The sequence below is a fragment of the Perna viridis genome, chromosome 1 (assembly GCF_037379345.1).
Source record: "Perna viridis isolate PV_CMFRI_1.1 ecotype Kerala chromosome 1, ASM3737934v1, whole genome shotgun sequence".
Taxonomy (NCBI): Eukaryota; Metazoa; Mollusca; class Bivalvia; order Mytilida; family Mytilidae; genus Perna; species Perna viridis.
In genome coordinates, this window is record NC_142445.1 from 44183054 (window position 1) to 44243914 (window position 60861).

Below are 60861 nucleotides of genomic sequence, written 5' to 3' on the forward strand. Positions count from 1 at the left end.
TGATATTTCTAAAGAAGGTGAAAGTGATAAGACTCTTATTTCAACAATGGAGTATAATTTTAGGAAACAGTCTCTTTTAAAAGAGTAATCAAGGGAACCAAGGTTATAGCGGTAATCAAAAGAATGAATTCCAGGGACAAAGACCAGACATGGAAAACAGACATACACAACAAAGAACATAAAGTAACTAAAATCATACATACAAAGTGACAAAAGTAAATGAGCAACTCGGACTCCATTAAAAACTGGGAGCATGGACCAGGTGCACCGGTAGGGTAAGCGTCCTCTGCTTTTCTAGAAACACCCGCCGAGTTGATCATAAAAAGTCAAGTCCGGGGTAGACAAACGAGGAAAGAAAAACTATGACCCGTTGAATAAATAAGTTTTCATGGTGCTGATGGATACACCATAACGATCCACGAGTTCATGATGACGACCATAAAACTTCTGTAGTGATGACTTCAATCTTGTAGCAACATAACCCTGTTCCAGAAGCCTATTTCTTGGAGTTCTATCGCGATACAAAAAGTCTGCGTAGTTTCGGCAAAATGTTGATTTGATTGTTCTTAAATTTTGAGTGATCGTCATCCAATTGTTGGTGGTTAATTGATTGGTTTTTCCAGAATTGTGTAACAGGGGTTTGTCAAGCTCTCTATGTGTGTCATCTTTTCTTTAATGTTACACTGTTGTATATATCGTTTTTTCAAAGATGAGCTTACAAAAAATATCATATCCTTTTGTAGATGGACATCAGGGAACAATATCCGTCTCACCGGATGGAAGAGTGTTTTACGAAGAAAATGGTACAATGGAAACTGTGTGCGGAAACCAATGGGATGATGTCGATGCCGGTGTCTTGTGCCGATATCTTGGATTAGGAATGTCGGGAAGAGCTACATACCTCCCTCGAGACTATATGTTTAACCGTGCGGTATATGGTGTGTATTGTCAGGGTAACGAAACCAATGCATTCGATTGTCATACAGATGAGTTTGACACAACATACGGCATGTGTGATCATATGGAAGACGCTGCTGTAGAATGTGACAGTAAGTATAAATATTTGATATTTCTGAAGAATGTGAAAGTGATGAGAAATGTTTTGATGCCACCCTTTCTAAAAATGCAGTATTATATCATAAACACGTAAAATATGAATTTCGACTTTTGTGGTTATTCAAATGTGGTTTGATATGTTTTGATTGTTGCACGTTCATCCTGTTCGTTTTAAAAGAATGATATTTACATTTCTGAAGCTCTAAGGAAAAAATCGCATTTACAGAATGTTGCACGTTCATCAAAGATAAACTTGCAAAGTTAATTTCGTAAACAATATCTTACTCATTTTTAGATGGACATCAGGGAACAATATCCGTCTCACCGGATGGAAGAGTGTTTTACGAAGAAAATGGTACAATGGAAACTGTTTGCGGAAACCAATGGGATGATGTCGATGCCGGTGTCTTGTGCCGATATCTTGGATTAGGAGTGTCGGGAAGAGCTACATACCTCCCTCGAGACTATATGTTTAACCGTGCGGTATATGGTGTGTATTGTCAGGGTAACGAAACCAATGCATTCGATTGTCATACAGATGAGTTTGACACAACATACGGCATGTGTGATCATATGGAAGACGCTGCTGTAGAATGTGACAGTAAGTATAAATATTTGATATTTCTGAAGAAGATGAAAGTGATGAGAAATGTTTTGATGCCACCCTTTCCAAAAATGCCGTATTATATCATAAAGAAGTAAAATAAGAATTTCGACTTTTGTGGTTATTCAAATGTGGTTTGATATGTTTTGATTGTTGCACGTTCATCCTGTTCGTTTTAAAATCATATTTACATTTCTGAAGCTCTAAGGAAAAAATCGCATTTACAGAATGTTGCACGTTCATCAAAGGTAAACTTGCAAAGTTAATTTCGTAAACAATATCTTACTCCTTTTTAGATGGACATCAGGGAACAATATCCGTCTCACCGGACGGAAGAGTGTTTTACGAAGAAAATGGTACAATGGAAACTGTTTGCGGAAACCAATGGGATGATGTCGATGCCGGTGTCTTGTGCCGATATCTTGGATTAGGAATGTCGGGAAGAGCTACATACCTCCCTCGAGACTATATGTTTAACCGTGCGGTATATGGTGTGTATTGTCAGGGTAACGAAACCAATGCATTCGATTGTCATACAGATGAGTTTGACACAACATACGGCATGTGTGATCATATGGAAGACGCTGCTGTAGAATGTGACAGTGAGTAATATTTGATAGATATTTTTGTAGAGGTTATAATTGATGAGACTTGATTTGATGCCTATGATTGTAATAAAAGAATATTATGTCACAATCAGTCTCTTTTTGAAATATAGCTTCGCGTGTTCGCAAAATTTGAGTGATTGTGATTAAATTATTTGGGGTCAATTACTTTTTTATAAATATGAAATCCCTGTATGTATGTCCTCATTTGGTAAATGTTACACTGTATTCTTATATGACATCCTTTAAAGGCTTTGAGACCACAACTGTGATTGATTTGGATTGCTATATAAACAACGCGTTACTTGTCGGACGGGGCTTTTGTGTGTGTAAATTATTGCCCACCTAAAATCATGTGAACAAATACACGTAACATTCTGATATGTATCAGCTGTTTGCATTCATTTCAGTAAAGTGAATGAACATCAAATTCATATTTAATAAAAATATTATACGTTATGTTTTAGAAAAGTCACATTTTATTCCGATAAAATCACTTACATGCGTACATTGTTGCATTCGTCATGTGCGCCTTCACGTATGAAAACAAACAATAACAATTGTCATTGAATGAAGCGTTTCATTCCAGGCGTTGTACCTGTCCATATATGGCCTTATAATGCAAGCAACTGTGTCATATCTAACATCATTCTACTTGATTCGCCCTCTCTTTCATTATAGTTAATAACACAAATCACTAAGTTTCACTATCGACCATTTCAACTGAAATGACTTAAGGTGTACAGCAAGATATTGACAAATATGGCGGATCTAAAGTTTCCTTAATAGGTCACGAAAACGTAAAAACGTATCGTAATTGTCCTATTAAAATCAAAATAAATCATGGAAACTCCATTTTATCATTCTTTTGCCACGGACTGACCACTGATGCCGCATTATTTTACCCCGAGCGACAGCGAGGTGTACAATATCTTCATAAATCGTCAGGTCGTGATAAAACAATGATAAAGTAGATTTTCCGTGATTTATTTCTTAAATATAAATTGTGTCTATCAAAGTTGAACTAGTGACAGGCAATTTGATAATTTCGTACAGGGATAAATTTTGCGACATTTTGCGATTTCAATTATTACGAATAACATCTCGAACCTTGTTGGAAGAATAAATCACTTGGTGCAATTGAGTTTTGTGATTTTTGAATATTTAATTTAAAAAAAAATTTAAACAATGGATATAGCTAACATATCACACATAACAGATAAAATAGTCAAATAGTACGAGACGGTAGGAAAACCTCATTTACAAGTAATGATTGATAATGTTATACTTATTCAATTGATTTAGAAATCATATGTAAGAAAGGTAATGCATTCGCTTTATAGAAGAAAAGTTTGATTTTTTTTGTGCAAATAAATTTTGCGATGTATAGTTTTTATTTTGCAAAATGAATAAATGAATGACTTGAATGTGAAAATGACTTTAAATCCTGTATTATTGTCTTAAGTTGTCATATTGTATTTTAGATGCCACATTTGTACCTTCGCCGTCGGGATTGTCAATGCACAGTTCATTTTCATCATCAATGGTTAATCCAACGCCACGCATAGGATCGTCTTCAACAAGTTTAAGCGTATTTTCTTTGAGTCAACCAGGGATAACTCTTAGTGGTTACAGTCCTTCAAATGTCATACAGCCTTCCACTTCTAGTGTATATATAAACCCTCAAATAACTACACCAAACACTTCTCCACTTTACACAACGTCGACGCCATCTCTGTCTTCCACTGTAACACATCTTGTATCTCCTGTTATGTTAACCTCGAGTCAAATGATGTCAAGCCAAGGAATCACAGCCAGCCAATCAGTGTTGAGGTCCACAACAGGAATGACAATTCAGACCCTTAGTTCAACAACACCATTCCTGCAAACCATTTCAAGTTCAAACACGATGATGAATCAACTAACATCAACAATGACAAGCCAAACAAATCCAAACATGTCTTCAAGCCAAAGAGCAACGCTCAGTATTACCACGACTACCAGTCAAACATCATCCAGTCAATCATCGACCACAAACCAACTACCAACTTCAAATCCAGGAGTGAATTCCAACCAAACACCTTCAAGTCAATTATCGACCACAAACCAAGGAACAACTTCAAATCCAGCAATGACTTCCAGCCAAACAACGTGGAATCCATCTACAACCATGAGCCAAACATCAAACTCAATCACCCAAACAGCAATGTCAAGTCACTACTCCACGACTTCAAGCCAAGCAGTAATGTCAAGTCATCCCATGACTTCAAGCCAAGCAATTACTCCAAGTCACACCACGACGTCCAGCCAAACAAGCTCAAGTCTCACTCCGACATCCAGTCAAACAACAACGTCAAGTAGCACATATACATCAAGCCAAACAACTACGTCAACTTCCACTTCGTCAACCAGTCAAACAACAACTTCAACATCTTCTACAACCAGTCAGACAACCTCTGCTACAACCACAGATTTAGTGGCATTGTGTAATAGCAACCCATCTTTGTGTTTATCACAAAGTCTTGGATCAACAGGCAAGTGTAAAAAGATAAGCTCAAGAAATTTCCAAAAGGGGGCGGTAACTGGTTTTAGTGGAGCACTTTCGTGATTTTCAATTTTTACTTAATCATCGACCGAGTTACTGGAGCATAAGCAATAGGATCTGCCTGTGCTCAGACGCAATTGTTTGACCAGTTTTGAAACATGAACAACACTTAATTCATTAACTTAAGGAGGTAGACCTAGGGTAAGGGACATAACTCATGAAGTCAGCGATATGTTTTTATTATATTCAATTTCACCAAGCCTCTCAAGCTTTTGTTTGAAGCAGAATAAAATGAATCCAAGTTAATTAAATGCTTACGTAAGATTGATGTAAAATGCTGAATACAAACGTTCCAATGATTTTTAAGAGTTGTGTCCCTTACCCTAGGTCTACCTCCTTAAATGTCAGTCTGTGTAATAATCAGGGGGTTGGTGAAATATTATATAAAAAAAAACATTTTGAAAGTGTAATTTGACTTCTTGCACCATCAGAATTAAGGTAAAAAAACAAGATTTGCAACATAATTTCGGTAAGTTGAGTTGTAATTTATTTGAAATGCACTGCAAATAAACATTTCAAGGGTAGAAAAATTTATTATAAAAACCGAATTTTTCTAGCATTCTATTGAAAATTTTCTGAACAAATCCAGCGATGCAGAGATCAAATGGTGGTGTTTTTCAAATAGAGAAATCATCATTAAGTGAAATTATTTTTGTCAGATCTATGGTTTTTTTTACATGCATTACATGATTTGTTTTCCCTATATTGCCTGCTTCTTACAAAGAAATACACTTAATGAAAATGTGATAGTGCAATTGGTATGTGCAAATAAAAAGCAGTAAGGCCAGCAAATCTATGGGAGGAGCAGTTTGAAAATTAATACTCTAGCTTGAATGTACATTTACCATAAAAATACATGAGAATAATACAGATATTCATATGTCAGTACCTGAAGCCTGAATTTACGTTTACCAAATGAAGAAAAAGTCAAATGATTAATTCACCATTCCAAGAATAAGAAATCATTAATTATTGTTACAGATAACATAATGTCGAAGTGTTTTATTTATCTTCCTCAGGTACGTCAGTATGGTCATCCTTCAGTAAAAACATCCTGCTAACTGGTGTATTATGTTTTGTGGCTCTGATGAAGATATTTATTCTATGCTAGGATGCACAAGCTGGTCATCCACAAGAGCTATCTGTTGAAGCTTACTCTCACAATGGTACATTTAGGATAATGACTAAATATATGTAATTGTTTTGTTTTTTCTTTGAATTTATATTATTCATTCTGTAAATACAAATTATGAATAGATTTGTACAAAATTAATTGTGTGAGCAGTGATTTTGCATAATCATAAATATTAAACAAGTCGCAAATACATGTAGCAACAATATGTCAAAATATTCACCATTTCATCAATATTCTATAAATATAAATTATGAATAGATTTGTAAAAAAAAATAATTTTGTGAGCAGTTTTTTGCGTCATCATAGATATTAACTAAGTCGCAATACATGTAGCAACAATATGTCACAAAATTCACCATCCATTTTCTAAATAGAGAACGAGGATTTTGACTACTACAAGATTTTTGAAAGTCAATACACGTGGTTCGAAAATCCAAATATAGACCGAAACTTAGACATTCTGTGGTTATTAGAGAGAAGAGACTTTTTACTTTAAAAACCTTATTCTTGAGAGATGAATATTAATAGGTTCATCTATTTTATATTTGTTCGTTCAACCCTATGTTAATTTTCTTCGTGTTATATATGAAAAACGACATTGCATTAAGCATGTTTGGAAACAGAAATAACAATCAAAGTCGATCGGTAAACAGGAAGTAGTCGAGTGACGAACCTGAAAAGGGGTGACACGGTACAAGTCATGATGAGAAACCAATAAACAAAATACCGAAGCATTCCCTCCAGTAGAAGATGGGAAATCTGTTAGGAAAATTTAAATTATGTAACACCTAAATAAAGTACAGAAATCTGTTGCAGAAATGTGTAATGGACGAAGGGGCGGATGGGCAATGTGATAGCAATAGAGCCTCAACTCTAATGGTTGGGGGTATAATGACCGATTTGACGAAGTAAAAATATTTCAATCTCACCAAATAAGAACAATTGAAAATTTCAAGGAAAATAAAACAGTTTAAACGCCGGTAGGTGCCGTCTATTTTTTTTTTATTATATGAATTGTGTGGACCTGGTGTGACACAAATCAAGAAAAATGAAAATTGATTTTTGGCCATTTTTTTTTTACAAATGTTAGAAAAACTGCAATCGCAAAGAAAACCAAAAACAGCATACTAATTACGATGAACATAACCTGCCACTTCAGTGGTTACTCTGCAAATAATGTAAATGTAAACGTTTTTTTGTTGTTGTGTGTTTTGTTATGAAGTAGAAATGCGCAAAATACAACTGTAGTTGTATGAGAATAAAGAGTTTTAGTAACGTTTTGATAACGTATGTATTCAACCATTTGAAACTAATTTTAACTAACATTAAAGGTAACACATTCTTTGAAAACTGTTGATACAGACCCACTGCATTTATCAATCCCTGTGTAAATTGCAGTCGGTGACAGGCTTACTACACTGAAGTCCATTTTTCGCTTTGAATGTATGTTTGAACAAAGGCTAATATCTGAATAATGTAATTTTCATCAACAAAGTTGACTGATTTCGTAGTGCTCGATGCAATTACGTGATAAGTTTAATAGGTAAGTTCCTTCATATTTTAAAAAGCACATGAAATGGTGGCTGTTATAAAGCAAAATTTTGTTGTGACATCGGTAAAATTTGGTAAAAGTAATCTATGACGTCGGAAATAGGACTGTCATTAATCTTTTGACGTCGATCATGTTTTACCCCGGGTGTCGTCTACAGACTATCGAAGCACGCCATATTAGAATTTAATATTTAAATGCTGATAGCATAATTTTTCTGTATACGATAATTATCATTTGTAAAAAAAAAAGCTTCGTGCAGAACAGCATGGTAAACCGCAGCCGTCAAACTTTGTTCACTTAGGTAAATTGCAAGTGTGGATACAATGCTAGTTTTTGACACAGTCCAATATAGACACGACAAATGATTGAACACAATATAACACAAAATTTGAAATTCAATTAATTTTTTTCGAAATTAATATAAATATTGGACCATAAAAAGAAAGTCGATTTTCTGGGGTATGACTCCTTTCAGCTAATTAACCACAAGGGATATCTGAAATCTTATTGAAATACTCACGCAGAAATTTTCATAAGGAAATAAAAAAAAATAATAATAAAAATTGGACCAATTTTATACCCAATTGACTCAAAAACGGTAAAAGATTAACCTATCCTTTAAAACGGAATTTAAAAATGGACAGATTGACATATCAATCATAAATATTTGAATAACAATAAGCTTTTCCTGTAAATTCTAACGTTACCACCCATTAAAGGCCTTTATTTAAAAAAAACCTCCAAAAACTACACGGCCATCTGCCTATGAAAAAATCGGAGTACATTAAACAATTGACGATTGGTCCTTAGCACATTAGAGTTGATTAAAAAAAACTGTACCTTAATACTGTACTTTGAACTGGTCATCAAGTAAAAAAATGCTTTGCAGGGCACAGATTGATACGACAGAAGTCAAATCCCGGACAGTTGGTGCATGTATGGACACGCCATTCAAAATTAATACAGCTTTAAAATTTGATTGTGATTAAAACATTTTACATAGAATACGGATTTGACAAGAACTTAACAGACCCTTAACTCCTAAATGGTTCCAGTCACAGCCTCTTAAATCAATCTCAGTCTTTTTTTTGGGTTTGGCACTTTGTGGTACAATTTCAAAATTCCCTTTTATTAAAGTTATCATCTAAAATTAGAAAAATGTTTCTGGCTCAAATTTCTTAATCAGCTCAAGTGAATAACCCCAAATTCAATCCACTTTCTTCTGTGGTAAGACATAATGCAGTACAATTTAAATGAGATCTGTTTACCTTAATGTACAGACATCAGGAAAACACTTGTTTTTGACCCCTTTTTTGGTCCCCTTCTTAAACAATTGAAATCTTAACCCCTTAAAGACACAGTATGACCATAATGGTATAGAATATTATGGAACAATATCCTCGACATTCATATGCTTTTACATGAGTTAAATCATTCCATTCTTTGAAAAACTTGTTTAGCCCTTCTTTGGCCCCTAATTCCAAAACATTTTAAGCCATAACCCCCTAAATCAATACCAAACCTTTTCCATTATATGACAATAAATTGTTTGTGGTAGTATAAAAACTGATGATTGCAGAAAAACAACAAAAAAAGGATACTTTTCGATATAGTTGCTATTTATCAAACCTAGTACATGTAATAACAACAACTTTGCATTCACTTTTTTTTATTTGTTCCTCTTTTTTGAAATGGTGTTTATGCTTATTAATAAAAATTTAAATTAAATAAGACTATAGCTTAAGTTCTAGCACACAATATAATGCACTTTTTTTTCAATTTTGAGTGTCTACAAATAATAAATTTTGCAAGACATCAAGATAAAATCTAATACCTAAATAAAAAGATACTTAAACAATTGATTAATCAGATAACTCAAACTTCAAACCACTGGTTGAAAAATAAAGATCTTATTAATAAAATATCATTTATATGTACAATACAGGACTGCTAAATAACTTTTGTAGCTTCTGAAAAAAGTATCTTCATGCTTAAATATTAATTGGAATAGAATGTATCAACAAAAAAGTCATGACCAACATTATTCATCAGAAAACTTGAGTAATTGAAAAAAATTGTACATTGAATTCTTATTTTATGAAATTAAATGATGAAATGAATTGTAAAAAAAAACAAATAAGGGCTTACGTTTTGTGTCTGAATACATTAAGCAAACATTTAGAAGAAAAAAGAGAATAAGGAAAAGTTACTGAGGTATTTTAACACTAAAAATAGTTCTAAGAAAAAAAAAACAGTAACTCCCACCTGTATATCATATTGCAATACTGTGTACTTAGAAATAAATGTGTGCATTGATGTTTGCAATTTTTTTTCATTTCAGTTAAAAAAGCAATTTATTTTTGCAATTTTGAGCAAATATCCACATCAGTAATGTTAAAAAAATTAAGATTTTAAGTCAGTGATATTTTCATCAATAATAAAAACATTGTATTAATTTCTAAATTTACAGTAATTTCTATCTTTTTTATTTAGAACATAATAAAAAGTATATTATTATTTGTTTTTGATATTAGCAAACATACCCATCTTAATAGTATTTTAAATGGTATGTGATGACAATATAAATATATATATATGCATTTTTATTTTAAAAAAATGTACAAATGTACCAATGACCATCTCACTGTAATAACTAAAATGCAACTAAATAAACAACACTATATACAAATGATTTTAAATCAAAATTAATATAATTCATGAACAAATATGATAAAATTATGTAACGTTCAATTTACAAATAAATTATAAAAAAAACAACAATAAATTAAATGGCGTAAAATCTGGAATGCTTTGGATGGAATGGAACAATACAATTAATACTGGACGGATTTGTTTGTATCACAAAACACATGGATGGATTTCATAAATACAATGTATCACACTAATATAAAAATCAATATTTCACTTTCTCACTTACTTATTCATGCTTACAAAACCTTGCTTCACAAAACAGATTTGTAATAGCACTTAAAATCATCATCCTGATTATGGTACAAGTAGACAAAAAGTAATATGGCAATACATCGATAACAACTTGGCCTGTACCTGAATAACAACAGGGGAATACTTTTTCTTCATATGAAGTGTGAATCAATTACATATACAATAGACAAAAATTAAGATTGCAAACTCATGACATGCGAGTCCACATCCCAGCACCATGTAAAAAAACCCTAAAAACTGAGAATATTCTTAACTTCCATGGTAACTCCAATCAAAGTATTTGAAATTGATGATGTCACAAACAGTTAAGAACTTTCTCAGACTTAGTAATTTTTCAAATTTTGTGGCACTGGGGCTAGGGATTCAAATAAGTAGTGGTATGAGGTCCTTGGCTCCCAATGTCTGTCCAAGGACCTTTCAAATTTCTTCACCTAGGTCATTGACCTTCAAACTTATTTATTGAAACTTCATAGTGGACTTTTTCTCAAGTGGACCATTGAATTCAAACTTGGAAAATTCTGGGACCTACCATTCAAGGAAGTAAATTTGGACCCTAGGTGAACCAAGTAATACATCAAAAGAAAATTAAAAATATATATACACCATGCATTATAACCGTGGACACTTAAGTGCTTACTATACCTATTGTGATTTTCATATCTGTGATCGTAATTAATATTGTGGATTCCACAATTAACATTTGAACACAATGTAAAATGAAACTTTATTACAAGTACGAGTATTCCCACTTCATATACTTTTTGTTCTAATGGAATGTCTTTGAAACAAAAAAAAATATTTCATATATTTTTTGGAATGGGTAAATTTTTTTACCACTGCCAACTGAACAACAGCATCATTGTAATTCCTAAAAGTATTACCAAAAGTTCCACAGTGATGCAACGACAGCATCATTACAGCAGTGATAGTAAAAGGCATGAGCCATGGGACATAAGCCATTTGAAGCTGAAAATGGTGAATATTAGTTACAGGATTTAATTTATTATCTTAAAAATGGCCATTTAAGATCTTTAAAATATCAAAATTGGCCAACATGAAAAAATTCTTTCCAAACACCTTTTGCAGTTCCTAAAAATATCACCAAAAATGTTGATCTACAGTTTATACAATGATGCAATAAATTGTAAAAGTACATTATAAGTCTGAAAAAAATTTCAAAGGACAAAAATCCATACCAGCAGATCCTTAAAACAGTGATATAAAAATAACTGTTTGGCACCTTGTTTTCTGTGAACCTCTACCTTACAGTGATGGTTTAAAACTATATATGGTTTTCTCCAATCTGTTTAGTTCAACTTCTGGTAACCAACCACTGGGTACCATGTAGATTGTCTAGAGTGGGATATCAGAACTTACTGGAATCATATACTTGACTATTTTTTACCCTGTAATGCAGCTAAGCCAGAAGATGTTATTGTTCCCACATCTTGAGCATAACTACCAAAATAATCCTTAGGAGCTCCAGCTGATGGTACATTAGTGGCATTACTAAACTGTTTCCTCCCATATATAGGTTTCTGGGGCTTGTTATGGGCAGAAATTGGTCTTGAACCAGGCACCTTAAATGAAATATACAAATCACTACTAAAAATATACCACAATTTCAATAACCATCAAATTAATGCATTATTTAAATTCCATTGTTGCAATTCATTTTAAAATCTAAGGTATAAAAAGTTTTAATGGTATTTCAACAGCTGGTAGCTGGTACATTTACTGATACTTCGATTAGTTTCCTTTGAAATAAAACGTAAAGAGATAGCTAAAAATGAAATATAAACAGAAAGTGAACATATAAAAAAAACATGCAGGATACTAATACATGAATTGCAAATGACTCCTCCTACCAAGCAATGAATCTTGCTGTGAATGTGCAAGAAAAAACAAGCATCCGTGCTCATGCAAACTGAAAATCATCTATGCCAGCTGTGCATAAAATGAAAATACAAAAATGAGGATGGGTAATATTAATTGAAAGTAAACTGGTATTTTTTCAGAAAGGAACTGACGACATTTATAAAATGTGCAAATTTGCAAAAACAATCTATTTAAAAATTGATTTACTGTATAGATTTTTTACTCCATAATAAAAAACACACCCATGAAACTATTTTATATCTCTAATCTTAAAGAATGTGTGGTTTGTGAAAGTGTTCAATACTTCTTACACACACACACACACACAAAAAACCCAATACAGAACAAACATATTCCTACATAAACATATACATGTAAATAAGTACCAAACCCATTGAAAAATGTAGTTTTTGATTTTTTGGATCACAGAATACTGTGACATCATAAGTACACAATGTTTGAATTCTTATCATATATCTTTATTTTTTTTGTCGCCACATTTTTCTTTCTTTAATAGTTTTGCATTTTTTAAATATTTTTTGAAAACTTTCATACTCTAAGGCAAGAAATACCTCTGTTGCCCTTACCCCTTTGAAAAGATTAAATGTAATCCTTTAATTTTTAGTTTTTCATTGTTTGAAAAAGCTACATAACAAAATTATACATGTACATGGGTGTATCTAATGACTTATAAACTCTATGGGGTAAACGTGAACACTATAAACAAGACCTACTCATAATAACCAGAAAACAGCTTATTGTATAGATATACTTGTTTAAGCAATTTGCCCCTACAGACATTGTAAAAACAGAAAAAAACTGCCTAAGCTGACTGAAATATTAAAAGAATAATGGGTTATAACATGGTCAAAAAGCATATGAACATGAACAGGGAACATTGTTTCACCCAAAGGAATGCCATCAAAAATACGACAAAAAATAAATTTATTGATTTATCATTTACTTCCTTAGTTCTTACACACCTGTCCAAACCCATAGGTAAAAAATAGGACATTAATGGAACATTGAAACACCGCCATGTAATGGTGAAAAAAAGGGAGATGGCAAAATGTTAAAAATGGCAGACCTCAAAAACCATTATATTATCTGGAAACCCTTGGGGGTGAACAGACGGACGGACATGCAAATCTGGAGGAATATCACATAATACCTTGCCACTTCTTTTTGCAGGGTATAAAAAGAATGACTTTAGGTTTATCCTATAGAAGTTTGAATGGATATGAAGGAGTGTGTGTGCATGAGTACACAGCCTATTGAAGCTAGCACAAACCACGCTGGTCAACTTACGTAATAATTAGTGTAAGACCTTATAGGAGGTAACGGCTCCATTGCACATTTTAACAACCGACCAATGCCTGACTGTGAGAAAAATTCAATCTCATCACACAAGGTCTAGTTAATTCATCAAAGTCAGCAGTTATGAATTACATTTTGTATTACAACAAAAACATCAATGTAGCAGTCAAACAAAATCAAATAAAACTGTCAACAAAATTTCAACTCACTTATCAACATCAAATATGTTCAAGCTATGCAACTGTAATGAACAACTACAATCTATAGTGTTGTGATGCACTACTAAAACTGTGCTGCTCAGTGCTTCAATTCAGAATTGCATTTCTTAAATTGGTCAAAATCCTTATCAATCATGATCTCTTTTTTCAAACTACATGTACTTTATTTAATTACAGGGTACTAGTATTATTGAAGACACCATTACTGATATCGTCTATTATTTAACATGTTATAATGCAACAATTTAAGAGGCTATCCACTGAGAACCCAGGCAAATCCTTTGAAATGGGAAGCACAGGAAAAATTTTATCCCACCATTTTTTTTTCAAATGTAATGTTAAGTCATTATGATGTCAGGTAGAACAGGATTTTTTTTTGTATCAAAAGTGGATGACTGCAATTATATGCTCCAAGTTCCATACAAATTACACTAAACTTGAACAATTCCGAGTTTTCCCCTAAATACCTTAAATTTCATAGTGCTTTCTATGTAACAGTTTTTCATTCTTACCATTTCAGTGGTTTGAGATTTCAAATGAATAATAATATTTTGAAAATAAAATTAGGCATATGCCACCCACTGTCTGAGTCTTCCATGGACTACCCCTTAAATACATCAAATATAATAAATGTTAAATAGTTTAGTGAATCTAAACAAATTTTTTTTTAACTCCAATTCCAAGCACCGAAAACAAAAAGTGAAAAGTCAGTTTGTATGAAATAACTTAATAAAATTGCTGGACTACTTCATAAAAAATATTGAACCGAAAGTTTTAGTGATGGAATGAAGAAATGCAATTTGTACCATGGAAAAGGAGACAAGAAATAGTGTTGACAGAAAAAAAAAAGCACACCTCCATGCACGACTTCACTGAAGATGAGGAGAGTTATTTGCAATTCATACATTACTGAAATAAATTGATACTTTATACAGAATTGTCTATAGGACACAAAGCCTACTTACCAGTCTCGAACTAGTGACACTTAATGCTCCGACTTTTTCTTCCCTAGTGTTAGCAGGCCCTTTAAATAACCCTGATGTTGGTCTTCCAACCCTACTCTGTGTTGGAGCTGATGTTTGTCTATTCTTCGACATAGGAGGATATGGATCCTGCTGAACCTATAACAACAATGCAACCAATTATCAATGTGTTGTGATGTTGTCCGACTTAAATATTGAATCAACAATCTCACTTTTACCAAGAGATTGGACCTCTGAAAATCTTAACGGAGACAGGATTGATAACTTAAACTCTTCTCCGCTGAGGGTTTCCTCCAAGAGAGGTGCTAAATTTTCCTCAACAAACTGACAAGCAGGGACGGAGTAATCGTAATCAGTAATCATAATCATATGTAATCAATTACATTTTTTTGTAATAATCACATGTAATAAGTAATCATGCCTCTTTTTTGATTACATGTAATCAATGAATTATATATATTTTTTTACAAATGCTTAAACTGAGAATGTTACTATATTGTGTATTGTAAATTGCAATTGAAGTAAATTGAATTCATATCGTTTACAAAAAAAATATATTTTCTTTATTTTAGGAGTTCATTTAACATGTTAAAAGAATGATTATTATAACTATTGAATGTCCCTAGCGTAACAATTGTGAAATCAGAAAATAATTCTTAGATTGTCCCTTGGGTAAACTTTCTCTGAGTGACAAGTTCCGCTCACACTTCAAATCTATGCATTCTTCGGCACACATAAATATATCTTGGTTATTATAATAATAAATACATTATCCTATCTATTATGTACTTTATCTAATTCTTAGTTTATTGCTATTTTCAACATAAATTTAATTTCAATTTCGTGATTGGTGGATTGATCTGCATGTTGTATTGTTTTGGCAGGAGAAAGTCTGAGAGTGAAATTACTGAATTTATCTCACCATGAATTATCAAATTTTGTTCACACTTAGAACATTTAATAAATCACTGCTATCAATATAAGAAATACATTTACTGTAACAGTCTTTAGTTCTCAGAATCAACAGTCATGGTTTGTCAAATCTTGGCAGTGAATAGATTTTTTAATTCATGGGTTTAACAGGAATATGAATTTTTGCTTTGACTAAACAGTGAAAAAAAAAACCACAAAACACTGGTATCCCACAAATAATTATTGATTCCATTGTCTAAATACAGTGTGTTTGTGATAACACAGCTTGTTCAAAGCACTGAGCAGCTTGTAAACTAAAATCATTTCATGCTGTAATATACTTATATAAATGGAATACTGATGATTGAAAGGGGGAAAATTATCATTCATACCATTACCTCATGTACATTGGAAGGTTTTAATGCAGAAATGATTACTCCAATATGTATACCAGGGATAGTGAGGTTTGATAAAAAATAAATGACTTAGTATTATTTTGTGCAAGAATAAGGCAATGGGTGGCACATGATAATTCTCAATTTGGTCTTTTTTGCCTCAAATATATTCAATACATCTAGAAAACAACTGAAAAGCTAATCAAATTTATCCTGAAGCATCTGTGACGTAGATATTTTTTTACTGCTTATATAAGGAAAATGAGTGGGAAAATTTTCCCACCATTTTTCCAAAGTGCATTTCAACTAAATTTGACACATCAATATCTTAAAAGGCAAGTTTTATAAACACTTTGATGGTTATTTCTGGAGGTTATTAGGTATAAATACTTGATAATGCACAAAAATCTGCAGTTTTTTCCCTTCATGTGCCTCACCTTATACATATTTTGCCTGATTCTTAGATGGGAAAGAACTTAATAGTATAAATCCATGAAAAATCCAAACCCAACTGTTCAAAACCTGTTATAAACATTGAATGAATCATTTGGTTAATCAGAGGCTTGTAAATACTCATTAGTTACACAAGATGGATTGCAACTTCCTCATTTAAGTTCAGAAAAGTTCAATTAAAGTAGTATTACTATAAGAGCATTTAACACTAAAAGAAGTACAAAATTAGAAATCATAACAGTATTGAAAGTGCAAAATATAATAGAATGAGAATCTAATATTGACATATAACAATAAAGACTAGCTATTGTAAAAAAAAAGATACTTGCAGTATTTTTGAAAATGAGGAACATGCATGAATTTAGCGAGGTCTACAAAATATTACACACGACAAGCTACAAGATGAGGAAGCTCTATGTCTGTTACAAGCCTCTGACTCACCTTTACATTCCTTAGGTACTTATTAGGATGAACACCAAGGTGTTGAGATCTCATAAATATCTCATATAACTGCATCTGAAGTCATGGGAAAGGCAGGGTATAGCATTCCAACAGATGTAGAGATTTCAAAGATATACTGTGAAAGTACTTTTATTCGTGGATACCAATTATTGTGGATTACAGAAAATACATAAGTTTGTAAATTCTTGAATTCATGATTTAGAGGTTTTCAGTTTACACATCAATGAGATTCTCCTTTTTGTTGGGAACCAAATTTCATGGTCTGGCTTAGCACAAAAATCGGTCTCCCACTAACAAAAGTACTTTCACAGTAATGAAAATCAATGAAAGTATCATGAATAAAAGGAAGTATGTTTCCAAACATAAACATTTTTGAATATTTTAGAACAAAGTCTTATATTTTTAATACTAGGTGGCCCTAGACCCAAGCCTAAATTATTTAACCTAGCATCATTTGAAATCAGCCTCATATCTTTAAAAAGTCCTCCATACTTTAAATACCTTTGAAAGCACTGCAAAAGCACCCCTCATGTCAATATTGCAACTAGTCAAATTTCCTAAAATGGTCTAATAAATAGTTTGGCATAGAGTTACATATGACGCTGATACAGCTACCATTATCATTAAATCAGTAAAATGAACTAAACATGTTTGGAAAAATAAAAAAAACTACAAAGCAAGTAGTCATCTTAAGCTGCCAAAAACTTACAGTTGTGGCACTACTGGTATGGTGAGCATTTCCAACTGTTGATTTTTGTCTACTTTGTAACCGTGACCTTGGTGGAGCGTCATGTGTTGTTCTACCAAATGCTTTAGAAAGAAAATTTTACACAAAACTGAACTGATGAGCTAAATTAAGGAGGCAGACCTAGGGTAAGAGACACAACTCTTATAAATCATTGGAACATTTGCATTCAGCATTTTACACCAATCTCATGTAATCATCAAAGTAGCTTGGACTGATTTCATTCTGTTTGAAATAAAAGCTTGATATGCTTTGGTGAAATTGAATATGATACAAACATATCACTGATTTCAAGAGTTTTGTCCCTTACTCTAGGTCCACCTCAAATATTAATTAATTCATTGTAGTTAAAGAAAATTGGTGGATACATGTATATTATGCATTTAATGAATAAAAACTGAACTACATTAGACACTTCAACAAAGCTTTCAATTTGGTAACTGTAAACTGCTATTTATTGCTTTCTGGTTTCAAAAAGGAAGAATATTCTTATTTCACTTTTACTTGAATAATTTTCATTTTAAATTAGTTAGTGATTTATATGGCACTAAATCAGAAAACAAGATCAAATGATACCTGAAAAAGATGATTGATGATGAGGGGCAGAATGTGGATGTCCTTCTGATGGATGACTTTTGTAGTAAATTTTAGGTTCTCCACCCCTATCATAGTCATTTTCTCGACCATATGGCTCACTAGGTGGTGGTTCCTCAGGTGTACGGTTAATATGTCGTGATGCTTGAGGTGCACTCCTCATTTCATGTCGCTTCCTTCTTCTTTCTTGTTTCTTTGCCATAATCATCTAAACAAAATTATAAAGCAAAATCAAGACTAATAAACAGCAAACACACATAAAATATGTTTAAAATGGCATTTAAAATCAACAAACTCAGAAACGAAAAATAAATAGGAGCAATCTTTCTATAAGTCATATTCTCTACATAAAAATGATAAAAATCCTTATAATCATTCTTGAGTTTCATATAACATGTTCTTAGTTTTGGCTGGTACTGTGTAAAAACTCTGAAATAAGAAAACTACATGAAGTGAAAGGTAGTTATTTTCTAAAACAAATGTCAGTCCTTATAAGAATGATAAAAACAGCAATACTTCATTCTTATTACGCTTGTCAGCGTCATATAAAATATCTACATGAAAAGAAAAAAACATACCTCATACAATTTACTTCTGTATTCATCCACAGTTAATTGTGTGTCATCACTCAAGGGTGGAACGACATCATAATTCAATCCTATTTCTTCTGATACATTATGGAACCTAGCAACATAGGAATGACGCAATGCCTCATCAGCAGTAATTCTTTTGTCTGGGTTAAACTGCAGCAGCTTTCTCATTAAATCTATTGCATCTTTAGGTGCCTCCGGAATTAGCGACTCTAGTGACTTTTTACTCCTGAAATTAAAATATTTTTTTTTGTATTATATGGAAGAAATAAAAAGTTATAAATGTCTCATTCACTTATAAAAAGAAATGTATGTAAGAAGTAAAATACTGACTGATGCATATCAGCTACAATTAGTTTTTATTCAACATAATTACATACTAAAAATAATTTATTTCCAGAGCATTTAGTTTAAAAAATGAGTATTGCGAATTATTAGCAACAACAGTGTTTGCAGAATGGATATGTTAATTTACAATTAAATTCTACCATGACATTGCATTAAAGCTTCATTTGCACATCCACATTCTAAAATGCACAAATTTTAGCACCATCCAGACCTGATTATGCTACTTCATTATAAGTCTTAATTTTGGCATGATTCATGTGCGATTTTTAAATTTTGGTACTATGAAGAGAATCACAATCTGTAGAACATAATCTGAGGTCAAAGTTTGTAGAAGATAAAGAAAATCTATAAGTGCAAACACCTAAGATATTCATAAAATAGTTGTTATAATTATTTCTAACTATAAATCCAATTTGGCATCATTGGCATCCACAAATAATTTTCTTTAGTTCCTATGTTTACATACCACAAGACTATTCTTCACAGATGTACTGCCTTACCTTGAAGCAGCTTTCTCTAAGACTGATGCACCATATGCAGATCTTATACTATCTATATCTACATTAAAAGAAAATAATAAAAGTTATTCAAAAAACCCTATGTTTTTAAGATACATCACTCAATTTAAAAAGTGTTCATTGGATGAACAATAAATTTATACAAAAGTAATTTATTTACATATTAATTTTTAGCAAAATACTAGAAAAGTTCTACAGATCTAAGAATAGAGCTATGAATATTAATCTAAACGGGTAGCATTTTAGAAACTAAATTTTTTACGTATTCTTAAAGGCAAAGACTTTGAGGCTTCAAGGCCACAGAACTGATATATTTCCAGAGTAGAGAAGAGACAATGAAATACATACGAACAAATATTTTTTTTTAAATATATTGTTTTTCTCTGGAACTCATTCTTTTCTTCATTTTGATAGATCCAATATTTTCCTCTTGTCAATGAACAAAGTCACAAGAAATCTTTTTCCTTTACTTGCCCAGTGCAGGTCCGGGTGTCAAAAGAATAGACCTGCAGCAGCGCTAAGCTTGTCGTAAAAGGTGACTAAATAGTGCTCAGAACCTTAGCCGGGGGCTAGGGCGCTCTGGCCACAGAGCAACTGGGTTGTGTGCCCCAGGTGGTGGAATGGGGTACCCCTGGTGTATTACATGCTGGGGTTATCAGGCTATCATACGTAAAACCTGACTGCAAACCATAGTGGTGCACCGTGTTGGGAAAGATGCCACGTTCCTAGCACGTTAAAAAATCTGACCGTGATATTCTCATGGAGTAGGAACCATAGGGCTCCACCACAGGAGGCTAAATTGCCCGACCCTACCCAACTCTCCCTATTTCCAGTGGCAATCAAAATTTGTCAACCCCATTATCCTTGTGTCCCATCCCATTTTTCATTTCATCATCATTTCATGTTCATTTTATCATCCACTTCATGTTCATCGCCTGAATATAGCTGAAATATTGCTGCTTGGGCGTTAAACCTCAACAAACAAACAAACAACTTTCCCTTTACTTTAATTGGCTAAACATGTAAAACTGTGCAAACACAGGCCAAAAAAGTTAAGTGGACAATTTTGTTTAACATTTAAAAAAAGAGGGTGCAGGATTATTTCTTAGTAGCAGAATTGAATATCTATAAAAAAAAATTTAATGTTAATTAGCCAAACCACAAAACACATGACTTAGTGCAGAAAAAAACCCAGCCTACTAGTATTGACGACAATATTTTTGACACAATAGTTATTGTCTGTCACTTCTTACCTTCTCTTGATGGGTCTGCTATGTATGTCATTATTTTCTCTATTTGATTAATTGTAGACGAACCAGGAAATAATGGTTTCCCTGCCAACATCTCACCAAGTATACATCCTAAACTCCACATATCAACACCCTTTGTATACCTAAATTTCAAATTTTACATCAATTATAATCATGCGTATCTGTATAAGTCACACAGTGTACAAACAGAAAAAAGGTTTTTTTTACCTTATTGGATTTTTTTAAAACAATAGGTAAAATCATAGTAAAGAATGATAGAAGCAGAATATAAGTCAAAATCAATATATAATCCATTTCACTGATTTTACAAAATTCTTTTTATAAAAAAACCGCAATCTAAATTTAATCGGCTTCCTCAGTGACATCTACCTGTAACAAGTGAATACAGTCGTAACCTACATTTGACACCACCTGGGAAGAGAAAACTAAACAAGCCTTTTACCACCTAATGGAGAATAGTCTGGGCTAAAAGAAATTCTGGAGGCACAATTTTGGGCAAGCACAACACAAAAATAAATGGACATGGAAAAATGGAGAGAATTTGTTTTGGCCTTATGTCCAACATAGGAATGAAGAGCATTGGTGAAGTGATTACAATTATATAAAGGTTTCAGATATGGTCATTTATTTAAAAATGAAAGGCTTTTCACCTAATATCAAAATAATAATTGAATTATAATATGAGGCAGGTATAATCTGTCAGAGGACTACTAGTTGTATATTGATATTTATATGCCTTTTACATTTTTATGTTAACTAGGAATTATTTTTCTTCACAATTTGACAAAATTATAAGGTGTGAGCTATGACTTTGAGCTTTTTTTGTTTGTTTAAGATACATAGTTAGATCCTTATTTTATATGACAGGTTAACTTCCAATGGACTCTCGGTTATTCTAACGTCATACATGTAGGTTGAATTTGTACTGTTAAATGTTACAAGGACTTAGCATACCTGTGTGAAGCCAGTAAAATTTCTGGTGCCCTGTACCACCGTGTAGCAACATATTCTGTCAGATTAGGATCACCTGTCTCGGCATCTACACCAATCTGTGACAGTGATCGTGCCAAACCAAAATCACACACCTTTACCACACATTCACTGTCCAGCAATATATTAGATGGCTGAAAAAAAAAAAAAAACAATCAAGTGAATGTAAAGATCATCATAATCATTATAAATCTTTTAAAATTAAAAGAAGTTTTTTAAGCCTTAATACTAAATAGTCTTTAAAATATATGTCAACAGTCAAGTATTACATCCTTTTTTCTTAATTAGTAGTTCATATGTAATTCTGTACTGAAACAAGACCAGCTTAGGACACAGTCTGGAAAAAGCAGTGCCGGATCAATGCTCCAAAGCCAAAGATAGGTAGACTAACTGATAATATCATTGATGGAACAACTAATAATAGTAAAATTATTGTTAATCATGTATTACCACTTAAGGATATCCGCTTGTTGCATTTTGGAATTTTTGTCAGATTTTCAGTATTTTTTTTACCATTGACAGGAGTTTTCTTTTCCTCATTTCATTACATACATCATTCTTATCCATGTGACAAAATATTTTCAAATCCTTTGATATTTTAAAGAAGGTTTAAAGGTGCTAAAGCAAAGTCAAGGAAAAATCAAGAGGAGTCTGTTTTCCTACCAAATTTTCAACTTCTTATGTCTCGAAAACGAGATCATTGACCTTACAATTTTATTTGGTAATTTTGTTCCCAAGACAACTGTCTACAAATCTACCAAAAGTTTAGAAAGATTGTTATTTTAAAATTGAGCAGCAAACATCCATAAAAAAAGATTGAAAAAGATGTTTTAAAAAAAATATGTAAAATAATATGAGACAGAAATATTCAAAAAACATTTTTTATGATATTTTGTTGTCTATTAATAATTTTTTTTTTCGAATTATTCTGCCTTCTAACATTCAGTAGTAAGCAAATTGTGTATTCAACAACCTGTAAAAATTCAGTATGGCTGTTGCAGTGTTACATGAAGTAAGCTGCTCAGATGGGAAACAGATATCAAACCTCACATTAAATAGGACCATTTGAAGATCAAATACAATAGATTGGGTTGTTTGATTGATGTTCATTGCATCACAACCAATATCAATCAAACCCAATTGAATGCCAGAAATTTGATCTTTGGTTAGTCCCATTTATCATGAGGTGCAATATGTATGTTTCCAGTCTTGTGCAGCTCACTACATACAACAACACAATGGTCATACTGAATTCCTACAGGTTGTATCTTAAGATTTTTAAAAACCTACAAGCAACTACTGTATCAAACTTTGAATGATGACCACAGTCTTAACACAGGTAAATATAAAAAAAAAATAGCCAATGGGCAATGTCATTTAAAAAGTTGCCTAATACTGACAACAGACTATGTAATTACCTTGTGATCCCTGTGAATAACATTCCCACTATGTAAATATTTAGTTGCTTTCAGCAACTGGTACATTATATATCTCTTATGTACATCTTTTAATATGTTGCCTCTCTTGATCACATTATGCAGATCAGTCTCTGTAAACAAATCATTTACAGTTAGTGATGCAGCTTTTAACTAGAAATACTGTGAGCAATCGTAATATAAAAGAATGGTACCCATTTCACTTAGCCAACATGTAAAACTTGACTAACAATGTGGTTTTCCAAGTCAAAAATTATTTCATAATATACAGCTTAAAAATCAAACATTGCAAACACATATCATTTAAATATAACTATTAAGGTTATTTATGATTAGAGTAGTAGCTCCCTGAATAATTTTAGACATAACCATACTTAACGCTTGTTTAAATCACCATTTTGGCAAGATCAATTTATTACATCAATAATCTGACAAAACCTATTAACTTCTTCTCTCTACCTAGTATACAACTGTTTCCAAAAGCATGTTCATGGTTTACTTGAGTATTTCTACATTTTACAAATGTCAGACATGGATAATCGATGTGCATAAGAGCATACATGTACATTCTTACCCATAAACTCAAACACCAAATATATGTCTTTGTCGTTTTCTGCTTTTATGACATTGTGCAGCTTGATTATGTTGGCATGATCTCCAAACTCTTGAAGGAACATGATTTCTCTAAATGTTCTCTGAAATAAAATATTAAAAAACAAATATGACATTGACCAAACCAGTTAACCAGTGTATTCCCTGGATATTATCTTTACAGCACCCTTCAACATGGTACAATGGTGCTTAATTTTTTCTCTTGGTGCTACATGAATAGTATTTAAGAGGATATTACATGTATACCAGAAAGTGATCAAGGCCATGCTGTTATTATTTTTTGGAAGTAAAAACACAGACACATTGATAAGAACTACATGTAGGAATAAAAGATTTATGATGCTTGGACAGACTATACCAAGAAAACTAACATAATACTGTAAATAACACAAATGAAATAAAACACAAACAGAACAGGCATGTCAGTAGTATTATAAGTACCAGGAAAAAAAGAAAAAGTAGCAGATAGACTGATGAAAAGTTTGCAAGTGTTCACCCCTTTTTGAAAATAGAGTAGTCATCAATGGAGGAATTAAAAGCTGTCCAATTTTGCCAGTTGATGGCTTCTACTGACATCCCTGCAGAAACTTAAGAAAATTAAACCCATGTTAAGACAGTAAAATTAGTCATAAGTTACATGTATGCAGGGATCTCCACGGATCAAAATGAACACATGGCTCACTCTCTGGTTGGACAAATTTTAATCGTGGCGCATGTCCTTTCGTGCAGAAAATAGCTTGCAAAACAATGCAATTTTTTCTGTCTGTATTATCTATTTTAATTATACCAAGGTAAAGTTTTTCCTTCCCTAGGCTTGACCATAGGTCCACAGCTCTAGATAAATAAAAACCACTGGCAGGTGTGGTCATTTTGTTGATACCATTGAACAATGTGCATTTAACAAGTTCTTTATAATTTAACAACAAGAACTTAGAAAGTAAAATGTTGTTTTCATCCGAACTGTGTCATTAAAACAATCCTTTAGAATTTTTGGGAGTCCATCCGTCGCATTTTCATAAAAGTTCAGCAAACTGAACTGCTTTTCTCTGTCAGATAATTGCAGAGATCGTTAAGACATTGTTGTATAAATTAAGATCGCCTTCCTTCCTCTCAGATCACATCGATCTTTATCAAATTGAATTAAACCCTTGATACTTTCTATATTTTTTTATAATATTAAATGAAAAGTTTTCAAATTTTGTTCATTAAAAAAAACCAGTACAAATCATACAGCTTTTTTAATCTTATTAATTTTGCCAACAGTGATAATTGTAAATTTGACAGATGCGAGATGTCTTTAACACACATTTCATTCCCTGACACAATAAACCAGCAGAAATTACCAATCAAAACCATGAAACTACTGTTAGAATAAACACACACGCCAATCATATAGATTTATGACCGGTATAGGTGATTAAATAAACAAGAGTAATTGGGAAATACAGTGCCGATTTGCAATGCATGACGCACACCAAATGAACATGTGGTGCTTGTTTTGAATTTGTGGCGCAAGGAAAGTAACACATGGCCCAGTCCCATGCAAAAAGAGGCAATGGAGAACCCTATGTATGACTTCACAATACTTCGATCAATTAAGATGTCATAACTTATCATGACTTATTTTACACTTTCATTTTTTTGTGAAAAGTACTGCAGATGCACTGGTAAGGTCAGAGTCCTCTACTTTTCTAGAAACTGCTCACCATTTCTCTATATTGAAACCAATGCTATTTTAATTTCTACAATGCTGGATAAAAATTCTAGTCTAGGAAGACCACTGAGATACATGTAAGTGTTATTTTTTTCATTTAATGCAAACTCATAAAGTTTATACAGCAATGAAATTTTTTCTCAGACATAAAAAATAGCAGGTTATGTTGTTCTGTTCAGTGAGTGCACATAATTTTATTATAATAATAAATGACATAATTTCAAATTAACAAAAAAAAAAAAAATACTAATATACATACAAGTCTGTTTGTTTATTACAATGTAAATAATGAGCATTCAATGAAATTTTATAATTGTAAGTTTACCCCTTAATTAATTTTTTTTTTATCCAACACAGTTTTTAAACTTAAGTACACATGTATATGTATTTAAGTAAGTTTTCAAAAGAATAGGACCCAAATGGTAACAAATATTTCCTTTATTTAGCCAGAACTTATACTGGCAAATGCTATTCAAACAAGAAGAATTCTAACACACACATTCTTACAAAATGTATTTATATTCTAAATTGAAAGTGACAAGCTACATCAAATTATCAAAGATAAATGTAAATATAAGCTGCCCCCCCCCAAAAAAAAAAAAAAAAAAATTGGAAAGAGTGAATAACAAAAATGATCATGAGTGCCAAAGCATGCAGAGTTTTAATGAGTGTGTATGGAACTTGCTCTGCTTACAAGTTAAATCTTCTAACATTCTATGCACAAGTAATTATACACAATAACCAATTAATTATTCTATTTGTCATAATAGATTTTCTCCACAATTTATTGCTATTTTCAATATAATTTTTTTATTTTTGTGATCGGCAGATTGTCATTGTGTCCTGACATTTCAGCTGGAGAAATTCTTCGAGTAAAATTAGCAAATTTATTTATCAGTGTGAATCAAAATTTTGTACTCAAGGAATATTTGATAAATCACTGCTATCTATGTAATAAGATTTATTTTTTTGTCTACCTGTGCATCTGTCTGATTTCTAAAGGCGTCAAAAATCTTCTTGACTGCCACGACTTCACCAGTTCTTCTATCAATGGCTTTCCACACAATGCCATATGCCTGAAAGATATAATTGTTCAATTACAATAAGAAAAGTAAATTTAATACTGTAAATTTTTACCATGTGTCTTGTTAATATATGTAGTGTAATTTTCAAACATCATTCCTTTCTATATATGCACATGTACAAATGTTTTTAAACTGTATAATTTTAATTAATAAATAGTTTACCAAGTGTAAACAATCCTAAGTCTATTGTTATTGACTTGTTTACTAGATAAGATATTGAAGAAAAACAACATCAAAATGAAGTACAATGTACTTCCCTCTAGTATCATCCCTGTTTCATAAATTCATGGAATTAAACACATGAAGGCATCATATCTAAACTGAACTTTGGCATTTTAAATATATAATCCTTAAACTGTAACACTGTTGTCTTAGGCTTGAATGCTTTTCCAAGCATTGAAAAGACCACATGTAGAATATGTAGCAGCAGTTTGGAATCAATATAAAGTCAGTGACATAGAAAGCATCGAAAATGTGAAAAGAGGAGCCACAAAACTTACAATGTATTCCTTTGTTAAAAGACCTAAACAATCTAGAGAGATTTAAGAAACTAAAAATGTCAACATTGAAGTACAGGAGATTGAGAGGGAATATTATAGAAACTTTGAAGATCCTGATGGGGAAGTATTATGAAGAGGAAGAATCAGAAATGCTATTGCTGAATGATACATGTAACACCAGGACAAGGTATCATAATAAGAAACTGGATAAAAGACTGTAGGCTAACATAAGGAAGTGTGCTTTCACAGAGTGATAGTTCATTGGAACAACCTCCCTGAGCGTGTTGTAAATGCAAAAACATTGGTAAAGTGAAAAATTGGGAAAATCAACCTGTGAAGTACTATCACAACCTGGAATTAAACCTGTGAAGCATGATCACAACCAAGAATTATACCGGTTTCAGAGATACCCAGGAAGTTGTGTAAAAAAAGGTCAACAGTGGAAAAGAAGATGTGGATATAGGCTATAGGCATGTGTCCAGTATAATTCCTATGAAAATGTCTAAACTGTGCTGACACTCCGTCCAGCTGTGTATAATCACTTGACAGCATGATAATGTCATTTTTTAAAGTACTGATCTCAAAATGACTTATATTTAGAAGTGTACAAATTAAATCAGCAATTATTCTTTCAATAGACTTGGTACCAGGGATGTTGTAAGGTCGAAAGTTTTCACTAGTCAAAAATACAAATCCATGACTCTGGCAGCCATGAGAGGAGTGGGACCAGGTATAAAAATTAGCAGTCGCCCAGTAGCCCACAGGGATCAATTAACTCGTCTGCCAACAATCCTTGTATAAAAAATATGTATAAGGATTGTTGAATTTTTCAAAATAATGCTTTAAATATACCAACTAAGAGAGTATTTCTTAATATTATTTTAGGATTGTAACATATGATGTTTTTAATGACTTTTGTCACTTTTTATGGTGAAAATTGAAGTTTTTGTGTTATAAAGAGATGACATTTTGTGTGATTTGTTGGCTTGTGTGTTGAACAAACAAGTGTTGAAAATACCCGAAAGGATTGTTGTTTTAAAGGATTACTGGTCTTGTAGATCATGTTTTTTATGTCAATATAGATTGTTTTTTAGTGCCAATTATTATATATATAAAATGGTTAAATTAATTGTTTCAAGGATGCTGTCTCAAAATGTCAGTTATATTTGAACACATTAAGTTGTCAACCAAGTGATATAAAATGGGAAGCAAACAGTGTGGGATCAGTTAATCATTTGACTATACCTACGAAGAAACATATCTTTTTTTGACACCATTGCTCCAGTCATCTTTAGTGATGAACCTACTGTTGTACCTGACTACCTAGTTGAACAGACTGCTTCCAGATTCCTTTGAGTGAACCCATTGCAATAAACCAATGTCACTCAGAAAAAGACCAAAAAGTTACTTCAGATTGTTATCAGTGGCAGTGTACCTTTGGGTTATGCCCTAAGCGTCTTTCTACTAAGACCATCAGAGCTGGATCCTTCTTTGAGAAGTCCAGATTACTATTATCTAAATGGCTGTACCTCATATACCTATGGAGCCAAGAAAGACTAAACAAGAAGGCTGCAGCAAAGTTGGGAGGTCCTGGAAAGGTGGTTAAAATAGGCAAGAGTCAATTCAACCATAAACCAAAATATCAATGTGGTCGATGAGCTGGGGCACGCAAAGAACTATAGGTATTTGGTTTAGCTGATATATCATACACACCAGCAGTCACATATATGGAACTGGTTGACAAGAGAGATGTAGCAACTTTACTGCCAATTATTGGTAAGGTAGTTTTACAAAGAACAACAATTCACTCTGACGAATGGGCAGCATATAAAAAATGGACCATGATACAGTCAACCATTCTGTGAACTTTGTGACAGGCACTCACACTCAGAACATCGAGTCATACTGCGTAGAGGCGAAATACAAGTGTAAGGTGATGAAGAGTGTAACAGCAGATGCCCTACCAACATATTAAGATGAGAGAATGTGGAGAGACTGCTGGGGTAAAACAACAGAAGAATCCTTCAACAACATATGTCAACATATAGCAGAACAATATCCAATCTAACTTACTAGCATTCGAGTACAGCAGTAGTCAATGTAACAGCCCTTTTAAGAGCTACCAAAATAGTCCAAAAAGATTCTTAAAATGTTATAATCAGTATATTTTTTTAATTAAGGCAAATATGCCATGTATGTTAAGATTATGAATTACGAAATTCAAACAGATTAATTAAGTTTTTATTAAAAAACACACCAAGCTTAGACTAATTTCACAATTTGGAAAAAAATGTTCCATATTATAAAAAAAATCTTATTTTTTTCTCTCAAAAGTGTTCAATATTTGAATAAGTCATATTTATAAAATATATATATATAACAATCCTTCAACTAAATTTTGATACAAGGATTGTTGGCAGACAAGTTAACTGATCTGCCTATGGCTACTAGATTTTGAGCTGGGCTACCAAACTTTTGTGTAAAATTTAGTTGAACATATAGGAATTATTAAAAATATGGTCTGGGCTACCAGCTTGTATTTCCTAATTTTTACCCCTGGGGACTGGAGTACGGAATAATTTAAAACTCTAAAACTTTCTCTAATAACGGAACCTCAACAGTCCCTGCTTTTCTACAACATGAGAACATAAAATAATTAAGACATTACTTCAATCATAATGCAAAAATGTCGACTACATGGAAGATCAAGTACCGACACATTCTTGAGTATACATTACAAAAACCTCTCCTAAAATGAGTATTTGACAGTCACAATTCCTGGTTTCGGAAAATATACTGACCCCTTTACCCAGTCTTTTCTTGATTTCATATTTTTTCGTAATGTGGGGCTCTATTTCGGTGCTCATCTTTTCTAAACCATTTGATCGATTCCGTCAAATTCCGACATGAATATCAGTGATACGGTCACTGTGATTAATGCGCAAAATATAAACCCAGAGGTGCACTCCTTTTTTCAATGAAGCTACGTTATTTATTAATATCACCAACATATTTCGATATGAATTCTATTCATGAACAAAGATTATGAATCGAATAATTATAATATGAACACATTCAAAATAATCAAAACAAGAATCGCGGATTGATTTGGAAGAATCAAGAATTTACACAGATTTTGGTGACGTCATTCTTTTTGCGAAATTATGTGAAGTAACCATAGTTTCATAGTCTCAAAAATAAGTAACTCATTTTTGGGTTAAAGGTACAATTTTTTATAGTAAAATTTATTTTAAAAATATTTTATTTTTCAGTAAAATATAAATTTTTTCTATTAGCTTCAGGAATAATTTGGAGAGTATATTTAATGGTGGAAATATGGCGGGAAATGTGTTAGATTGACCATGACCACTTCTCTATCAAATAAGGGTGAGATGTTAATATTGCATTCATCAACGCACGTGGCACTATCAGATGTTCCCGTCGATTTGCGTTTATGTCAGAGTCACTGTCTTACTGTCTAGCTTTCTTTCTCGGTTAAGAGGCACAGGTATGGGAAGCCATAGTGGACAAAAATGAGTATTTTCTAATGTTAATCAAAGCACCGAAGGTGCTGAAACTCGGAAGTCGCTTGGCATGCAACCTGCAAGATAGATTCCCGTTGTTTCTTTTTTTAAGCAATGTGCTAGAGTGCCGGTCATGACATGGACTAAGGTTTGAGAATGTTTTGGTGTTGAACCCATATTTCCCTTGCAACCTGCAGCAAAACAAAACAAAGATGTACACAAATATCGTAAAAATAAGATTTTTGCATTTGTTTATGTTCTTGAGACCTTAAACTTGAAAAAAGGCAGCTGATGATGTTGATTGTTACGCTTCTTGATAAAATGATTTTGATCATAATACCATTCATGGGGCATAGTTAAAATCCAACATTACCCAAAGAGAGATAACTGCAATTAAATTGTATTGGCTTTTACTATCTTCTTTGATATTACTACGTGGCCAAGCACAAAAAATAGTTTAGCGTTTCCATTTACCAGTTCGACTATATTTAGCTGAAAATTAACACTTAAAATGTTTGAAATATGATTCATTTGGGATTTTGGTGAAATATTTAAAGTTCAAAAGAGAATCACGCATTAACTTGAAGGAAGTAGTAATGTCCGTGAAAGCCTTTTTGTCATTCTTATACTAACAATACTTGAAGCCACTGACTTGACTTCCGAGTAAAAAATGATTTTTTAATATTACAAATTAAGATTTCTTATATCACAAAACAATTTTTTAGTATTAAAAAATCATTTTTTGATATTAAAAATTCAATTAAATTTCTAATATTAAAAAAAAAAAATGGGTTTATTGTATTCAATGACGATTTTTTAATTTTAGAAAATCATTTTGTAATATTGAAAAATGTGACTGATTTTCTAATATTACAAATTCAATTTGTAATATTACAAAATGTTTGATATTTTATAATATTAGTATATCAGGAATTTGTAATATTAGAAAATGAATTTTTAATATTACAAAGTGAATTTCTAATATTAATACATTTTTTCTAATATTAAAAAAAATGATTTTGTAATATTAAAAATTCATTTTCTAATATTACAAAATATTGATGTTTGTCCACTTTGGCTTGCCATACACAGGTATGCAAGGACAGGACCCTGTATGGCCCCCCTATATACCCATTATTGTCATATTTAAAAAAAAATTACTATTTATCGTTTATTTGCACCATATATGTACCAATACAACCACTGTGAACAGGGACGGATACAGGATCTCAGGTTGGAGGGGGGTGTAAATAGAAAAACAGAAAATTTTGTGGGGAAACAGGCTGCTCTGGCTTTCAAAATTCTGTCGCCAGAAAAATCGCCAGCTGCCAATTTTGTTCCCCAATTTTCAGAAATTAGAGCCAAAATGGGTGCCAAAATTTTTTTTTCTAATTTTTTAAACATGACAGTATTAAGTCCAGTGATGAGTTATCAACTCATCAAAATGACCCCTTCATTCATGACATACATGTATCCAAGATTCACTCTTGATGCAAGTATAAAGCAGGTTTTTAGCTCTAGTCTCAAGTTATAAAACCATTAGTCACTTTTCATAGGCAAAATAATAAAGTACTACTCCAGAAAAAAAGGTGTTTTATTTCTAACAAGGACTTTATATTACTATGCTCATTTAGTCCCTAATTTTAAAACATGTTCATTTTTTACCTTTGTCCTTTGTGGTCTAATTAAGTTTATCTTAAAATATAATTTTGTTTTTCATTTATAAATTTTCAACAGATTTAATTCTTTTTTCAAGTGATAAAATTTCTAGCAAACAATCATTGACCATTAATTTTGTCCCCTTTTCAATTATCTCAAATTTTTACTATTTATCTGAATATAATTAGAATTTGGGAATCCCCATCTATTTGTTTACCGATTTTCCCACCAAAAAAGGCACATGACAAAAGTGTAAACAAATGTCATCCATTTTCTTTTATCAATTCTTGCTTTTCAAAGTGTTTTAGACACTTCCTGATGGTATAATCATTGTTAATTGGATTTAATTTATTCTGTTATAAGGTAAATCTGTTTCTTAATATATCATATGGTTTAACAGGGCTGTGAAGCTTGTATGTAGCCACCTGCACATAGCCATGATTGTGTTTACCTTTGACCAGATGATAAAAATTTTTGATAATATATTTACATCTAATTGACACCTCCCAGGAGAATATGGTGAGTCACGGTCACCTGGTCTAATTACTTTTGATTGGCTTCAGTCGTAAATTGGTCATGATCAATTTACTTGACCAGGCGTCAACACAATTGTTTAATTGGAGCGAATATCCATTGCTGACAAACTTCATGTCAGTTTTAATACACAAAACCTAGGCGCCAAGAAAATCGCCAACTAGTTATTTTTGTTGCCAGATCAAATAAAAAAATTGCAAATTGCGACATTGGCGAAGCCTAGCGCGATCCCTGGGAAAATTTGTGAAAAATCAAGATTTTATGAAAGAAAATGTTGGTTTTTTTTTTTGTTTTTCATTACAAGGGGCGTGTACGTCCGGCACGCCCGTCCTTGGATCCACGCCTTGTGAATATAATGTATTGTCATTGAATATATGCAGTTTTCTAGCTATGTCCAGTTCGACTGTAAGAGCACTCATACAGTTGAACTGGATATTGTTGGAAAACCGCAAATATTCGATGACATTACATTATATTGGTACATATATGATGCAAACAAACAATAAATAGTATTTAAAAAAAAAAATATGATAATATGATAATGAGGGGGTGGGGGAGTTATGGGGTGCCATACAGGGTCCTGTCCTCATGTACCTGTGGTTAGAGATGGAGAACACACGTGCACATAGATTACTGGGGGCTTGCTCCCACTATCAGATATACAGCTCCACTAGTATATAACCTATAATATGGTGTAGGCATTGCCTAAATCAGTGAGCACTGAGAGCTTTACAATACATGTACCGTCTGTGCGAGACTCGTAAAAATAATAAAGAACATTACAAAGAAGGGGGGGTCAACCATGATGAAAATTTTTGCTTCGCAAGTGCAATATTTTTATTTATATTTAAGCAGCAATAAAATCAATATTTCTATTTGAAAATCTGTCTCGTTAATTAATGGGAGAGTTTTTTTTTCAATAAATGAATAGCTTGAAAATTTTTTTTCCAAAATTCCAATCCCATACCCCCTTCCCCCTCGCTCTCAAAATGGGTGATATACTTTACATTTTTTATCCATTAAGGGCATCTCTAGCAACATCCATTTCAGTTTTGGCCTGTCAGATCAATCTGTACAGATAATGGAAATATTGCAGTTCTCAACTTATGGTGGGAACATTTTACACATATCATGTGACGTAAACAAAATTCAGACGACAGCTGCAAATTCCCTACAAGAAAATGATTGCCTTTCCTATCTTAGAATAGCTGTGCTTTGATTTTGATAATATAATCGGAGTCATATTTTTTTCCAAGGCAGGTTAGGTTCTTGACAACAGCGACAGTGGTACACCGTAGATACACATATGTACATCCACGTGTTTCCCAAAATTTTTAAAAACATCAATTTCACATTTTTTATTTGTTTGGTTTAAGGAAGCGATGAATTTTTCCGAAAGGACAGTCATTTTTGTTACTTCCAGGACATGACTTTTTTTTCGTTAGTATATTGGGAACCTTAAGGAAAAGTTATATAGTACATGTAGTAACCATAGAGCTCCCTACAAGAGTGATCCAATAATTTGGGATGCCCCGCTTCAACTCAATCTTTTCAAATAAAATCATATATATATATTTACTGCTTAGCAATCACTTGAAAAAAAAATGATGAATCTGATAAATAAACACAGCTATCATGATCAAATACCTCTCATTAAATCCTTTTCCTGCATGAGATTCCTTAACATCTGAGCAAAAACATTTAGCTGTTTTCACTTTTTTCAGTATCCAACATTCAGTGAGTGGATGGTTTCATGCTGCTTATTGAAGTTTAGCTTAGTGTCCCCCTTTTAACTAAAATGCACTGGTCTACCCTCATTTTCTTCACTACATGTATATGGATAAGAATTCATATTCTCCATTGCAGTACTAAGTTTCATCGTCACTTTGGTCATACATGTAAGTTGCAAATATATGTAACAGTAAATTGGTCATTGCTTTCTTAGTTGTGTTCATCATTTCTAGAGTCTTGGTCTCGGTCAGGTAGATACCAATTCCAAGTTAGACTACCTTTCTTATATATAACAAACTCTGGAAAAGGCTTGAAAAAAGTATGCTCTTAGTCGAGTTGACAAAGTCTTAAATTCATAACTACATGAAACTTGCCTTCTTGTGGCTGTATTTCAAATGTCCTTTTCTGCATCCAAGGCATGTCTAGGGATTCAAATTTACTTGGAAGAGTGAAATGTCCTGATTTTTTCCATGTTAAAATTTAGAAATCAATGGTCCACTTGAGATGTCCTCAAAAAATTGTCAATGGAAAGAGTTAAAATGATCCTTATAATAAGGCCTACAAAAGTCTTGAACAGATCACAGTTGTCAGGCGACTCAATTGTAAGAGTTATTGCCCTTGAAAGATGAAAAAATGATGTTTTTTTATGCAGTTTTCAGCCAATATTTTGAAAACTGTAATAGATGGAAAGAAACTTTCAATTGCTTAAATGATCCTTTTGATAAGGCCTACTAAAGTCTTCTTGAGTCAAAATTGTTGGACATCTCTTTACTAAATTTATTGCCCTTGAAGACAAAATTTAACCAGGTGAGCTATGCAGGCTCATGGGAGCCTCTTGTCTCATCCATTCTGATGATATGTTATAAAGAAAACAATGTTTTTCTTTGTGAGGCGATATACACTTTTGCATGTTGAATAATAAAACAAGTAAACCCTGAGTGCAAAGAAAACATTGTACATTCATTAAGTCTGGATGCTGTTACATTCTTCACAATCTTGGAAACTTTAATTTTAAATGCAGTGGAAAGTTTCAGAGACTTCGATCCATACCCCTGCTTAGTGGTAGATTGGTCTAGAAATAATTCTAATCATGAGATTCTTCATGGTCTAGAAATAATTCTAATCATAAGATTCCTCATGCTTATAGCCGATTTTGATTGGCTGAGAAAGTCTTTGCCAGAAAGTTATACTTGCATGGACTTCGCCTGATTGTTCATACATACATGAACACCAGTAAACTTAACACCAATATGGCGGCTGTGTAGTTAAAAAGATTGTGGCAACGACCTAAACAGCATAATATAGCCGTAAGAATAGTTTATTACATCCACATCGTTTTTACCCGTACAGTTTGTTTTGCAGAGAGTTATTTTCAGCTCGGGGAAGAAACTTATAAATGCTTAAATCTAACTACAGGTAAATTCACCCCAAAATTAAATTGTCCCAGAACTAGATTATATGAATACATTTACAGGTTCAACACATTTCAAAGAATGATAGTTTCTAAATGTCGGCATAGAATTATAAACAGCTTTTTTCGGTCGTTTGTGCATGCATGAATGGATCTCTCCACTCCCTAACACTACATGAATGGCCTTTGGCCATTCATTGAGTGGGAGATCCGAGATCCGTTCATACATGCATGAACGATCAAAAATAGCTGTTTAATCCTATAATAAAGTCTATGAAATGGACTAACTTAGGCAATATTTACAGAATTAGTCTAGTTGAAAGATGTTAACTGGAGTAATTAGTGGGCCAGGTGATGTAGCATGTCTGTGTAGCATCAGTTCTAAAAAACACATGAGCTTTGATATTGTCATGATTTAAGGCTCCAAAAAATAACATGTCTCTTTCCTGCTACCCTATATGTTCAATGTATCTACCCTAGTTTTTTATGCCTGTCCTAAACATTTTGTGGCCACTTTGGCTCATGACTTATTGTTTTTGGCTGTACAAGACTATATATATTTTTTTTTTTCAGAAATAATTGTACAACATGTTGAAAGGACAAGTTCAAACAGATCAAAGTTTAGGAGACTTTCAAGAGATATCTGTCGTGAAGTCTTTGATATTCCAGAAGACAATCATGTGATTTTTGTGTATGAGAAGAACATTGCAAAAACAATTTTGGTAGGTGGAATAACTTTTCAGTTGAGTGACCAAAGTATTTCTGAGCCAGGAAAGAACTTTGACAATGAATATTTTAATCACATCACCTTTATGTTTATTAAAATCGACTATCAGTTGCGTGGATTAGGCAAACAGTTATTACAAGAAGCAATGAAGGATATTAGAAAGCATGATATTTCTAGGCCCATAAGAGTAGAAAGTGCAGGTGGTGCTGTGGGATTCTTTGAGAAAATGGGCTTTGTTAAAAAGGGAGACATAATTGAGACGTCATGTGGAGTTTCTTTGTTTAAATATATTCAGAATATGGAATTGCTGCCAACATGACATCAATATCAGAATTCTAATTGATGAGGCATAAACTTGTGAATGTCTAGCCTTCAGGTGAATTGTGGGTGTTATAGAACATTTTCTGTTGGTCTTAAGCTGTATTATTTACAAGGTGACTACTTGATTCACTTGATAGTGCTTATTTCGTTTGTAAGCATAAGTACTAAGACCGAAGTCCTGTCTAGTAAGTTTCATACATATTAGAGGAGTGTTATTTTGTACTACATGTACATTTACAAACTAAAATAATCAAGACGAATGTGAACATTTAGATAGATATCTGGTCAGTGCTATTGAAAATAGATTTACAAGACCTAGAAAATGTGGTACACATGTATGACATTATGTAAATTAATACATGATCTTAACCAGTACAAAAGTACAAATGTATTTTAATGTTTTGAATTTACATGTCAAATATATGAAAAATCAGTTTAAACCCATGATATTTTAATGAAATGATAATTGAAGACTTGTATATGGAAGAAAAAGCAACGGAATGTTCAAGAACAACTTATCCTGAAAACTGAACAAAACAACAGTGACCCATTGAAAAATTATGTACTGGTACGAATTATTCAGGTTCCTAAATTATCTGTTTTAGATGTTAATTGTATATATAAACAAGCTACTGATTGAGTAGCGAGTCATCAAGATTGTTACACAATCAGTATTTTTGATGTGTTTTATTAATGTGAAGGTGTATTGACACGTGCTAAAGAATGCTTTTAATGTTATTGTGATGTTAGGCAGATTTTAATATTTTAGATTAAATTTGTTATTTTTTCATTGTATCTATGATGATTATGGTATTTTTTTGGAAGGAAATGTTTTCTTTTTAAGTCACACCAAAAAATAAAAATAGTATTAAAAGCTACATGTATATATATAAAAAAAACCATTCCAAAAGTTTCCTGTAATTCAAAGAAATGTGATCCCCTATCCAATACAATACAATAAAACAAATTTCAAAAAAATTATGTATGATATTGCACAAATTTATTCCTTTTGTTAAATTAAATCTCTAGATTACAACATCAAAATAATTATAAAATAGAATAAACCTATTCTCAACTGATTCATCTTACTTCTTGAGACTTTTTTCTCACTAAAAGCTTTGCTAGAGGCCTAATGTACAATCAATCAATCAATTATGTGAATCATGAATTTGCATATATGGCCTATGATATATGGAAGAAAAATATTTATAATATCACTTCAAGACAGACATTACAATTTTGCATAATTTTGCCAACCCAACAAGTACATATAAATCTTGACTATTCATTAAATCAGCCAGGCTAATAAAGTTTCTTTTATTACATATATGAACAGAAATAGGTAAATTTTCTTCTTTCAGGACTAAAAAAGTTCCAGTTGAATATAAAATGAAACTCATCTCCCAGTTCTTATTACAGAGGTCACTTACTCTTTTGGACCTATTAATACTGAAAACTATACCAGTCTCATTTATCAATCTATGGCTTCCACATCTAGATTAAATGCCATAATCTGGTGCAATCATAGTGAGATAATTCTCAAACAAACCATAGGTCTCAATAACCACTTCGGGTCAAATGGCCACCCCCCTATGTAGTACCAAAAACACACTGAACCTAGACATATGCATTGTAAGTGCATTATTTGTGTGTATTATGATTAAAAGTAGTCAAAATAAAGCTGACAATGTGTACTTTAAAATCATACATGTAATTAACTACAAAAGTGTATAAATATTATTTTCATGTGTGAGTAATTTGCCTCGGTGCTGTCAGCAGAACAGGTAAAAATGTGGATTTTCATTATTATTTATTCAAGTAAATTTTGTGAAGAATTTCTACAATCTTTGTACCATTAGCATAATGATTTTGGAAGCCTTATTTTCCAAGCTTCGCAACGGTATGCAACTTTAAGATGTCATTTGTCCTGGGAATTCACGGTGAGACTTTGAAAATTACTTTTTTGACATGTAAAGTAATGGAAACGTTAGAAGTGGTTAGTGAGACCATAGTAAGTAGAGTTGTACCCATTTGGACACTAAGCTAACACAAAATACAGTTGCTTTCTTGACAACTTCAAATACATCACAACATGGAAGCTGATATTGAAATGTTGCAATGTTGTAACTTCACCCCTTTACAAATTAACTTGCACTATGTAAAATAAAGACCAAAAAAAAAAAACATAAGGAAGCTACACCCTGATTTCAATACAGTAACTTGAATGAAATTATATAGCATCTTTGATATTGAATCACATGATGCCATACCACATTCAAAACACTAAAATTGATTTTGTACATTAGGATCCTTACAAAATAAATTACCAGAAATTGACCTTTTAAAAGCATTCCCATCAATTCCTAACCAAATTAAACTACAAATAAATAAATCACTTTGAAATTATTAACAATGTGCCATAACAAAATTAAAATGATAAATCTTAGAATTTTCTAATAAAAAACAGCCTACAAACAAAAGTATTCCTGATAACATGTAAGTAAAAGAAAATTGATCACTTTTAACCACATTGTACTACCACAAGATGACATACCTTAAACATAAACTATGATTGATTTTGAAGATTCTCATATAACAATTCAGTTTAGAAACAAAAATAAGATCACTCCTATTCTTACACTGTTAAATATTTAAAGTCAAAAATAATAAGCTTTATCAGTCATAAGTTCAACTTGATATCTGTCAGTGGTTAATTTTTCGTTTTAATCTGTTAAGCCATGTTGGTGTTGTTGCCCTTTTGCAACTTTTTTTATATATTTTTAAGTTATTTCTTTCAAAAATTTTATTCTCTGACATAACTTGACCATTTGGAATCAATCTTGGTACGAATGTTTTATGTGGTATTCTGCATAGAACAGATGTAGGGATATTTGATATGTCGGAAGACATGGTCGCAGTTATTAAAAATAGAACATAGGGGTCAGACAGTAGTTTTTTTGTATATTATATCTCCAAAACTATTAGGTTTAGCCAAAGTCTTTCAATTGCTGAAATGATCCTTATTATAAGGCCTACAAAAGTCTCCAAGTGATCAAAGTTGTCAGACTACTTCCTGTAATGAGTTATTGCCTATGACAGTTGAAAAAAGACGCTTTTTGTCATTGAAGCCACGGCAGTGGCAGAAATTGACCCAGGAATCGCATGAAAATCTTGCTAAATATCATAATTTGCGGTAGCACTCACATGCCAGGCGCGTAGCTACCGTTAGGCAAAAAAAGCTTTCAATACCATTGTGAATGGAAAGAGTAATCAAGGGAACCAAGGTTAAAGCGATAATCAAAAGTATGTAATCCAGGGACAAAGACCAGACATGGAAAACAGACATACACAACAAAGAACATAAAGTAACTAAAATCATACAAAGTAACAAAAGTAAATGAGCAACTCGGACTCCACTAAAAACTGGGAGCATGGACCATGTGCACCGGTAGGGTAAGCGTCCTCTGCTTTTCTAGAAACACCCGCCGAGTTGCTCATAAAAAGTCAAGTCCGGGGTAGACAAACGAGGAAAGGAAAGCTATGACCCGTTGAATAAATCAGTTTTCATGGTGCAGATGGATACACCATAACGATCCACGAGTTCATGATGACGACCATAAAACTTCTGTAGTGATGACTTCAATCTTGTAGCAACATAACCCTGTTCCAGAAGCAGCCTATTTGTTAGAGTTCTAGCGCGATACAAAAAAGTCTTTTTAGTTTCGGCAAGCTCTGGCATAACGTATGAGTTGTGATATGAACACTCCATACGCAGGAGCCGAAGGGATGTTGCCACAGATGAAAGGAAAGTTGACAATTCTGAATGAAAAGTCATCACGTTTGTCGTAAAGTTTGGTCAATAGTTTTCCTTTACCATCGAAATCTAAGTGTAATCTAAGATATGAGGCTGACTTCACAGTGTCTGTAGTATCTTTTATCTCGAGTTCTTTTGGGTAGATGCGATGTATCAAATCCCCGAAATTAGGATTGTTTAAAGATAATACGTCATCTATATAGCGGAAACTGAGATTGAAGGATCTAGCCAAACAATATTCTTTCTTTCTGATCAGATCAGCTATAAAGTCAGCCTCATAAGAGTGAAGGAATAGGTCAGCTAGTAAAGGAGCACATTTTGTTCCCATTGGAATGCCGACCGTTTGTTGAAAAACACGTCCACCACACTGGACAAATATGTTGTCGATTAAAAATTCCAGCATTTTGTAAACATCTTCCTCTGTATATTTGGAAGATGATTTGGAATTATTTCTTACAAAATATGAGGAATCTCTACCAAGAACTATATATTTGTATCTAGGTGTACCATCTTTCTTGGAAAAACAACGATGTATAATGTTTTTAAGTCGGGATTTTAACTGAGTATGGGGAATAGAGGTATACAGTGTTGAAAAAAAATCATAGGTTTTAATGCTATTATATTCAGATAATAGTCTTGAACTGATTGTCTCCAAAAGATCTTTTGAGTTTTTCAGGATCCACATTGAATTAATACCACTACGGGAGTAACAAGTGTTGTGGTAGGACTGTAGACCCTCTTTGACAGTTGTGAGTATAGAAGTTAAAAGTTTTGAAAGAGGTTTGGTGGTACATTTTGCAGATCCAGCTATGAAACGTTGTTTGTATGGATTCTTGTGAAGTTTAGGAATCCAGTACATAGACGGCAAATCACAATCATCGTCCTTGGTAGAGAGACCAAAAGAGGATAGCACAGATTTGTGGTTTTCCACAATCTCTTCTTTGGAAAGAGTGGTAGCAGTGTAGGTCTTATCACTGCTATTATTTTCTACGTCTACCTCTGATAATAAACATTGGATATAAAACGTTTTGCAGACAAAAACAATGTTGTTTTGGGCTTTGTCTGCTGGTACGACAACATATTTGTCATGTATAGTAGACAATGTTTTTGCTACATCGGGGTCTTTGAAAACTGATGTAGCCTTGGCACTCATTGACCTACTTAAAACTTTCATTCGTTTTAAAATTAAAGACCTCACGGCCTTTAACCACTCTGACAGAGAATGTCTTCTTGTTCTCGTTTTATCCATTTTCTTGCATAGTCCTCGACGCGCATCCATAAGAACTTAAAAGTATAATTCCAATTTATGGAGCGTGGTTCACGGTACTTGGGACCTTTTGAAAGGATATTACGCAGAGATTCGTTTTCGATAATGGTTAAATCTCCCGTAACGACGTGACCAGAATGACCATATTTGAATGGAGAGGTTTTGCAAGAACAGTCAGGTGGTTTAGCCTTGAAGTCCTCAATCTCGAGGTTCTGCAATAGCCTTTTATAATTGAAAATTTTGGATGCGATGGGTGAAGTATAGGAATATGAAATAATTGGTATGGATTTGTCTTTGAAATATGGGGGAATTTTGTTGGTAACGTTTTTGTGATGGAGGATGTTAGCCAAATTAATTGCATCTATACCTTTGTTGACAAACGGTAGTGGAAGAAATGATCATTTTTCTTCATCTTGACTTTTCACACAAACTGGTTTAAAGAGTCTGTGGAAACCAATATCCAAAATGATGGCAACAAGTCTGTATTATGATGAAGTGGGGTCAGAAGCAGGAGTGTCAAGACTTGTTTTGTAAAGGGAGTGTAGTAGAGTGAGAGGTATAGAATAAAGTTTGGTTCTAATGTGATGAAGTCCAAGAGATTTTTGTATGAAAGGAAGGAGACCATCTATGGAGACATCTTGTAACTTAAGTGACGTATAGTGGCGATGGCCATGACTCCTTTCCCGTCTTGGATTTTTGTCAAATAAATTCATCACATTTATGTTATTGTTATATTGGCTTGAAAGGTTTCCTATACTTTTGATGTTGTCATTGCATCCGTAAGGTATTGCAGTACCTAGTCTGCGTGTCCTGTACTCCTCTCTTTCCGTACGATAGTTTTTACTTAGAACGGGACTGTTCGTAGGATGGTAATTTTTTTCTAAAATACGAACTTTCATGGAGAGGATTGAATGATCTTGTTGATTAAAATGTTTATAAATTGTCGGGAATTTGGTGGTGTTAATTCCCGAACGATGACCGCACATTCTTTTATTTAATTGTTCTTGAGTTTCTCCGACATATATTAAACCACATAAGTTGCATTCTAATCCATATATTAAGTTTGTTGATTTGCAACTTAAGTCATCGTGACTTCTTGTATGGAAGGTTTTGTTTGTAAGGGAACTGGAGAAGTAAGGGTCGGTTATAAGAATGTTGCATGTTTTGCAATTTTTTATACCACATTTTGATATGGTTCAATGTGGTTTGTCATCGTTGTAGTCAAATATATCTTTTAAAGTGATGGAACATGGTTTGATAATTTTAAAATAGTCAGAATTTTTGTACTGGAATAGATGGTCTGCAGACTGAACGTGTGATTGGGTACTTTTAGTTGAATTGGTCGGGGCACTTTCCATACCAGATGTGAGTGTGCTAAGATTCCCATCTGGGGACACCACATACTTGGAAGACACCAGAGTGTCCGATCTGCTGTCAGGTTCGGACCTTTTTATACTGGGCGACGTCCGAGCTAGTTTTTCTTTCATTTCTCTTGTTAAAACCATTAATTTTAAAAAATGTATTACTGGGTTGATGATACCCTCGGGGACAAAATCCACCAGCAGAGGTATCGACCCAGTGGTGTGAAAGAGTAATCAAGGGAACCAAGGTTATAGCGGTAATCAAAAGAATGTTATCCAGGGACAAAGACCAGACATGGAAAACAGACATACACAACAAAGAATATAAAGTAACTAAAATCATACATACAAAGTAACAAAAGTAAATGAGCAACTCGGACTCCACTAAAAACTGGGAGCATGGACCAGGTGCACCGGTAGGGTTAGCGTCCTTTGCTTTTCTAGAAACACCGGCCGAGTTGCTCATAAAAAGTCAAGTCCGGGGTAGACAAACGAGGAAAGGAAAACTATGACCCGTTGAATAAATCAGTTTTCATGGTGCAGATGGATACACCATAACGATCCACGAGTTCATGATGACGACCATAAAACTTCTGTAGTGATGAATTCAATCTTGTAGCAACGTAACTCTGTTCCAGAAGCGTATTTGTTAGAATTCTAGCGCGATACAAAAAAGTCTGCGCCAAGTTTCGGCAAGCTCTGGCATAACGTACGAGTTGTGATGTGAACACTCCAAACGCAGGTGCTGATTTCAAACAGCATGTAAGGGTAATTTCGCATCTTCCGTTTTATTTATAGGAATCCGTGTAATATTTAGGCACTATTTAATAACTTGTTTCTTTGGACTGTTGATCACGTGGTGAAAAATTGTTAGTCACCGGCCATCTCATGCGTATGAATATCTCACATGACCTTAGAAGGAAAGTTTCTGAAGCTGAAGGAGACGCCAAACGGAAAATAGTTTGATTAAATAAGGTGGGTTACTGCACGAAGCACTCCCTAATGTAGACACAATTCTTTCATTACAGATACTATTTGCGAACAAGTTTTGATTATCTTGAAGGAAAGAATGGATATTTTTTTCTGTATCTGTAGCCCCCCCGCTGGTACCCTCGCGTCATTCCGCCAGATTGGATTTCTACAGTTGAGCGTCATAACAAATCTAAATATATTCTTTAATTTGTCTGACAATTTTTAGATGTAGACTTAAAATAGCTGAAAATAGTATTTGAGAGACAAAGTCTTATATATTTTAATATTCCCGACTTGCGGACCAACATTTTGTGAACATATATAACCTACCAACAAAATGAAACACCCTGTAAATTTTAGAAACATTGTTGTGTTTGTCTGCTTGGGATTCCATTTTCATTTGAGTTACCTCTTTTTTTCTGCACCCGAATCCGAACATCGATTAGAGAGACTTCGAAATTACACCTGCTCTTACGGGAGGTAACCCTGCAAAAACAGGATAAAATATGACTGCATGCCGAGCTCCGCAAGTAAGGAATTGAAGGGAAAATGAATCCTTTTTCCCTGCCAGTCAACCTGTTAGTACAGTACTTTCGCGTCACCCTGCATGCATCTCATTAGACGAGCATCATGTCAAATCTTCTGTACTAATCCTGTTTTTAATATTTGTAAAATGTTCTTTGCACTCTGTTAGTTTATGATAAATAGATATGAATTTATCGTGAGCTCATAGTCCTGATGATTTACCCTTTTTTGCTGTGTAATGTATGATTATATTCATGTTACAAACTTTAGAAGGTTAGAACTTTTTGAATCAGTTTAGAATTATGCAACAACAGCGAAAGTATATGTATTGCATGCTATACATACACTGTATATACCAACAAATACTTGTAACATGTATTCTTTTTCCGACGCAGTCATTTCCAAAATGAAATGTAGAAAATTATAAGTAAAAAAACAAATTTTACTGCGTTAGCTATCAGTTTTTGAAAGATAAGACTTGTTTACAATTTGTTACTTGTAAACAGTACAAAAACATAGTTTCAGTTGATGTATTCAATTCATTGTTTGTCATCTTAATACATATACACATATTTATAATTAGCAACACACGTTGTAAACTGTGTAACGTACTTGTTTTTGTCTAAGTTAAGAATAGATAGTAAAAATGTTATTTACCAAAAGTTTTCATTTCTGTTTATTTAGAATATTTTGACAGCATTGCATTTAATAGGGATGGGACTTGCCAGTTATCTGATTTAGCCATTAAACAAATATATGGGGTCTATTAGTACTGAAAGATACAAGTTGTTTGAATGACATGAAAGTACAGATTGTTTCTACCACAGTCTTGACTACCCTTTTGCGTCTCTCAGGACTGCTCCATTTTATGACTCTGTTAGTAACTCCATTTAGTAGAGGTTTTGGGTGAGCTACTATGTTGATGCTTTGGTCTGATATTGTGGTCATAATTCATTTTGAAAGTAATTAGACAGCAAAAACGGCAAATTTTCATGCTTTGACACAGGAACACAGGATTCAACAGTGGTTTAACTAAAGAGTCTTTGTCCATGTAGGACTAAGGGAGAACTTGGAGCTGTATAAATATTTGCTTCAATTCTATGGTAAGTAAAAGCAAAAGCTATGTTGTTAAGTGAAAGCAAAAAAAAACAAAAAAACCTGGAAGAGTGAATTAAATATGTATATTTTTAAATATGTATCGTCAAATCAACTCTAGAAGCCATGACTCCTCAGCTGATAAACGGTCTTTTAAAAAAAAATTCTTCTAAGAGAAGGAGTGGTAAAAATATTACCTTCCCTAGTTTGAAACATTACAATCCTTTTTTATGATTAGAAATGTGATTGTGCAGTAAGAAACACAGCAAACTATGAATGCTTCATAGACTCAGTACTTTAGTACTTTGATTTTTATCAGGCTCCAGGGAGCTTCTGGTTACATGAAATTTTTAATTTTTTTTCGACATCGGGTCATATTAATAAAAAGCTTACTACAAATTTAGAAGCGCTCTGTGCACTTTCGTGCTGTGTCAATTTTATCATAATTCTATCTCGGAGTTGTTTGAAGCTGTGTCCGTGTTCGACGACTGCGGTCGTATTAAACTGTGTCCTGTTGGTCATTTCATCATATAAATAACTTTCATTAATTTAATCAACCCTAACTCTACGTTCATATATAGTCCATGTGATTATAGGATTATGAAAAAAAAATCCTTAAAAATTAGATTTTATTCAGAATTTATTAAAATTTTGACAAATACATTTCTAACGTCATGCGCACTCTGGAACATTTACCGAAAAAAAAATCATCATAGAATAAAAAAGTTTCCCATTACGCCTAATGCATAATTTCAATCTAATATTATTATATTTATTTTAGAAGTGCTCAGGTAAATGTTATATTTTTTAGCTTGACATGTGTTCAATCCATATTGAGGGTCTTTGATATTTAAAGAAGGTCATCACAATTCATCCTTAAAATGGACAACATTTCATGTTCATTTCATCATCCATTTCATGTTCATCGCCTGAATATAGCTGAAATATTGCTGCTCGGGCGTTAAACCCCAACAAACAAACAATAAAATGGACAAAAACACGCATGGTTTTTGTTTTCATTTATATTTAAATGGCAATTATTTTTAAATGGTCATTCCTTATAATTACTGACACTTCGATTGGAATTTTTTTCATAAGGGGTAATGGGATACCTTTTTGTTAAAACACGAAATTTTCGGTTAAATGCTTCATAAATTCGTCTGGTACTGAAAATGTGATGGCCATTTTTGTTTTAAATTTTGACCAAAGAATTTAAAAAAAAATTATTCTATAGAAATCAAATGTACTATATAATATAGAAAAACAAAGGTATGTACCAAATGTACTATATAATATAGAAAAACAAAGGTATGTACCAAATATACTAAAACTTTCTAAAAACCTTTTTCAGTTTTAAAAAAATCTTTAAACTGTAACATGTTTTATTTGAGTTAAATTTTAGTGTAGGATAAATACGGCGTTAATACAGTTTTTGAATGCAATTACAAATTAATTTTTGGACTGGTTTAAAAAAATTGGAAACAAGGTAAAATGGAGCAAAGTTTGTTGGATACTGCATAACAAATGATTACAGTTTATACTTCTGGAATCAGCAGTAATGATTGACATTTAATATACATATATCAGAAAAAAACAACTTTCTTTTCTACTCTGCTCCATCGGATCAAATTGATACAGGGAAGATAACGTAAACTTATAGAAGGGTCTGAAAAATTCTCAATGATGTTAGAACTGTTACAGCCCTAGATTAATCCTACAAGGAGGAATGACCCGGCCAGCGAAAGCTTTATTTTTATAGCCTAGTTGGCCGAGTGGACTTGGTGCAGGCGGTGTTGCCATAGATGTCATAGCGGTACGAGTTCGAGTCCCGCGGAGGGAACGACCGAAAATTTGCCTCGCAAATTTGACAGTTCTAACATCTTGGGAATTTTTCAGACCCATATATATATATATATATATATATATATATATATATATATATATAAAGTCTAAAGGAATCTGCCAACCAGCAAACTTAATGGGTATCGGATCGTCCAGTCATGACGATGCAGCACAAACAAAAATAATTATATAAGTCTAAAGGATTGCACAACGATACCGATAAAGATGTTAACACACTATAATAAAGTATATAATGGGCAAAATTTTCAGTCAACAAATGACCTTCTTCAGTGCCTTAAATATGATATCTATGGCAACACCGCCTGCACAAAGTCCACCTGGTTCTGGTACAATATTGCAAAATATTTTGAAATCAGTAAAAAGTTCTGCTTCAGGGTGATTGTTCCACATAATCGCAAAAAGTTAATGATAGAGTAAACTTGCTAACATACTTCTATACTTTGTAAAGAGGAACAGTTAACAAAAATAATGATTAAGTCGGATGATATTTTTTTAAATATAGTCTTTAAAACATGACGTTTGTTGCCCCTATGACCCCTTGTTATTCAAAAACGGTGAGAATATTCCAATACTGATTGAAAAATACAGGCAGAGATTTCCACACGGAATCCAATGATATTTTCTTCTAGAAATTAGAAGTTTTTGGCACAAAAAAAAATGAAAATGCCAAATGCAATTAAAAATCTGTTAAATTTCTAAAACAATGTAATAAGGAACAAATAAAAAAAAACTCAAAATTTTATGTGGAATAACCCTTTTACATCAATTTAAAATGTAAAACATCTAATTTTTCCCTTTTTTTTGGAGAACAGAAGGAGCCAGCGCCCCCATATTGAATAGCAGTATTCCTCCCCCAAGTAACAATATATCAAATTTCCCGATATTCTGTCTTCTGCCACAGAGACGAAAAAGGAAATAACGAAGCCAATTACGACAAGGACATCTTGCACAATACGACCGTAACTTTTTGCGGTATGATTTTAAACCAACACTCACAAGCTTAATGAGTATTTATATGTTGTTATTCATGCAGTTAAAAATTGCTAATACGCCATCTACCATCTTCAATTACACTAAGGTTACATATCATAATAAACAAATACAAAACGGTGTATGATAAACAGTTGTTACAGAATAAGCCTTACATTGTTTTAACTTAAAGCATCAGGTTTTGGTCGTCTGCCTAATTCAGCTTCCTCTGTGTATCTTTCATCTCAATTTTTTCATTTATTCTTATATGCCAGTACTCGAATATTTAAAATATTTTTAATATAATCTGTTCCTATATCATAGTCTTAACAAAGTGCCAACAATGAACCTTCCTCTAGATGAATTTTCAGTTAAAACTTAAAATGAGCTGATTGGTTGCCCCTCAGTTAATACTTTCAATGAGGTCTTGAACATGTGCTCATTCATATTGCGATTTCATCTTCATACAATAACTTCACTACAGTATTGGTTCTTATGTATACGAAGTTTTTTTCCCCAGTCAATTCACCCCAGTAGGGTTCATTGTCCTAGTTTTCATGTCACATGATTAAGCGGAACTAATAGATTTCTTATAACACTTTTCTCCTATGCAGAGATGTTACCAAACACATTGTATGTTACTATAATGTTCGATATTATTATAAGAAAGCAGACATTTTGTCTTATTAATAAATAATTGCCAGAAAATTGCATGTAAATTCTTGTATTTTTTGTTCTTTAAATGTATGAAAATACAAAAATAACAATCATATATATTGCAAATTTCGATATGGTGCATATGAGTTTCAATATTTTCATGCTTTCATCAGCAGCATAAACTTAATTGTAAACAGGCAAGACTCGAAACCAAAACAATGAAAATTAGAAGCCATATTAATCACAAAGAGGTACTTCTATGTGCAATACAAGGAATGAAACCTCGGTGTTTTCTTTATTTTGTAATACTGCAAATTTTGATAAATACAAAATAAAATAAGTCTTACTTCTGGGTTGGTGAATACCCTCGAGGACCTATGGTCCACCAGCAATTGCGTGGAAGCAGTGGTTATTAATACAAAAGTACTAATCATATATATTGCAAATTTCGATGTGCTGTACACTTGTTTCAAGAAATAACCTATTCTCGTAAAAAGTTTGGTGTGGAAAAGCTTTCTGGAAGGTTATGTGATACAAACATTTATTTAAAGAACAAAAACAAAAAAAAAACAAAACAAAACAAAAAACAAAAAAAACAAAACAAACCAAACAAACAAACAAAATAAAAAAAAGTTTCTTTTAGATCTGACACTGAAAACTATTAAAACCAATTAAAACACTTCATCACATTTCTTTGAAATTGAAGAGCTGATAAGATATTGATACGGAATTCTTAAATTTAACTAGCTGCTTCTTAGAATTCATATCAAAGAAACAATGGTTTAAGAAATTTCTTTATCAGTACATTTTGCTACGTCTATACTAGTATTGAATATGGTTTACCAATAACCTTGTTTGTCCATGATAAAGCTGGTCAAAGAAAAATTTCACTAGCCAGCATGGCTTAAGTACAAGAAAAAGAGAATATCTTAAATAATGTCGAGTGTTCATTAATAAGCACTAGCCAAATACAAGTTTTACTTGTATTTAGTGAATTGGCGAGTGGCGGTTTCAAACATTGTAAACAATTAGTTAATAAGAAACACATTAATACATTTGCTTCATAAAACACAGGGTAGTACGATCAATAATGTTGAACTTTGATTCCTGTTTCATTACCGGTTAGAGCCATGACTCCCAGAAGCAATTCCAACCTTCTTTTAGTGAAATTGTCCCTTAAAATATATTTTTTATATCACGACCCACTTAAAAAACTATAAAAGAGTAGAAACCAAGGGTCTACGGACGACAGCACAATATCATTATACGACCACTAAAATGTTTGCTCACTGAATATGTAAACTTCGCCTTCATATATTAATTTCATTTTATATCTTGTTTTTCCCTAGTTTTATGTCACATTATTAATCGAACCTCATATCCCCTTTTCTCCTATTCAGAGATATTACCAAATATACCATATGTAAGAATCGTGTAACCATTTTCTTTGAGATTCATACATAATTCAAAAGCAGACATTTTTTGTTTTATTATTAATTGCCTGACAGTTGAAAGTGAATTCTTGTAAATGGTGTCGTATAAAAGCGTGTCTTTCTTTCAGACTTGTCTGACGCCGAATAATATCACATTTTATCTACCCTATATATGAAATCTTGCAGTATTCCAAATTTAAAAATACGTTAAACACCGATGTTTCAATCCTTGCATTGTATATGGTAGAACCTCTCGATGATGGATTTGGCTTCCTCTTTCGATAGATTTGGTTATGAGTACTTCTTGTATACAACTAATATTTTGATTATGATCTTCCGGACTTGACTTTTTATGATCAACTCGGCGGGTGTTCCTAGAAAAGCAGAGGACGCTTACCCTACCGGTGCACCTGGTCCATGCTCCCAGTTTTTAGTGGAGTCCGAGTTGCTCACTTACTTTCGTTACTTTGTATGTATGATTTTAGTTACTTTATGTTCTTTGTAGTGTATGTCTGTTTTTCATGTCTGGTCTTTGTCCCTGGATTACATTCTTTTGATTACCGCTATAACCTTGGTTCTCTTGATTACTCTTTGAAAACCTCCTCGGGAATTTGAATCATTTTTCACAAAATACATGTATGAGGAATCTCTACCAAGTACTACATATTTGTACCTAGGAGTAGCGTCTTTGGTTTTGAACAACAAAGATTTATAATTTTTCTGAGTCGGGATTTTAACTGAGTATGGTAATAGAAGTACAAAGAGTTGAGAAATAGTCATGGGTTTTCATGCTATTTTGTTCTGATAATAATCCCGATAATAATTCAGGGTTTCCAGAAGATCCTTCAAATTTTTCAAGATCCACATTGAATTAATACCACTTGAGGAGTAACAAGTGTCGTGGTAGGACTGGAGACCCTCTTTGACAGCTGTGAGTATAGAAGTTAAACGTTTTGAAAGAGGTTTGGTGGTGATAAACTATGTAGCGTTGTTTGTATGGTTTCTGTTGAAGTTTAGAAATCCAGTACAGAGACGGTGGATCACAATAATCGTCTTTGATGGAGATACCAAAAGAGGATAGCACCGATTTATGGTTTTCCACTATCTTTTCTTTGGAGGGTGTGGTAGCTGAAAGAAAAACATTTTTTCCAGAAAAAAATTTCACGCTTTTATGCGACACAACTTACAAGAACTCACTTGAACTGTCAGGCAATTAATAATAAAACATAAAATGTCTGCTTTTGAATTATAAATGAATCCCAAAGGCAAAGATTTAACAATTCTTACAAAAAGTATATTTGGTAATATCTCTGAATAGGAGAAAATGGGATATAAAAAACGAAAACACAAGATATTAAATAAAGTTAATATATGAAGACGAAGTTACATATTTTAAACAGAGCAAACATTTTAGTGGTCGTATAATGGTATTGCGCCATCGTCATGAATGATTCTAACCACTAATGAAACAGGAATCAAAGTTCAACATAAGGGATTGTACTACTCTGTGTCTTACGAAGCAAATGTATTAATTTATTTCTTATTATCTAAATGTTTACAATGTTTGAAACCGCCACTCGCCAATTCACTAAGTACAAGTAAAATTGTATTTGGCGATTGCTTATTAATGAACACTCGACATTATTTAAGATATCCATTTTTTCTAGTACTTAAGCCATGCTGGCTAGTGAAATCATACTTAGGCGAGCTTTATGATGGGTAAACAAGGTTATTGGTAGAACCATATTCATTTACTAAAAGGAACAAAATGTACTGATTAAGAAATTTCTTAAACCATTGTTTCTTTGATAAGAATTTAAACAAGCGGCTAGCTAACATTTAAAAAATCCGATCATCATTATCAACAACGTTCCTAATATCTTATAGCTCTTCCAGTTCAAAGAAATGTGATTAGGGTTTCGATTGGATTTAATAGTTTAGTCTAAAAGAAACGTTTTGTGTTTTGTTATCTAAATAAATGTTTGTATCACATAACCTTTCATAAAGCTTTTCCACACTAAACTTTTTACGAGAATAGGTTATTTCTTGAACGAGTGTACAGCATATCGAAATTTGCAATATATATGATTGGTACCTTTGTATTAATAATCACTGGTTCGACGCCACTTCTGGTGGACCATAGGTTTTCACCAACCCTGAAGTCAGACTTGTTCAACCATCATTTATGCCATACTTTATTTATCAAATTTTGCAGTATTACAAAATAAAGAAAACACCGAGGTTTCATTCGTTATAATGCACATAGAAGAACCTCTTTGTGATCGATTTGGCTTCTTATTTTGATAGTTTTGGTTTTGATTCCTGCCTGTTTACAATTAAGTTTTGGATTTTGTTCATTTTCTATGCTGCTGATGAAAGCATGAAAACATTGAAACTCATGTACACCATATCGAAATTTACAATGTATATGATTGGTATTTTTGTATTTTCATACATTTAAAGAACAAAAAATATAAGAATTTACATACAATTTTCTGGCAATTATTTATTCAAAAGACAAAATGTCTGCTTTCTCATAATAAACTCGAATATTATAGTAACATGGTTCTAGCATACAATGTGTTTGGTAATATCTCTGAATAGGAGAAAAGTGTTAAGAAATCTATTAGTTTCGCTTAATCACATGGAAACTAGGACAATAAACCCTACTGGGGTGAATTGACTGGAAAAAAACTTGGTATACATAAGAACCAATACTGTAGTGAAGTTATTGTATGAAGATGAAATCGCAATATGAATGAGCACATGTTCATCAAGTCCTCATTGAAACTATTAACGGTGATGTAGTATAATTAAAAAAAATAACTCACTCCTTTGAAATAGACATATGAAATTGAGGACCAACCAATCAGCTCCTTTAAAGTTTTAACTGAAAATTCATCTAGAGGAAGGGTCATTGTTGGCGCTTTGTTAAGACTATGACATATGAACAGGTTATATTCAACATATTTTAAATATTCGAGTACTAGCATATACGAAAATATGAAAAAGTCTCTGATGAAAGACACAAAGAGGAAGCTGAATTAGGCAGATGAGCAAAACCTGATACATAAAGTTAAAGCAATATAAGACTTATTTTGCAACAACTGTTTATCATACACCATTTTGTATTTGTTCATTTTGATATTGTAGATGACAGATGACGTATTAGCAAGACTGTATTGAAAAAAATATCATCTGATTTAAATATTATTTTTTGTTAATTGTTCCTCTTTACAAGGTGTTAGAAGTATATTAGCAAGTTTACTCCATCATTATCTTATCTTATTTTATTTTATTATTTTTTTGCGATTATGTGGAACAATCGACCTGAAGCAGAACTTTTTACTAAAATTGATTTGCAAAATATTGTGCAATATTGTATCCGAACCAGTTAAATTTGCTTCGTAAATCTAACGTCGTTGGGACATTTTTTTGGATTTGATACTTCCCTAGATTTATCCTTCAAGGAAGAACCAACCGGCCAATATATACAATTTATATACTGGTATAATGAATGATAAATGATACAGGGATGGTCATTAAGAGTAGGGGATTGAGAACTACAGTGAAAGTGGACACATTAAGGATTATATATTGACGAATGTTTTCCTCTTCCGAAGTCTCTCTTCGACTGATCCCATAAATGACAAACATAGCAGTTCAAATATATCTTAAAGATATAAATAGCAAGCATTAAAAGCACACATGATAGTAGTGTCAAAAGGCCGATTCTACACCAATGCAGAAATCCTGCATAAAAACCCCAACCCCGACGGCCAAATGCAAACGGACGGCATCCCTATTGAGCATAGGGTAAATACAAGAACTATGGCTTTCGTATCGATCGGAGAAGACTTCATCAGTGAAGATTTCTTCCAGGAAAAAGTTGAAGAGCAGAGTCGGGAAGCTCTGTAATGGAAGGACTTACCCATCGGGGTAATCTACAAGATCACGAAGGTGATAGAGGTGGATGGAAAGTTCGGTAAGTCTAAGATCCTCACCTTGAAGGATAGACAAGGAGAGAGCACCAAAGTATGGGCTTGCTCTACGCTCAACAAAGAAAAAGATCCCTTGCAAGGAGCATACATCCGGAGCACGGGATTCAAAGTGAGCAAAAAGTCCAAACAGGAATACCTCTCCTACGATCTGCTGAGGAAGTACAAAAAATAACCGAGGGCTAGGGGTTCGAAATTTCCCAATCCAAATTACTGGATTGGGAATTTTTTTTTTCGGTCACTTGAGACTTTGATCTGGAGGATTCTGGAATAAGCGCGGAGAGCGAGGCGCGCCTTGGAAGAATGCTCCCTATGGCGCATGCGTAGTAAGGTGTTCACTAAAAGTGGTGGTGGTGGAAAGTTTTCGCAGCTGCTGCTTTTCGTCGTAGTAGAAGCCAAGACATTTCACAACCCCTGCAAATTCAGATTCACCGATATCATCATCCTCCAGCGCTTTGCTCACTGCATCTTCGATCTTGGATTGGTAGGATCTGGCGATACGCACGGTATCTTCATGCTTTTTACGCTTTTTGCGGATGCACTTGACTATCACCGTCAACACCATCATCGCGATGGAATTCACGACGGCTAGTGAGCTCAACGGAATGCATGCCACGGCGCCTATCCCTGTGGCGGCGGTGCTGAGTGTGCCGCTGGTGCGAATGACGTTGAGTACGGCACACGCACCCAGAGAAAAAGATACTGCTTTATCCACTCGACAGTCGGGCATACTTATTCTTTTCGGATTCAAGCTCTCTCTCAATCGACTCGATCCTAGCTTTTCGGTAGGATTGCCTCTCAGAGTCTACGTTGTCCGTTTATTTATATCTAGAGGAGCATGCCTAGCAGGGGAATACTTTTGAAGGGGCTATTAGGACCAAGGATCAATCCGCTATCGTCGTACACCTGACGCCCGCTCTTCAAGTACAACCCATCGCCGTAGGTATTGGGCAAATTGCCCGGGCTGAGATACAAGCCACGACCCTGAGGTTTCACACAACACACTTTTCCACCCTTCTTCAGGTACAATCCAGATCCCACGGCCTTTTGGATGGCTGCACTACCCAAACCGCTCAATGCACCCACCCCCAATGCAGGCAGCACGGTTTTGGCCAGCACTGGTAGCGCAGCAGAGGCAAGACTTGTGAGCATGGGGAGGAATCCCCCTTCTTTCTGCACGTCATGCCTCACCTGCTTCGGACTCATCTCCAAGACCATACCACCCTTCCCACTCTGCAAAAGCTTGGTGATGCGCTGGATCTGGCGGTGAGTGAGGAGCATCTTATGCTCACCGGATAGGTTGGCATGCAGCAATCGAACGCTCACGGGGCAACCCGTCTTTGCTGCACGCTGGATCTTCTCTGCCTGACCCTTCGTCAAGTTGAGACCGTACTCTTGATAATCCATTTATTTATACCTCACGCAGATGGAAGCGGATGGTGAGATGCTCTCCTCGCAGATCGATGGGGCGACCGTCTTGATCGGTCAGATACGTCTGCATGCGGGCGATGGTTCTCAGGGTCACGGGTAAATAGACTAGATTCTTGGGGAGTCTGGATGATCTTCATGCCAGGATCGAAGAAGCTATATATGGTGGACTGCTGGGTGCCGTTGACGTAGCTTCCGTGGATGATATCACTATTCACCAGGATGCTATTGATGCTGATGATATTGACGATATTTTCACCCTCTGTATAGGCATACGTCCGGCGCTCGAATCCAAGCACCGTATTTAGGCTATTAGGCACGTCGAAATCCACTTGATAATTTCTGGCAAAGGTGAGGGTTGCTCTGAGAGTCGCGCGGTTGGCATCGATAAGGACCTTAGCCTTGTGCTTATGGAGCTGCAGTTGCCGCTAGATCTCATCGTTGATATCGTCGATGCCGTAGGAGCCGGTGCTCAACTCGACGGGAAACCAGTTAGCCCCATCATCGGGAGAGTAGCGGAAGGAATTATTACCTGCATGAATATTGGGGATGGAGTAGTAGGTCTCCAGATTCACAAGGGCCATCTCGTAAGATTTCTTCTCGCGCAGTTGGAGGGGTGGGTAGAAGCGAGTCAAGATCTGGCTATCGTTCCCAGAGACGTTGAAGGAGAACCCATGCTTGGGTTCGGTATTGGTGGCGATTTTCCGCAAAAGTTAAGCGTCCATTTATCTAACCCTCCTCAGAAGACGACGCTCATCTTCTGGCCATCGGATTCGAATTGAAGGATTCGATTGGAGATGACCAGGGCGAAGGCTTGGGTATTGGCAGGGAACGTTGCGCTCGAAGTCGGCTCGGATCTGGATATCCGCCGTCGACTCTTTCAACCGCCCGGATTGATGGCTCACGTCGATGACGAATAGGTGATAGAGATCGATGAAGTCGGAGGGATTGATGCCGCCATTGCTCAGCAGACTTTCCATGCTATAGAATTTCTTGCGGAATTCGGCAGCTTCCTTGGAGAGCCTGGCGACCCTGCATTGGGTGAAGCCGGCATTGAAGTCCACGGCGGGATAGCGCTCCGCATTGAGGGTCACGTGGATATTTCGCAATCGGCAGTGGTCGAAGACAGCGGCTTTATGCAGCTGGTCATTATCTCTACCGGTCTGGAAGGCGACGCTGATCCATCGCGGTTTTTCTCGCCCACTTTTAGCGGCTAGACGCCAGTGAAATTGCGAAGTCTGGGGCACGGCGATTGAGTCGCACTGCCTCATGCGAAATCCACAATCGATCTTGGTCTTGCTCTGGATAGACTTATAGAGCAGCAGCTTCTTTTCGTCGGAGGGGATGACGTGGGGGACGAACCAGGAAACATTGCTCAAGTGCACTCTGGCCACGTCGTTGACGGCGGCGGCTCGGAGGATGGCATTTGCATCCGAATCGCGCACCAGAGAGAGCTCGTGCTTGAATCCGTAGACAATCTTATCGTAGTCCTGGGCAAAGCCAAAGGCGTGCTTGAGCGGGATGGAGAAGGAAAATGATCCCTTATTGGTTGGCTTGGTGATGATATACCCGTGACGTGCTGCGAATCCAACGTTTTCTGCCTCGGCATTGGTCGTGGAGTCTTTGCTTTGACTTAGTTGGTTGAGGCCTTGCGATTTGGAGAAATCGTCGGGGTACGTCAGCATTCCTAGCATGGTGTTGGCGATGCCGAGGTCGTTGAGGTGCTCGATCGGCTGGCCGGAGAGTCGGTAGCTGATGCTACGAAAGAGATACATGGCACCATTATGGACGAGCGATACCAGATCGCCGTCGCCATGCGCAGTGCCATCGTTCTTCTGAAGTCGGCCTTCAATCAAGAGATATCTTGGAGAGGTCGCATAGGGCATCGAATTGAGCCGGGGTGAGATCGCGATTCTTGGCATCCTGCTCGAAGAGATAGTGTCCGTTGGCGAGGGTACTGATGCCGTCCGGGAGGATGTGGCGCTTGTCATCTTTGGCGGAAAGAGCGATCTTGTTGATCTCCTCCGTGTAGATCTGATGGAGATGGCTCCGGATAATATTCATCGGACGGTGAACCTCCTGCTGGGTGTCGAGGCATCGCTTGTAGTCCTCGAAGGCGATGCTGCGCTTGGTTACTCCCTTCGCCTTCTTGGTGGTCTCGTCATCCCCTACCTTGAAGGCGTATAGCTTCGCCCGTAGCCCCACGAATTCGGTCATGATCTTGCCGCCGCAATCGTCCTTGAACATCCCGATGATCTTCTTATTCACGCCGGTGGGGATGCCGGAGGGATGCTCGGTGGGGTAGTTGGACGTATCGAATTTTTCCTGGACGTGTGGCGCGATTTCTTTGTAGAAGTCGGCGGTCTGGATTTCGTAGGCCAAGCTTTCTGTGTCGTTAAAGAGCAGTCGGGCCTTATCGCCGTACGTCTTCCTCACGAATCCGTAGTGGAAGTCGTACATCAGGAGCTTCGAGATATCCAAGATGCATGCTCCTAGGTAGATGGGCTTATCGAACTTCAGCTTGGTCTTTTTCAAATGGACGGCTGCCAAATTCTCGGTGAAGACGCGGCGATCGAAGTTGAGTTTGGCCACAAGCTTCAGGGCCTGCTTCGCGGTGGTGACTAGCCTGACGTCGACGCGTTTCCGGATATTTTCCATCGTTTTGCCGAAGACCGAATTATTCATGAGCTTGAAAAATTCCTTCCCGAAGTCGGTCTTGACCGCGACTCGAAGCTTCGTATTCAGCTCGATGTACGACTTGAGCCAGGGGGATTGCCTGAACCCTAAAATGCGGTGGACTTTGACGAGCTTCATGCCCATCGATAAGTAGAGCTTGAGATTTCGATAGTGGAGGGCATATTTTTTGCGCATGCCTAAATGAGGCACGAGCTTGCGCACCTTGTCAATTTCCACGTTTTCCGGCGCGAGAGGGTAGTCGTTGTGGGTGTCGTGAAGATCTTGCGGATATTCCAGATCGCATTCCACCATGGCTCCGTACTCGTGATCGTCGGGATACTCCAAGACCTTCTCGACCTCCTCCGGCTCGGAGAGCAGCTCCAATCTGACCCCGGTGGTTTTGAGGGCTGCGTCATAGGCTAGCCCGGGGGACGTGAAGTAGTGGGCAGGATCGAGCCCGAGATCTTCGAAGACGTCCTCCAGTATGGTTACGTCGGATTCCAGGTAGAGATTATGATAGTCCCGCAGCGTCTTGCAGTCGAAGGCCCTCAGACTCCCTGAGCGTGTGCATAGTCCTCGTCGCTGATGTGCTCACCGGTGAGCGTGCTGAAGAAGGCCTCTTTGGGTGGGAGTTGAGTCTCCTCCAGCTTGGCAGGCCCATCGGCGTAATCATAGGGATAGACCCCCTTCCTAATCATTAGCTCGTACTTATCGCCAAAGCATCCCGAACCGCCTTGAATTTATCGGGCATGAGATTTTTCGCCAGATTTTCGAGGGAGCTGAGCATGAATCTGCACAAATCGATGAATCTCATCTCCAGGCCATCGTCTAGCTGCTTCGAAAAGCTGATATATTTCTCATCCGTATTCGGGATGCAGGTGATCTTCCCCCGTCGAATTCCTTCACGAAAAGATGGGCATCGTATCCACTCAGGTTGTGGAGTATGATGGGCACGTGCTTCGGAAGCTGAAAATCTAGGTCGCGCCCCGATACTTACCGGTGAGGTGGTCGTGGTCCCGGACCTTATCCCCATTCAATGCGACGCCGCAGATGTGGCAGTGCGTGCTTGCTTCAAATCCCTCCTTATCCTCGTCGCTCATCTCCATCGGCTTCTTCTCCTTGCATATCTTGCTGATCGCCTGTACTTCCTTTTCGATGCACTGCACAAATTTCTTGGCCGCATCCTCCCCGCAGTAGACGACCGATTCCTTGTAGTTGCCGTGGGCATACTTCACGCGATAGCAGAAACCTGACGGCCGGTGCTGATGATACTGCTTCGTGTACGACTTGGTCGGGTCGGGCCGGCAGGTATCGATCTTCTCCGTCAAGTCCGCATAGATCACGAATAGGACTC

General features: G+C 34.6%; 2 protein-coding genes across 7 annotated transcripts; one reads left to right on the forward strand and one right to left on the reverse strand.

Annotated features, from left to right (window-relative positions):
- Positions 1-9209: 9209 nt before the first annotated feature.
- Positions 9210-30492, reverse strand: LOC148628916 (extracellular signal-regulated kinase 2-like). 4 transcript variants are annotated; one of them, XM_088540710.1, is made up of 14 exons: positions 30344-30492; positions 26935-27033; positions 24206-24326; positions 23614-23744; positions 22160-22329; positions 21188-21327; positions 19917-19974; positions 19057-19297; positions 18461-18686; positions 17849-17949; positions 17119-17193; positions 14900-15055; positions 13708-13779; positions 9210-12101 (listed from the first exon to the last, which is right to left on the reverse strand). In XM_088540710.1, exons 1-14 carry the CDS (start codon positions 30407-30409, stop codon positions 11916-11918), a joined length of 1842 nt encoding a protein of 613 aa, XP_088396836.1. In that variant the 5' UTR covers positions 30410-30492; the 3' UTR covers positions 9210-11915. The 4 variants fall into 4 exon arrangements, with proteins under 4 accessions (XP_088396836.1, XP_088396851.1, XP_088396845.1 ...); XM_088540725.1 differs by lacking the exon at positions 17119-17193; XM_088540719.1 differs by lacking the exon at positions 13708-13779.
- A 342-nt stretch (positions 30493-30834) lies between these two features.
- Positions 30835-38244, forward strand: LOC148628917 (uncharacterized). Of its 3 annotated transcripts, none has more exons than XM_088540746.1 (2): positions 30835-30929; positions 36975-38244. In XM_088540746.1, the coding sequence occupies exons 1-2, from the start codon at positions 30905-30907 to the stop codon at positions 37445-37447; spliced, it is 498 nt and encodes a 165-aa protein (XP_088396872.1). In that variant the 5' UTR covers positions 30835-30904; the 3' UTR covers positions 37448-38244. The 3 variants fall into 3 exon arrangements, 2 of the variants coding, with proteins under 2 accessions (XP_088396872.1, XP_088396863.1); XM_088540737.1 differs by having other exon boundaries at positions 30915-31050; XR_015914479.1 differs by lacking the exon at positions 30835-30929 and adding an exon at positions 32955-33088 and having other exon boundaries at positions 36975-37114.
- The last annotated feature ends 22617 nt before the right edge of the window (positions 38245-60861 follow it).

Excerpts from the sequence above, each read along its gene's own strand:
- LOC148628916 (XM_088540710.1), bottom strand. The coding sequence starts at position 30,409 with ATGAGCACCGAAATAGAGCCCCACATTACGAAAAAATATGAAATCAAG. Across the intron at positions 22,330-23,613 it reads TTATTCACAGGGATCACAAG|CCATCTAATATATTGCTGGA; the intron begins GTAATTACATAG and ends TTTTTTTTTCAG. Across the intron at positions 21,328-22,159 it reads ATTTTACTGGCTTCACACAG|GTATACAAAGGGTGTTGATA; the intron begins GTATGCTAAGTC and ends TTTGAAATTTAG.
- LOC148628917 (XM_088540737.1), top strand. The coding sequence starts at position 30,975 with ATGTTCCCGTCGATTTGCGTTTATGTCAGAGTCACTGTCTTACTGTCT. Across the intron at positions 31,051-36,974 it reads TTCTCGGTTAAGAGGCACAG|AAATAATTGTACAACATGTT; the intron begins GTATGGGAAGCC and ends TTTTTTTTTCAG.